This window comes from Anomaloglossus baeobatrachus, unplaced genomic scaffold (assembly GCF_048569485.1).
Source record: "Anomaloglossus baeobatrachus isolate aAnoBae1 unplaced genomic scaffold, aAnoBae1.hap1 Scaffold_212, whole genome shotgun sequence".
Lineage (NCBI taxonomy): Eukaryota > Metazoa > Chordata > Amphibia > Anura > Aromobatidae > Anomaloglossus > Anomaloglossus baeobatrachus.
The window spans coordinates 289,092-361,180 of record NW_027441982.1 but is presented as its reverse complement, the minus strand read 5'-3'; the positions used below and the strand labels follow the sequence as shown (position 1 = coordinate 361,180).

Sequence of the window (72,089 nt, the reverse complement as noted above, 5' to 3'; positions counted from 1 at the left end):
TAGCAGTATACAGGCAGGCAGGCAGGCAGGCAGGGTATATAGCCATTCCTAGTGGTGACCGTATACCAGCCTTCATCATATCTGGGGCTGGTGTACACAGTCTAAAACAGTCCTGATAGTGTCAGACTTCTCAGCAATTGTCGCTCCTAAAACCTGTTAGGTTCTTAGTGCGTCCGTGCTTGCATTTAAAAACCGCACGTGTGTGCCTGTCGGTGGCAGCGTACAGGTGCACTTGTGTGCGTTTTTACCAAACTATTATATAACGCACAATTGTAGTGTATAATACACGTCAGTCAGCAGTGGCTGATAGTGTCAGAGTTCTCGTCATTAATTTTTGCTCCTAAAACCTGTGTTAGGTTCTTAGTGCGTCCGTGCTTGCATTTAAAAACCGCACGTGTGTGCCTGTCGGTGGCAGCGTACAGGTGCACTTGTGTGCGTTTTTACCAAACTATTATATAACGCACAAGTGTAGTGTATAATACACGTCAGTCAGCAGTGGCTGATAGTGTCAGAGTTCTCGTCATTAATTTTTGCTCCTAAAACCTGTGTTAGGTTCTTAGTGCGTCCGTGCTTGCATTTAAAAACCGCACGTGTGTGCCTGTCGGTGGCAGCGTACAGGTGCACTTGTGTGCGTTTTTACCAAACTATTATATAACGCACAAGTGTAGTGTATAATACACGTCAGTCAGCAGTGGCTGATAGTGTCAGAGTCCTCGTCATTAATTTTTGCTCCTAAAACCTGTTAGGTTCTTAGTGCGTCCGTGCTTGCATTTAAAAACCGCACGTGTGTGCCTGTCAGTGGCAGCGTACAGGTGCACAATTTGCACAAACTTTGATATAACGCCCAAGTCTAGTGAATACACGTCAGCACAGCATTGCAAAATGCGCAAGGGCGTTGGCAAGGAACAAGGAAGTGGACGTGATGGTGGTGCAGGCAGAGGCCGAGGTCGTGGGCAAGCTCTAATTTTGCCACAACAAAGGGCCACATCTAGTCGCTCGCACGTCCTGTCCCAAATTCTTGGGGACCGCAGCAGTACACCGCTCTTGAACCAAGACCAGTGTCAACAGGTTGTTAGTTGGATAGCGGATAATGCTTCCAGTCAGATTGGCACCACCACAAACACTCTGTCTTCCACACGGTCAAGTGTCAGTAGCCGTGATACTGCACCGCACATTTCAGAACCTGATCCTCCTTCCTACCACAAGGCTGAGTACACGTCCTCGGACATTAATGATCCCACACTTGGACACTCGGAAGAGCTGTTCACGTTTCCATTCGCACATTCTGGCCTCTCGCCAGCTCATGTTGAAGTGGGTCATGAGGAGATCGTATGTACAGATGGCCAAATATTTGAGCAGCCACGTTCTCACGAAGTTGGCAACGTGTCTCAACAAGGGGTGGACGATGATGAGACACAATTGTCAGGAAGTCAGGAGGAGGAGCAGGGTGCGGAAGAGGAAGACGACGTGGTGGATGATCCAGTAACTGACCCAACCTGGCAGGAGGATATGCAGAGCGAGGACAGCAGTGCACAGGGGGAGGGAGGCGTAGCATCCCAACAGGCAGTAAGAAGCAGGGTGGTGGCTCCAGGCAGAAGTCAGGCAACCGTTCCCCGGAACAACAACACGACACAAGGTGCCTGTACAAATGTTAGGTCTTCCCGAGTCTGGCAGTTTTTTAAGTTGGATCCAGATGATTCTAAAAAGGCCATTTGCAACACCTGCCGTGCCAGCATCAGCAGGGGTACCAAAATTAGCAGCCTGACCACCACCAGCATGATCAGGCACATGTCAGCCAAGCACCCGACTTTGTGGGAAGTACAACAGAGTCGAGGAGCAGTGCTTGCTAATGTCACTGCTACGTCTTCGCTGGTTGTGCATGCGAGCCAATCCCCTGTCCATGCTGCCTGCGAACAAGCCTCCTCCGGTCCTGCACCTGCAGTTGCCTACTCAGAAATAACACCATCATCAAGCACGTCCTTGTCCCAGCGCAGCGTTCAGTTATCCATTCAGCAAACCTTTGAACGCAGGCGCAAATACACTGCCAACACCCCACATGCCACAGTTCTAAATGCTAACATTTCGCGACTGCTTGCGCTGGAAATGTTGCCTTTTAGGCTGGTGGAGACAGAAGCATTCCGCGACCTGATGGCGGCAGCTGTCCCACGTTACTCGGTATCCAGCCGCCACTATTTCTCCCGGTGTGCCGTCCCCGCGTTGCATAACCACGTGTCACAAAACATCACACGTGCCCTGAACAACGCTGTTTCACCCAAAGTCCACCTAACCACAGACACGTGGACAAGTGCTTGTAGGCAAGGCCGCTACATCTCGTTGACGGCACACTGGGTTAATATTGTGGAAGCTGGGACCCAGTCTGAGCGAGGGACGGAACACGTCCTTCCCACACCAAGGTTTGCAGGCCTTCCTCAGTCAGTGTTTCACCCACACTCTACAGCTCCGGAATGTCATGCTCTTCAGCCTCCTCCTCCTCCTGCGCATCCTCATCCACTGTACCCTCCACACCAGTCCCAAGCTGGAAGCACTGCAGCACTGCCTCGGCGAAGCGGCAACAGGCTGTGCTGAAGCTAATCTGCATAGGTGACAAACCCCACAATGCAGAAGAGCTGTGGACAGCTCTGAAACAGCAGGCAGATCACTGGCTCACACCTCTGAACCTAAAGCCAGGAAAGGTCGTGTGTGACAATGGCCGGAACCTGGTGGCGGCTTTGAGGCGAGGCCAGCTGACACATGTTCCATGCGTGGCCCATGTGCTCAACCTCGTGGTTCAGCGGTTTCTAAAGTCATACCCAGAGCTGTCTGATCTGCTGGTAAAAGTTCGCCGCCTGTCTGCACATTTTCGAAAGTCACCTACTGCTTCAGCCGGCCTTGCCGGCTTTCAGCGCAGTTTGCATCTTCCGGCTCACAGACTGGTGTGTGATGTCCCCACGCGTTGGAATTCAACTCTGCACATGTTGGTCAGGATATGTGAGCAGAAGAGGGCAGTTGTTGAGTACCAGCATCACCTAAGCCGTCGGGAAATGGGTCAAACTCCACACATAACACCTGAGGAGTGGAGATGGATGTCCGACCTATGTACCATCCTCCAAAACTTTGAGGACTCCACCAAGATGGTGAGTGGTGATGACGCCATTATTAGTGTCACCATACCGCTACTCTGCCTTCTAAAACGGTCTCTGCTCAAAACCAAACATGATGCATTGCAGGCGGAGCGCGATGAGTTGCAGCAAGAAACAGTAGTGGGTGTGGGTGATAACACACAGCCCAGCCTCGTCTCATCACAACGTGCAGTGGAGGACTATGACGAGGAGGAGGATGAAGACATGGAGCAAATCTCCGGCCAAATTGAGGATATGACATGCACACCAGTCATATCCTCGGTTCAGCGTGGCTGGCCAGAGGACAGGGTAGATGAGGAGGAGGAGGAGGAGGAGGAGGAGGACAGCATGTTCAGTCAACGTGTTGGTCAGGCTACTGAAGTCCTGGCTGTTAAGAGTCTGGCGCACATGGCTGACTTTATGGTAAGCTGCCTGTCTCGTGACCCTCGCGTTAAGAACATCTTGGCCGACAATCATTACTGGTTAGTAACACTGTTAGACCCACGCTACAAGGAGAACTTTATGTCTCTTATTCCCGAGGCGGAGAGGTCAACCAAAATGCAGCAGTTCCGGAAGGCCATAGTCACGGAAGTAGGCAAAGCATTCCCCTCACAAAACGCTAGCGGCATAGGTCAGGAATCAGTGGACAACCAAGGCGTACAGCCGAGAGAGGCACAAGTCCAATCCGCCAGAGGTAGGGGAACAGTCTTTAAGATGTGGGACAGTTTTCTCAGCCCCTCACGTACCACAGCCCCTGAGGTGCGGGGTAGTGCCACAAGAAATCCTAAGTTTGCCCAGATGCTCAAGGAGTACCTTGCAGATCGAACAACTGTACTCCGACATTCCTCTGTGCCTTACAATTATTGGGTATCCAAGGTGGACACGTGGCATGAATTGGCTCTCTACGCCTTGGAAGTCCTGGCCTGCCCTGCCGCTAGCGTTTTGTCAGAGCGTGTTTTTAGTGCCGCAGGTGGAATCATTACAGATAAACGCACCCGCCTGTCAACTGAAAATGCTGACAGGCTGACTCTGATCAAGATGAACAAGGGTTGGATTGGGCCAGACTTCACCACACCACCAGCAAATGAGAGCGGAATTTAAAGTTTGTAACGGGAATTTGCCATGTACCTCCAGTCACCCATGGGTACACACTTCTGGACTTTGGATAATCGCTGGACTGCTCCTCCTTCTCCTCATGCGCCACCATGATGACCGTTACAAGAGTTAGGCCTTTGTTTCAGGTATACCCCCAGTGGTAAATTTTTTCGCCCATTCTTTGCAGAATGGACATTACAACGACAGGAGACCCGCTCCTTTGCAATGGGAACAATGTTTTGAGGCCCTCATGCACGTCTCTATGCAGGGACAACGTGGAGCCTCCCAATTTTTGGCTGCCCTGCCAAAGGGCTATACTATAATACACCCACTTCCTGACAATGGACACTTAATGTTTTGAGGCCCTCATGCACGTCTCTATCCAGGGACAACGTGGAGCCTCCCAATTTTTGGCTGCCCTGCCTAAGGGCTATACTATAATACACCCACTTCCTGACAATGGACACTTAATGTTTTGAGGCCCTCATGCACGTCTCTATCCAGGGACAACGTGGAGCCTCCCAATTTTTGGCTGCCCTGCCAAAGGGCTATACTATAATACACCCACTTCCTGACAATGGACACTTAATGTTTTGAGGCCCTCATGCACGTCTCTATCCAGGGACAACGTGGAGCCTCCCAATTTTTGGCTGCCCTGCCAAAGGGCTATACTACAAAAGACCCACTTCCTTCCAATGGGCACTTCAGGTTTACAGGCCCTCATGCACGTCTCTATCCAGGGACAACGTGGAGCCTCCCAATTTTTGGCTGCCCTGCCTAAGGGCTATACTATAATACACCCACTTCCTGACAATGGACACTTAATGTTTTGAGGCCCTCATGCATGTCTCTATCCAGGGACAACGTGGAGCCTCCCAATTTTTGGCTGCCCTGCCAAAGGGCTATACTACAAAAGACCCACTTCCTTCCAATGGGCACTTCAGGTTTACAGGCCCTCATGCACGTCTCTATCCAGGGACAACGTGGAGCCTCCCAATTTTTGGCTGCCCTGCCAAAGGGCTATACTACAAAAGACCCACTTCCTTCCAATGGGCACTTCAGGTTTACAGGCCCTCATGCACGTCTCTATCCAGGGACAACGTGGAGCCTCCCAATTTTTGGCTGCCCTGCCTAAGGGCTATACTATAATACACCCACTTCCTGACACTGGACACTTAATGTTTTGAGGCCCTCATGCACGTCTCTATCCAGGGACAACGTGGAGCCTCCCAATTTTTGGCTGCCCTGCCTAAGGGCTATACTACAATAGACCCACTTCCTTACAATGGGCACTTCAGGTTTACAGGCCATCATGCACGTCTGTATGCAGGGGCATTGGTGAACCTCACAATTTTGGACTGCCCTGGCAAAGGAAAATACTACAAAGACTCAGTTCCTCAAAATGGGCACATTAGACTCAGAGGCCTTTATGTACGTCTCTTCTCAGGGACATCGGAGTGCCACACAATGTTTTACGTAAAATCTTTCATGTATTGATCTCAAAAAGTAACATACATTAGCTCTATCTCACTATTGGGTATGTGCCCTTAACATTTCCGCTATGAAAAATCATTTTGGTGTCATTTTGGAAGGTTTTCTGGTGAGTCCGTAAAAATGGCGTAAAACGCGGACAAAATTATTCACAGCTGTGACTTTTGAGTGATAAATGCTTCAAGGGGTCTTCCCCATGCTGTTGCCATGTCATTTGAGCTCTCTTCGGAGACTTTTGTGCCATTTTTAGGGTTTCTACATGCTGCCGGTGGTCATTTCACAAAAATACTCGGGTCTCCCATAGGATAACATTGGGCTCGGTGCTCGGGCCGAGTACACGAGTATCTTGGGAGGCTCGGCCCGAGCTTCGAGCACCCGAGCTTTTTAGTACTCGCTCATCACTACTAATAAACCTAAAAAATAAAAATAAATTGAATAAAAATCATGAATGTTGTGTTATAACAGGAAATTCGGTGTAAGAATGAATATCCGGGATGAGAGTTCAGCGAATGAGTTATAGAAATTGTTACAAAAAGGAGTGTGTACGGTTTATGCGTAAATTTTCAGAATGCGTACATGAAAATTATATGTATGTGAGAATGTCCCCCATGCTTTGTAAAAAGTTATTTATGAAAATGTAAATAAAATATATAAAAATGCCTAATTATTTATAATTTATGAGAAAGATATATATGTATGGAAGAATGTTATAAGGTGTCCAAGAACCATAAAGAAAAAGGGTGCATATATAATGTTAGAGGTCTAGAGTTCCACCAGGCTATATCACCCCTAAAGAAATAGAAAGAAGACCTTACTACCTGTGTACCCCAAAAAAAGCTATATTTCTTAGCCAGGATTATGGTGGAGATATGCACAAGTGAAATAAGAATATAAAGTAATACAATAAGATTATAAAACCAATATGTGTGCATTCATGCACCACCCGGTACGCTACCCTTGCCAAATTGCTCACTCTAGATCCCCACACGATCCATGAAGCCGTTCCCCCGGTCACACCGCCTGCTGCCGGTTCCCACTCATCCCTGGGGGAGTTAGGCGAGTGGTATCGAGAGCTACATGTCGGCACTGATGATACCCCCATACACCACAAGGAAGGGGTATACCGGGTGGTACAGGAGTATGAGCGGGTTTTTAGCAAGCACCCTCTAGATTTTGGGCAGATTAAAGGGGTTCAACACCACATCCCTACCGGTACACACTCCCCTATTAAAGAGAGATACAGGCCTATTCCCCCTGCGCACTACCAATGCGCCAAAGACATGTTGAGGAACATGAAGGAGGCAGGGGTTATTAGGGACAGCTGTAGTCCCTGGGCCGCTCCGTTGGTGCTGGTTAAGAAGAAGGATGGCACCATGCGGATGTGTGTGGATTACCGGAAGATTAACCAGATAACGCATAAGGATGCTTACCCTCTGCCCCGCATCAAAGAGTCCCTGGCCTCGCTGAGAACCGCTAACTACTTCTCCACCCTTGACCTCACCAGCGGGTACTGGCAGGTGGCCGTGGCACCGGAAGACCGAGAGAAGACTGCCTATGGGACCGTTTTGCTGTACTTGGATGATGTGATTGTGTACTCACAGACGTATGAAGCCCACCTGGAGCACCTAGCCGAGGTGTTCGCGTCCCTTGCCAAGTATGGGATGAAGTTGAAGCCCTCAAAGTGTCATCTGCTGAAACCCAGAGTGCAGTACCTAGGACATGTGGTTGGTGCGGAAGGTGTCGCCCCCAACCCCGAGAAGATCACCGCCATCCAAGACTGGCCGAGACCGACCACAGTGAGGGAAGTGAGGCAGTTTCTGGGCCTGGTGGGATATTACCGTCGCTTCATTAAGGGGTACACAAAGATGGCTGCCCCCATGCAAGACCTCCTCGTAGGACAGACCAAGGGTGGTAGATCCCTAGTAGCCCCATTGGTGTGGGAAGAAAAGCATGAGGAATCCTTCCGCCAGCTGAGAACAGCCCTGACCGGAGAGGAAATCCTAGCGTACCCTGACTACAGCCGCCCATTCATCCTCTACACCGACGCCAGCAATGTGGGCTTGGGGGCTGTTCTATCCCAGGTCCAAGACAGAAGGGAAAAGGTAATAGCTTATGCTAGCCGAAAACTCCGACCGACTGAGAGGAACCCTGAGAACTACATCTCCTTCAAGCTTGAGCTCTTGGCACTGGTGTGGGCTATCACCGAGCGGTTCCGCCATTACCTGGCAGCAGCCAAGTTCACCGCGTACACAGACAATAACCTGCTGACCCATCTAGATACGGCCAAGCTGGGCGCGTTGGAGCAGCGATGGGTGACCAGGTTAGCCAACTACGATTTCACCATCAAGTACCGGGCCGGCCGTACCAACGTCAATGCCAATGCACTCTCCCGGATGCCCCACCTGTCGGAAGAGGGGCCAGAGGATGATGACCTCGAAGAGATCGAGTTGCCTGCATTTCACCGGCCATTCACTGAGAAGGTGCACGTCTACCAACAACGGGTGAACCTGGATCCGCTGCCCCGACAGGACTGGCAGGAAGCTCAGGACCAGGCACCTGCTGTCCGCCTGGTCAAGACTCTAGTGGAACAGGGTTCTGCTGGGATAGACCCTGCTGCCCCTGCCGAAGCCCAATGTCTGTGGCAAGAACGGACCCGGCTATACCTACACCAGGGGAAGTTGTATCGCGAGCTGATTAATCCAAAGACTCACGAGAAGATCCGCCAGCTGGTGATTCCCCAGGCTAACGTGCCCACCGTCCTGCAAGCATACCATGATGGTGCAGTGCACTTCGGGTGGAAGAAGCTAGAGATGTTGTTAAGAGAGCGGTTCTATTGGAGTGGAATGCGGGAATCTGTGGAGGCCTGGTGCCGAGAATGTGGCCCTTGCGCATTGAGAAGGAAGGACGAGGCCAGCCAGAAGGCACCCCTACACCCGATCATTACACACCAACCGCTGGAGCTGGTTGCCCTTGACCATGTAAAGCTCACCCCCAGCCGAAGTGGGTACACCTACGCTCTGACCATCGTAGACCACTACTCGAGGTTCCTGGTGGTTGTCCCAGTTAAGGACTTAACCGGCCGCACCGCTGCTAAGGCTTTCCAGGCTTATTTCTGTTGACCGCATTGGTACCCGGAGAGGGTGCTTACCGACCAGGGTCCGGCCTTTGAAGCAGAGGTATTCCAGGAATTCTGCCAGTTGTACGGCTGCAAGAAAATCCGGACCACGCCTTACCACGCCCAAACCAATGGCATTTGTGAAAAGATGAACCACTTGGTCCTGGGCCTCCTCAAGACGTTACCACTGGAAGAGCGGAACCTGTGGCTGGAGAAGCTACCTGACCTGGTCGATATGTACAACAACATCCCTTCCAGCTCTACGAAATGCACTCCAGCATACCTGATGAGAGCTCGTCCCGGCCGGCTACCAGTGGATCTGGAAATGGGCTTGGAAGCTTCAGAAGCACTCCTGTCGACAGCTGAATGGGACACTCGGCGGAGGACACAGTACCGACAGGTCCAGGAGTATGTTGAAAAGAACTTGTGCCAGAGTCGGGGACAACAGGAGCAGTGCTTCAACAAGAAGGCGCCTGCCGGTTCCTTCCAACCTGGGGATGTAGTGCTGAAGCGGAAAAGAAGGGCCCACAAGCTGGATGATCAATGGGAAAAAACCCCGTATGTAGTCCAGCCCACAGGATGGGAGAATGGGAAGGCCTACCAGATCAGCCGTGACCAGGGGGGGACTTTGGCCACGGTTTCCCGAGACCACCTGAAGAAGTGCCCACCAGCATTGAGAGTAGCGGATGAGGCTCCAGTTCCCAGTCCAGTGGAGAAGGAAAAAGAGGTAATCCACACCATGATGGGTGATTTTCCAGCAGACTGGCCTACACAGAACGGTGCGGTGATCCTTCCAGTGATACTGTTCCCACAACCCGTGGATGAAGAAATGATGGAAACGGTTAACCGCGAGCCAGTGCCCAGGGATGTACCTGTACCCAGCTCCCCTACGCCTCCGCCTGCCCCACATGATAGCAGGGAGGAGGAACTGACTGTTCCCTCTGCCCCACTGCCTGTCACCACTGACACCGGACCCCGAAGGTCCACTCGCCCCAACCTAGGTAGACCCCCACTTAGGTACAGGGAAACTACTCTTTAAAAGGGGGGGCTTTATGTGTTGAGTGTACCAGTTTGAAAGTTTTAAATGATAAGTAAAGATGATCAACCAAAGAAGTTTACCTGATTGAACCGTGATTAAACCGGCCGTTGCCGGCAACTGTTGTCCCCGTAGGGACTGTGCAACCATTGCGTAAGGAACTGCTTACGGACAAGCCCGAGAACTTGCAGGGCAACCACAAACTTAGTGCAATGTAAATAAAAATGTTTGTTGGCTTGACACCGTTACCGCCTCCGGAGAGGCTGATTTGGGAGGATGGGCCTGGAGGAAAGGGATGGCCTAGGCCCGCCACTACCGTAACCGGTGGCGATCCTCCGGGGGTTCAGGGGTCCCCTTGGACGTGGGCCCCCTGAAAGAGACAGAACCCGCTCGGGCAACTTGGTGCTGGACTGGGGTCAAGGGGTGCTGCCCGCTTCTTAGGGGCAGCATCAGGGCCAGGTTGTTTGGGTGGGAGAAGAGCGGAAGCTGTACCGTTGTAAAATGTTTATGATGCTTTTACATGTTTTACCGTTTTATTCTTTTTCAGTTGTGAAAATAAAACCGCTGATGGACGGGCAGCCCGCGGACGGTCTGCATTTTACTATAGGGGAATGTGGCGCCCTGGACAAGCCAGGTCGTCACAGGTACTACACCAACACACTCTACACTCCGGCTAGGCACACCGAAGCTAAACACAAATCCTAGTTGCCTTCCTCCAGGGGCTGATGTCCACACCAGGGGGTGGGCCAGGCGGTTGATCCCACCCACCGAGGAGTTCACAGTCCTGGAGGCGGGAAAAGGAGTCAGATTAGAGATCAGTTTTGGAGTTAGAGAAGTGAAGAGGAAAGGAGACTGACCGTGTCCGGGTGTGTGGCCCGGGCACTCAGCAAGGTTGGCAGATGGTGGTGACCTTCTGCAGGAGAGGCTGATTGGAGTGAACCGTACGGACCGGGGATGGGCGGTGGCCCGCCGGTACCAGATCGGGGAGTGAAGAGAAGCCAGCACCATCCGGCAGGGCCTACGGACCCCGACCAGGCTAGGAGTCGCCGTAAAACAGGTCAAATCCGTTAGCGACAGGAACCTCCAGGGTTTCCCAGCAGTCAAGACCCGATTGAAGGCAACAGCTCACACCGTAGAGGGAAGCACAGTCACCGCCAAGGCTACAGTTCCCAGGGCCAGAGCCTGCGGGCAAAAGGGGCTCCCTCAGCATCCATCCAAGCTGGGGAGCGGGTTACCGGTGGGAAGCCCGCTAGATTTTGGGGGAATAAAAGGGGTCCAACACCACATCCCCACAGGTGCACACCCACCCATCAAAGAGAGCTATAAGCCAATACCACCTTCACATTGCCAGTGTACCAAGGACATGTTGAGCAACATGAAGGCGGCTGGGGTTATCCGTGACAGTTGTAGCCTTTGGGCAGCTCTGTTGATCCTGTTAAAAAAGAAGGACGGCACCACTCCCCGTATAGAGGAATCGCTAGCTGCATTGAGAACTGCAAATTATTTTTCTACCCTTGATCTCACTAGTCACTATTGGCAAGTGTCCGTTGCTGAGGCAGACCGGGAGAAGACCGCCTTCGCCACCCCTATGGGTCTCTGCGAGTTCAAAAGCATGCCCTTCGAGCTGTGCAATGCGCCAGGAACCTTCCAGAGGCTGATGGAATGCTGCTTGGGACAAGATTTTAGGGTGTATAAAAAGGGAGATTAGATCCCGTGATCCCAACGTATTGTTACACCTCTATAAATCACTTGTAAGGCTACATCTGGAATATGGGAACCAGTTTTGGGCTCCACATTTTAATAAGGACATTCAGAAGTTAGAGTCAGTTAAAAGGTGGGCAACTAGACTACTACAAGGAATGGAAGGCCTCCCATATGATGACAAGTTGAAAAAGTTATTAAGTGATTATTGGCTGCAATGGGGCTTTCTGGCTGGTGCCAGCCTCTCTTCTTAGCACACAGGAACCACAATCCCTACAGCATGCTTCAATGGATTCTCTCATCCCAGCCCAGTAAAACTACATATTTTACACAGTCATAAGCAGTTAAAAGGGATCTATTCTATTCAATTGCAAATGATCTAGATAAGACTGAGAATAAGATACTGCACGGGACATAGCAGAGTTGGTCAAGTTGAGTGGAGATGAGTTTGCTATTTGGCACAGCTTTTTGCATCAATAAAGCAAGTAAAAGGTGTGAAAGATAAAAAAAAGGGTGAAAGTGTGAAAAGTGAATTGGCCAAATTGAGGTGCATATAAAGTTTTTGCTTTCTTTCAATTCACTAATGGGGCTCATTTGAATCAGGTGAATTGAGTTCTGCTTTTGGAAACTGGGTTAAGAAGGGGTGCACCGGTCCTGGAGGTACTGCAATACCAGGTCAATGCGTGCAGTGGACAGAGCAAGATTTTTTCCATCTCCTTGTTCTAAAAATCCATTTAATATATGGTCCCCAGAGAGGGGACGTATCAGATATTAAACTGATAAGAACAGATTTAATTTTTTTTTTTTTCTGTTTATCAGTAGGACTTCAAAATAACAAAGGTGATCGCCTCCCGTTGCCTGGGAACCGTCCAGGCACAAGAGGGCTATGTGTCACCAGAAGGCGCACACACTTCCTCAAGGCCGGCAGACGTGTAATCCCAGGCACCTTCCAGTACCGACCAAGGTAGCGTCCTCCGAAACTACACTTGATCTTAGCCAAAAGGCCGAGAAGCTATAACCCGAATTGGTTACGGCCTTGAGTGGCACCCTGGCCTATACCGGACACATCTTAGGGAGAGGGAGACAAACCCACGCCTACAGAAGACATTTTGTCACCCAAGCCAACCCTTGAAAAGGCTGTTTTGCAGAGCAAAAACAAGAAGAATGGTGCTTTTTGCAGCCGCCGCCCACTGCAATGAATCTGAATAACTCCTCCTTTTGGACACAAGCACCTCCCCTCCCCCTTGCAGTCTTTCCAATTCATGATACAAAAAGACGGACGGACAGGACAGGACAGGACAGGCTGCCTGACTTTCCGTCACTGCCACCCTTTGCCATCCTTGCCCGTAGAAAGCCCTTTCATCATCCCCAAACCCTAATCTTTTCCCTTCCCTTCCCAGATGCGTCTCACTCCCTTTCATTAGGAAGTGAGCGCAGCCTTTTCTCCGTTCTGCACATGCGCGACGTTAAACACAAATGCGCAGGCGTGCGTTCCATTACCCTCACTGCATTCCACTCCCATACAGGAAGTGGGCGCAGCTATTACTACGGTCGCACATAAAAGAACCCACGGCCACCACTGCACATAGCTGACTCCACCACAGGACACCCACTTCTACACCAACGCAGGTAAGACAGGATCGGCACCTCTATGCTCCCGTTACAATCAGGCTCAGTCACCATGTGATAACGCTCTCAACTCTTTAGTTGCAGGCTCCCCTTGCTTCACCTCCACTGGCTGTGCTGCCATTTCCTCTCCCACCTGGAAGGTATACTTTATTCCACTATTTTCCTGTTTCTCTCTTCCCCCTTTTCCCATAACCTACTTTTATCTGCATTTGTGGGGTATCTATATGCTATTTACATCATAGTTTTATTCATTAATAAGGAAGGGAAGAGTGCCCATGAGAGTGTTGAACTGCGGAGAGCAAGAGATTAAGCTGCTCCGATTTGCCACCATTGATAAGCTGTTCTCAGTAGATACACATGCTATCCAAACAGCAGCATCCACCATTGCTTCAGCCCACCCATTCAGTGACAGCTCACCAAGTCAGCCAGAGGAGTGGTGTAAGGAATTACACGTAGGCACTGACTCCACACCTTCACATCACAAGAAGGGGGTCTACAGGCTAGTGCAAGAATACGAGCAAGTCTTCAGCAAACATCCGCTAGACTTTTGAAGAATAAAAGGGGTCAAACACTACATCCCCACAAGTGCACACCCACCCATCAAAGAGAGATATAAGCCAAAACTACCTGCACATTACCAATGTACCAAGGACATGTTGAGCAACATGAAGGAGGCTGGGGTTATCCGTGACAGTTGTAGCCTCTGGGCAGCTCCGTTGGTCCTGTTAAAGAAGAAGGACAGCACCACTCCCCTGTATTGAGGAATAGCTAGCTGCATTGAGAACTGCAAATTATTTTTCTACCCTTGATCTCACTAGTCGCTATTGGCAAGTGTCCGTTGCTGAGGCAGACCGGGAGAAGACCGCCTTTGCCACCCCGATGGGTCTCTGCGAGTTCAAAAGCATGCCCTTCGAGCTGTGCAATTTGCCAGGAACCTTCCAGAGGCTGATGGAATGCTGCTTGGGACACCGAAACTTTGAAACGGTACTGCTATACCTTTATGATGTTATTGTTTATTCTAAAGCAAACAAGATTTTAGGGTGTATAAAAAGGGAGATTAGATCCGGTGATCCCAACGTATTGTTACCCCTCTATAAATCACTTGTAAGGCCACATCTGGAATATGGGGTAAAGTCCTGAGCAGGTTGATAACCATTGGTTTGAGCATGGTAGGGTGTAGTGCGCATCTTCCTGCATCGGTAAAAGCTGCAGAAGTCCTTGAAGATTTCCGCTTCAAAGGCTGTGCCTTGATCTGTGAGGACTCTCTCTGAGTAGCCATGAGGTCTGCATAAGTGTGCTTGGAAGACCTTCGCTGCAGTATGGGCCATTAGATCTTTGACTTGTACCACAACCATAAATCTCGAGTAGTTGTCTACCATCGTAAGTGCATACGTGAGCTCGCCTCGATATTCTGCAACAAAACTCCCTTTTTCGATTTCAGTTTCAGCAAACACTCCTCTTCCTGTAGAAAATATTTATCATTACCTAAGACAGTCATTCTAATGCATGACAATATTAAGGCAATTTAGTTAAAACTTGTTTTAACTCACCTTTAAGGGGATTGATGTATTTCATGGTCAATCCAGGTTTGTCAGTGATGGCACTGACATAATGTATGGCGTCTTTTTCGGGCGTTATCCTTTGCCTTTTCATTGTGAAAATCCAGTTGCCTATATCAAAGCAAATTCTACTACTTGTAAAGTATGCAGAAAATGAAATGTAGAACATATAACATCAACTGCTTAGGAACGCATCATAGGTTAGTACTTAAAAGGATATTGTCATGTTCTAGTCATAATGCAAGCTGGACATTTTTCATGTTACCCTGTAATCGCCGGCCTGTTCTAATGCTCACAAGCCAAGATATAGGCTCAGCTGCTAAGGCTTCCCTCTGCCTTCTGAATGAAACTTGAATATGTCTGGGTCACTGTGTATATAGCAGGTGCTCAGAAAAAATAAGAGTCAATTCAATAGAAATAGCTCTGGCACACTATAGTGATCAATAACGTAAGAAAAGAACTCTTGGAATGCTGAAAATTCTTTATTTGTGCAAAAGGATAATTCATCCAACGTTTCGACCTTGTTTTTAGGTCTTTATCAAGGATAAAGTTATCTAAGATCATAAAGGGTTACAAAACCATATAAACACGTAATTAGTACATAGTACAACATAACAGTACAATATATTGCTACTTGAGAGTACAATGGGTCAAATGACCATGATGCACATACAAAAAATTTTTCCAAAGCCATAGTGAAAACATTTGTACTGAGGAAAGAAAATTTCCACATGACCTATCTGGAGAAACATTCTGGATCAAACAACCAAAAATAGTCAAGCAGGTAAATACACACCTATATGGATAACAGGATGATATGTGTTCAATTGTATAGCGTCATTGCCATTAAGGTACAAATGGAAAACTTGCAATCCTATATAGTGAAGGAAATGAACACATATCATATCAAAGAACACAGGAACATGGGTGTGAGAAAAACCTCAATGTTTATACTTTGTTCTTTATAATGGTGTGAACATGTATATGTCTCAGTACCTTATGCACTTGAGAATTCTAGTGAGTAGATCATGAAAGCCTATTTCAGAACTGGAATCGGTAAATAATTGTAGGTGGAATCTAAATGAAAAGATGGTACAAGTGTTATCATGACACGTGGGCTATAACACAATGGACCGTGTGACAAAGAAGAAAGGAGAGAAAGAAGAGGAAGAAAATGCAACTACCTGTAACATTACGTGATAGTCACTGGTAAGTATCACTTGACAATTCAAGTGAAAAAGGATTCCTTTATTAAAGGGTTCTCAGTCGCCTCAGGATCATGAAATACTAGGGTAAATGATATGAGAATGGGTAAGAAGCACCACTAAAGGAAATATGAGATGCAGGACATATATCTATAAACCCCTGAACTACATGATAGAAATAAAAAGAAGAAAAAAGAAAAAAAAGAAGAAAGAAGAAGAACACATAGAATGCGGAAAGAGAATGGGTACAACTACCTGAGTTACTGCAGGGAGGCCCCTGGTTGGTATTGTGAGGGTTAGTGGAATTCCTTCACTGAAGGGTTCTCAGTTGCCTCAGGTTCGTGAAAAATGCTATAGACAAATAATGCCCGGAGAAAAGGGGTTCATATACAGCGAATAATGGTAATACAAGGTACATGTGTCACATGTAATAGTATATATATATATATTGTACTAAGCTCTACACCAGAAATAGAAAGTAGTCCCTCTGCCTTCTGTCTAGGTGCCCTGAGTTATGTCCTGTAAACTGTCACAGGGACCCAGACACACATGTGTAGTAGGGGAATATCCCTGCTGAGATGCCAGTGCTAGAGCACTCGTTTGCTGTGGAGTTGAACGCTATGTGAGCAGTTCTTACCTTCAATGAGCAGAAGTCTCTTTTTTCAGATTTCAATATCTCTGTGGGTATCTGGCAGAAATATGGAATAGTCTTTATTGCTAAGACCCTGTACACCACTCCCACTAAAGGGGGCTTTACACGCTGCAACATCGCTAATGCGGAGTCGTTGGGGTCACGGAATTTGTGACGCACATCCGGCCGCATTAGCGATGTTGCTGCGTGTGACACCGATGAGCGATTTTGCATCGCTGCAAAAACGTGCAAAATCGCTCATCGGTGACATGGGTCTCCATTCTCGATTATCGTTACTGCAGCAGTAACGATGTAGTTCGTCGCTCCTGCGGCAGCACACATCGCTCCGTGTGACACCGCAGAAACGAGGAACCTCTCCTTACCTGCCTCCCAGCCGCTATGAGGAAGGAAGGAGGTGGGCGGGATGTTCCGGCCACTCATCTCCGCCCCTCCGCTGCTATTGGGCGGTCGCTCAGTGACGTCGCTGTGACGCCGCACGGACCGCCCCCTTAGAAAGGAGGCGGTTCGCCGGTCACAGCGACGTCGCCGGGCAGGTAAGTATGTGTGACGGGTCTGGTCGGTGTTGTGCAGCATGGGCAGCGATTTGCCCGTGTCGCGCAACAGATGGGGGCGGGTATCCACACTAGCGATATCGGGACCGATATCGCAGTGTGTAAAGTAGCCTTTAATAAACTGTGTAAAGGATTTTAAGTAAAAATCCACAATAAACCAGCGCTAGATGGGTTTTTATAATTTTATTAATAGACCACAAATAAAAAATTTTTTGCTATCCTTGTTTCAAGACAGAGTATTTGATAATATACAATACACTGATTATTACTAAAACCAAGGACCACATAAAACAAGGACCACATAAAATAAAAAATGAAAGTAATGAGAATAAAATTCTTTTGTATAACCAATTAACTTCGAGGTGATACAATATTCACATTGATTTAGTTTTACCAGTCTAATGTAATGCCCCGGCCGGTGGCATATATTTTGTTTGGTTAATAATTTAGACTTATACAATGAAAGATGTACTATACCACCCCTGGCTAACTTACAAGTTTTAAGTTGTACAATATAAGTTTGCGACGTTATATTCATATATAGGAAGGCAAACAATATTGGCAATTTAGTGGCACCCACCATACGTAATCTTACAGCACCTAATAAGGGAGGATTATTTGGCCTGAAAGGTTTTTTTCCATGCAAAAGCTGTATAGTATGTAAGAATACAAAAAATATTTCACGGAAATCCTTCTTACAGGGGCAGTCAGAAGTCATGATTAGAGAATTTATTACATGTCAATCAAAGGGAGTAGTATATTGCATTCAATGTCCCTGTCAGAAAAAATACATTGGGAGAACTATTAGACCCCTACGGAAAAGGGTGGGTGAGCACATTAGAAGTGTTAAAAATAAATGTACTAAGCACCCCCTATCCAGACATTATGTGTTAAAACATGGAGGGTCCTTTAAAGGATCCCAAGTATGGGGCGTACAAAAAATAACTAAGGATTGGAGAGGTGGCGATTTCATTAAAAAAATGTCACGAGCAGAAAGCCAATGGATTTTTGAATTGAACACCTTGAAACCATATGGACTCAATAATGATATAGAACTGTTTGCTTTTAATTAATTTATATTTTTATAGGTAGAGGAGTAATAGGTACTGATAATAATACGGAGAGAAGGAAAAAAAAAAAAAAAAAAAAAAAAAGCGATTGTCATGGAGATATATGTGTATATATGCATAATATATATTAAAATTGGTATCATATCATAGTATCATAGTATCATAGTTTTTAAGGTTGAAGGGAGACTCTAAGTCCATCTAGTTCAACCCGTAGCCTAACATGTTGATCCAGAGGAAGGCAAAAAAAACCCAATGTGGCAAACAAGTTCCAATGGGGAAAAATTTCCTTCCTGACTCCACATCCGGCAATCAGACTAGTTCCCTGGATCAATACCCTGTCATAAAATCTAATATACATAACTGGTAATATTAAATTTTTCAAGAAAGGCGTCCAGGCTCTGCTTAAATGTTAGTAGTGAATCACTCATTACAACATCATGCGGCAGAGAGTTCCATAGTCTCACTGCTCGTACAGTAAAGAATCCTCGTCTGTGATTATGATTAAACCTTCTTTCCTCAAGACGTAGCGGATGCCCCCGTGTTCCAGTCGCAGGCCTAGGTGTAAAAAGATCTTTGGAAAGGTCTCTGTATTGTCCCCTCATATATTTATACATTGTGATTAGATCCCCCCTAAGCCTTCGTTTTTCCAAACTAAATAACCCCAAGTTTAATAACCTGTCTTGGTATTGCAGCCCACCCATTCCTCTAATAATCTTGGTCGCTCTTCTCTGCACCCTCTCCAGTTCAGCTATATCCTTCTTATATATCGGTGACCAGAATTGTACACAGTATTCTAAGTGCGGTCGCACTAGTGACTTGTACAGAGGTAGAACTATATTTTTTTCATGAACACTTATACCTCTTTTAATACATCCCATTATTTTATTAGCCCTGGCAGCAGCTGCCTGACACTGTCCACTAAAGTGAAGTTTACCATCCACCCATACACCCAAGTCTTTTTCTGTGTCTGTTTTACCCAGTGCTCTACAATTAAGTACATAATTATAAATTTTATTTCCTCTACCCAAGTGCATGACCTTACATTTATCTACATTAAACTTCAATTGCCACTTCTCAGCCCAATCCTCCAATTTACATAAATCTCCCTGTAATATAAAATTATCCTCCTCTGTATTGATTACCCTGCAGAGTTTAGTATCATCTGCAAATATTGAAATTCTACTCCGCATGCCCACAACAAGGTCATTTATAAATATGTTGAAAAGAAGCGGGCCCAATACTGGTGCTTCACTTGCCCAAGGTTGATGTAGATATAAGGGGCTTTTCATATTATAGCAAATTTATATTACACCTTTATGATGTCCTTTTGTTAAATTTATTGTTGAAAAAAAGCATATGCATATATACACATTGTCTTCCCAGTATATGATGATACAAGCAAGGCTATATATAGGTCTTTTTAGAAAAACCTTTAGAAAAACCTTTGCACATAATTATATTATATGGCTATTATGAACGGTCTTTCACAAATTGATATATGTAGTGGTCATTGAATGTTGGTTGAATTTAAACATTGTTTAATTTTATGCAAATTATAACCAATTAAATATATGCATAAATAGTGCTCTAGGCAACAGCTGAGTTATCCTTGAGGAAGGGGGCCGTTACACGCCCCCGAAACGCGTGTCGGATCAGGACTCTGTTTTTGCCTACCTCACCTGTGCGGTGATAACCTGCCAAGTAATCTCTCCCTCGTGTGGAATCAACCGGCTTCCACTGGACACGGTACGGATTGCCTGCTGGAGAGGTTGAGAGGTTACCGCTGACATTTCCTTTGTCTGCAACCAGGATACATTGGTACCTCCAGCGGTTCTGCATTGCTCGTTTGGAAGCAGATCGGAGCCTTGTGTGGTGCTAACCTGCCAAGCAACTTCCTCCTGTGTGGAATCAGTCAGCTGACACTGGATACGGTCTGGACTGCCCGCTGGAGAGGCTGAGTAGTTACCGCTGATCTTATTGTTGTCCGCAGCCAACATCTTGGTGCTTTCAGTGGCTTCGTACTGCTTGATTTCGAAAGTACATTTGGGAGAATACGGGACCGGCTGGTTTGTGGCCTTGTGAAGTGTTATAAAGGCTCTGTAAAGAGGGATGTCGGTAACCATACATCTCCCCCAGAGCCAGCACTAGTCGCGGCCACTGGCCTCAAAACGTCCGCTCTGGAAGTATAACAGGTCAATCCTGTACATAGCGGTTCCAGCCTAATCAACGGAGAAATCCGGGGTGTTTTTTGCGGTCAAGTTGTTGTGAGGTTTATTCCCCCAGGCCCTGGGGGCGAATATAACGTCGCAAACTTATATTGTACAACTTAAAACTTGTAAGTTAGCCAGGGGTGGTATAGTACATCTTTCATTGTATAAGTCTAAATTATTAACCAAACAAAATATATGCCACCGGCCGGGGCATTACATTAGACTGGTAAAACTAAATCAATGTGAATATTGTATCACCTCGAAGTTAATTGGTTATACAAAAGAATTTTATTCTCATTACTTTCATTTTTTATTTTATGTGGTCCTTGTTTTATGTGGTCCTTGGTTTTAGTAATAATCAGTGTATTGTATATTATCAAATACTCTGTCTTGAAACAAGGATAGCAAAAAATTTTTTATTTGTGGTCTATTAATAAAATTATAAAAACCCATCTAGCGCTGGTTTATTGTGGATTTTTACTTAAAATCCTTTACACAGTTTATTAAAGGCTACTTTACACACTGCGATATCGGTCCCGATATCGCTAGTGTGGATACCCGCCCCCATCTGTTGCACGACACGGGCAAATCGCTGCCCATGCTGCACAACACCGACCAGACCCGTCACACATACTTACCTGCCCGGCGACGTCGCTGTGACCGGCGAACCGCCTCCTTTCTAAGGGGGCGGTCCGTGCGGCGTCACAGCGACGTCACTGAGCGACCGCCCAATAGCAGCGGAGGGGCGGAGATGAGTGGCCGGAACATCCCGCCCACCTCCTTCCTTCCTCATAGCGGCTGGGAGGCAGGTAAGGAGAGGTTCCTCGTTTCTGCGGTGTCACACGGAGCGATGTGTGCTGCCGCAGGAGCGACGAACTACATCGTTACTGCTGCAGTAACGATAATCGAGAATGGAGACCCATGTCACCGATGAGCGATTTTGCACGTTTTTGCAGCGATGCAAAATCGCTCATCGGTGTCACACGCAGCAACATCGCTAATGCGGCCGGATGTGCGTCACAAATTCCGTGACCCCAACGACTCCGCATTAGCGATGTCGCAGCGTGTAAAGCCCCCTTTAGTGGGAGTGGTGTACAGGGTCTTAGCAGTAAAGAGTATTCCATATTTCTGCCAGATACCCACAGAGATATTGAAATCTGAAAAAAGAGACTTCTGCTCATTGAAGGTAAGAACTGCTCACATAGCGTTCAACTCCACAGCAAACGAGTGCTCTAGCACTGGCATCTCAGCAGGGATATTCCCCTACTACACATGTGTGTCTGGGTCCCTGTGACAGTTTACAGGACATAACTCAGGGCACCTAGACAGAAGGCAGAGGGACTACTTTCTATTTCTGGTGTAGAGCTTAGTACAATATATATATATATACTATTACATGTGACACATGTACCTTGTATTACCATTATTCGCTGTATATGAACCCCTTTTCTCCGGGCATTATTTGTCTATAGCATTTTTCACGAACCTGAGGCAACTGAGAACCCTTCAGTGAAGGAATTCCACTAACCCTCACAATACCAACCAGGGGCCTCCCTGCAGTAACTCAGGTAGTTGTACCCATTCTCTTTCCGCATTCTATGTGTTCTTCTTCTTTCTTCTTTTTTTTCTTTTTTCTTCTTTTTATTTCTATCATGTAGTTCAGGGGTTTATAGATATATGTCCTGCATCTCATATTTCCTTTAGTGGTGCTTCTTACCCATTCTCATATCATTTACCCTAGTATTTCATGATCCTGAGGCGACTGAGAACCCTTTAATAAAGGAATCCTTTTTCACTTGAATTGTCAAGTGATACTTACCAGTGACTATCACGTAATGTTACAGGTAGTTGCATTTTCTTCCTCTTCTTTCTCTCCTTTCTTCTTTGTCACACGGTCCATTGTGTTATAGCCCACGTGTCATGATAACACTTGTACCATCTTTTCATTTAGATTCCACCTACAATTATTTACCGATTCCAGTTCTGAAATAGGCTTTCATGATCTACTCACTAGAATTCTCAAGTGCATAAGGTACTGAGACATATACATGTTCACACCATTATAAAGAACAAAGTATAAACATTGAGGTTTTTCTCACACCCATGTTCCTGTGTTCTTTGATATGATATGTGTTCATTTCCTTCACTATATAGGATTGCAAGTTTTCCATTTGTACCTTAATGGCAATGACGCTATACAATTGAACACATATCATCCTGTTATCCATATAGGTGTGTATTTACCTGCTTGACTATTTTTGGTTGTTTGATCCAGAATGTTTCTCCAGATAGGTCATGTGGAAATTTTCTTTCCTCAGTACAAATGTTTTCACTATGGCTTTGGAAAAAATTTTTGTATGTGCATCATGGTCATTTGACCCATTGTACTCTCAAGTAGCAATATATTGTACTGTTATGTTGTACTATGTACTAATTACGTGTTTATATGGTTTTGTAACCCTTTATGATCTTAGATAACTTTATCCTTGATAAAGACCTAAAAACAAGGTCGAAACGTTGGATGAATTATCCTTTTGCACAAATAAAGAATTTTCAGCATTCCAAGAGTTCTTTTCTTACGTTATTGATCACTATAGTGTGCCAGAGCTATTTCTATTGAATTGACTCTTATTTTTTCTGAGCACCTGCTATATACACAGTGACCCAGACATATTCAAGTTTCATTCAGAAGGCAGAGGGAAGCCTTAGCAGCTGAGCCTATATCTTGGCTTGTGAGCATTAGAACAGGCCGGCGATTACAGGGTAACATGAAAAATGTCCAGCTTGCATTATGACTAGAACATGACAATATCCTTTTAAGTACTAACCTATGATGCGTTCCTAAGCAGTTGATGTTATATGTTCTACATTTCATTTTCTGCATACTTTACAAGTAGTAGAATTTGCTTTGATATAGGCAACTGGATTTTCACAATGAAAAGGCAAAGGATAACGCCCGAAAAAGACGCCATACATTATGTCAGTGCCATCACTGACAAACCTGGATTGACCATGAAATACATCAATCCCCTTAAAGGTGAGTTAAAACAAGTTTTAACTAAATTGCCTTAATATTGTCATGCATTAGAATGACTGTCTTAGGTAATGATAAATATTTTCTACAGGAAGAGGAGTGTTTGCTGAAACTGAAATCGAAAAAGGGAGTTTTGTTGCAGAATATCGAGGCGAGCTCACGTATGCACTTACGATGGTAGACAACTACTCGAGATTTATGGTTGTGGTACAAGTCAAAGATCTAATGGCCCATACTGCAGCGAAGGTCTTCCAAGCACACTTATGCAGACCTCATGGCTACTCAGAGAGAGTCCTCACAGATCAAGGCACAGCCTTTGAAGCGGAAATCTTCAAGGACTTCTGCAGCTTTTACCGATGCAGGAAGATGCGCACTACACCCTACCATGCTCAAACCAATGGTTATCAACCTGCTCAGGACTTTACCCCATATTCCAGATGTGGCCTTACAAGTGATTTATAGAGGGGTAACAATACGTTGGGATCACCGGATCTAATCTCCCTTTTTATACACCCTAAAATCTTGTTTGCTTTAGAATAAACAATAACATCATAAAGGTATAGCAGTACCGTTTCAAAGTTTCGGTGTCCCAAGCAGCATTCCATCAGCCTCTGGAAGGTTCCTGGCAAATTGCACAGCTCGAAGGGCATGCTTTTGAACTCGCAGAGACCCATCGGGGTGGCAAAGGCGGTCTTCTCCCGGTCTGCCTCAGCAACGGACACTTGCCAATAGCGACTAGTGAGATCAAGGGTAGAAAAATAATTTGCAGTTCTCAATGCAGCTAGCTATTCCTCAATACAGGGGAGTGGTGCTGTCCTTCTTCTTTAACAGGACCAACGGAGCTGCCCAGAGGCTACAACTGTCACGGATAACCCCAGCCTCCTTCATGTTGCTCAACATGTCCTTGGTACATTGGTAATGTGCAGGTAGTTTTGGCTTATATCTCTCTTTGATGGGTGGGTGTGCACTTGTGGGGATGTAGTGTTTGACCCCTTTTATTCTTCAAAAGTCTAGCGGATGTTTGCTGAAGACTTGCTCGTATTCTTGCACTAGCCTGTAGACCCCCTTCTTGTGATGTGAAGGTGTGGAGTCAGTGCCTACGTGTAATTCCTTACACCACTCCTCTGGCTGACTTGGTGAGCTGTCACTGAATGGGTGGGCTGAAGCAATGGTGGATGCTGCTGTTTGGATAGCATGTGTATCTACTGAGAACAGCTTATCAATGGTGGCAAATCGGAGCAGCTTAATCTCTTGCTCTCCGCAGTTCAACACTCTCATGGGCACTCTTCCCTTCCTTATTAATGAATAAAACTATGATGTAAATAGCATATAGATACCCCACAAATGCAGATAAAAGTAGGTTATGGGAAAAGGGGGAAGAGAGAAACAGGAAAATAGTGGAATAAAGTATACCTTCCAGGTGGGAGAGGAAATGGCAGCACAGCCAGTGGAGGTGAAGCAAGGGGAGCCTGCAACTAAAGAGTTGAGAGCGTTATCACATGGTGACTGAGCCTGATTGTAACGGGAGCATAGAGGTGCCGATCCTGTCTTACCTGCGTTGGTGTAGAAGTGGGTGTCCTGTGGTGGAGTCAGCTATGTGCAGTGGTGGCCGTGGGTTCTTTTATGTGCGACCGTAGTAATAGCTGCGCCCACTTCCTGTATGGGAGTGGAATGCAGTGAGGGTAATGGAACGCACGCCTGCGCATTTGTGTTTAACGTCGCGCATGTGCAGAACGGAGAAAAGGCTGCGCTCACTTCCTAATGAAAGGGAGTGAGACGCATCTGGGAAGGGAAGGGAAAAGATTAGGGTTTGGGGATGATGAAAGGGCTTTCTACGGGCAAGGATGGCAAAGGGTGGCAGTGACGGAAAGTCAGGCAGCCTGTCCTGTCCTGTCCTGTCCGTCCGTCTTTTTGTATCATGAATTGGAAAGACTGCAAGGGGGAGGGGAGGTGCTTGTGTCCAAAAGGAGGAGTTATTCAGATTCATTGCAGTGGGCGGCGGCTGCAAAAAGCACCATTCTTCTTGTTTTTGCTCTGCAAAACAGCCTTTTCAAGGGTTGGCTTGGGTGACAAAATGTCTTCTGTAGGCGTGGGTTTGTCTCCCTCTCCCTAAGATGTGTCCGGTATAGGCCAGGGTGCCACTCAAGGCCGTAACCAATTCGGGTTATAGCTTCTCGGCCTTTTGGCTAAGATCAAGTGTAGTTTCGGAGGACGCTACCTTGGTCGGTACTGGAAGGTGCCTGGGATTACACGTCTGCCGGCCTTGAGGAAGTGTGTGCGCCTTCTGGTGACACATAGCCCTCTTGTGCCTGGACGGTTCCCAGGCAACGGGAGGCGATCACCTTTGTTATTTTGAAGTCCTACTGATAAACAGAAAAAAAAAAAAATTAAATCTGTTCTTATCAGTTTAATATCTGATACGTCCCCTCTCTGGGGACCATATATTAAATGGATTTTTAGAACAAGGAGATGGAAAAAATCTTGCTCTGTCCACTGCACGCATTGACCTGGTATTGCAGTACCTCCAGGACCGGTGCACCCCTTCTTAACCCAGTTTCCAAAAGCAGAACTCAATTCACCTGATTCAAATGAGCCCCATTAGTGAATTGAAAGAAAGCAAAAACTTTATATGCACCTCAATTTGGCCAATTCACTTTTCACACTTTCACCCTTTTTTTTATCTTTCACACCTTTTACTTGCTTTATTGATGCAAAAAGCTGTGCCAAATAGCAAACTCATCTCCACTCAACTTGACCAACTCTGCTATGTCCCGTGCAGTATCTTATTCTCAGTCTTATCTAGATCATTTGCAATTGAATAGAATAGATCCCTTTTAACTGCTTATGACTGTGTAAAATATGTAGTTTTACTGGGCTGGGATGAGAGAATCCATTGAAGCATGCTGTAGGGATTGTGGTTCCTGTGTGCTAAGAAGAGAGGCTGGCACCAGCCAGAAAGCCCCATTGCAGCCAATAATCACTTAATAACTTTTTCAACTTGTCATCATATGGGAGGCCTTCCATTCCTTGTAGTAGTCTAGTTGCCCACCTTTTAACTGACTCTAACTTCTGAATGTCCTTATTAAAATGTGGAGCCCAAAACTGGTTCCCATATTCCAGATGTAGCCTTACAAGTGATTTATAGAGGTGTAACAATACGTTGGGATCACGGGATCTAATCTCCCTTTTTATACACCCTAAAATCTTGTCCCAAGCAGCATTCCATCAGCCTCTGGAAGGTTCCTGGCGCATTGCACAGCTCGAAGGGCATGCTTTTGAACTCGCAGAGACCCATAGGGGTGGCGAAGGCGGTCTTCTCCCGGTCTGCCTCAGCAACGGACACTTGCCAATAGTGACTAGTGAGATCAAGGGTAGAAAAATAATTTGCAGTTCTCAATGCAGCTAGCGATTCCTCTATACGGGGAGTGGTGCCGTCCTTCTTTTTTAACAGGATCAACAGAGCTGCCCAAAGGCTACAACTGTCACGGATAACCCCAGCCGCCTTCATGTTGCTCAACATGTCCTTGGTACACTGGCAATGTGAAGGTGGTATTGGCTTATAGCTCTCTTTGATGGGTGGGTGTGCACCTGTGGGGATGTGGTGTTGGACCCCTTTTATTCCCCCAAAATCTAGCGGGCTTCCCACCGGTAACCCGCTCCCCAGCTTGGATGGATGCTGAGGGAGCCCCTTTTGCCCGCAGGCTCTGGCCCTGGGAACTGTAGCCTTGGCGGTGACTGTGCTTCCCTCTACGGTGTGAGCTGTTGCCTTCAATCGGGTCTTGACTGCTGGGAAACCCTGGAGGTTCCTGTCGCTAACGGATTTGACCGGTTTTACGGCGACTCCTAGCCTGGTCGGGGTCCATAGGCCCTGCCGGATGGTGCTGGCTTCTCTTCACTCCCCGATCTGGTACCGGCGGGCCACCGCCCATCCCCGGTCCGTACGGTTCACTCCAATCAGCCTCTCCTGCAGAAGGTCACCACCATCTGCCAACCTTGCTGAGTGCCCGGGCCACACACCCGGACACGGTCAGTCTCCTTTCCTCTTCACTTCTCTAACTCCAAAACTGATCTCTAATCTGACTCCTTTTCCCGCCTCCAGGACTGTGAACTCCTCGGTGGGTGGGATCAACCGCCTGGCCCACCCCCTGGTGTGGACATCAGCCCCTGGAGGAAGGCAACTAGGATTTGTGTTTAGCTTCGGTGTGCCTAGCCGGAGTGTAGAGTGTGTTGGTGTAGTACCTGTGACGACCTGGCTTGTCCAGGGCGCCACATTCCCCTATAGTAAAATGCAGACCGTCCGCGGGCTGCCCGTCCATCAGCGGTTTTATTTTCACAACTGAAAAAGAATAAAACGGTAAAACATGTAAAAGCATCATAAACATTTTACAACGGTACAGCTTCCGCACTTCTCCCACCCAAACAACCTGGCCCTGATGCTGCCCCTAAGAAGCGGGCAGCACCCCTTGACCCCAGTCCAGCACCAAGTTGCCCGAGCGGGTTCTGTCTCTTTCAGGGGGCCCACGTCCAAGGGGACCCCTGAACCCCCGGAGGATCGCCACCGGTTACGGTAGTGGCGGGCCTAGGCCATCCCTTTCCTCCAGGCCCATCCTCCCAAATCAGCCTCTCCGGAGGCGGTAACGGTGTCAAGCCAACAAACATTTTTATTTACATTGCACTAAGTTTGTGGTTGCCCTGCAAGTTCTCGGGCTTGTCCGTAAGCAGTTCCTTACGCAATGGTTGCACAGTCCCTACGGGGACAACAGTTGCCGGCAACGGCCGGTTTAATCACGGTTCAATCAGGTAAACTTCTTTGGTTGATCATCTTTACTTATCATTTAAAACTTTCAAACTGGTACACTCAACACATAAAGCCCCCCCTTTTAAAGAGTAGTTTCCCTGTACCTAAGTGGGGGTCTACCTAGGTTGGGGCGAGTGGACCTTCGGGGTCCGGTGTCAGTGGTGACAGGCAGTGGGGCAGAGGGAACAGTCAGTTCCTCCTCCCTGCTATCATGTGGGGCAGGCGGAGGCGTAGGGGAGCTGGGTACAGGTACATCCCTGGGCACTGGCTCGCGGTTAACCGTTTCCATCATTTCTTCATCCACGGGTTGTGGGAACAGTATCACTGGAAGGATCACCGCACCGTTCTGTGTAGGCCAGTCTGCTGGAAAATCACCCATCATGGTGTGGATTACCTCTTTTTCCTTCTCCACTGGACTGGGAACTGGAGCCTCATCCGCTACTCTCAATGCTGGTGGGCACTTCTTCAGGTGGTCTCGGGAAACCGTGGCCAAAGTCCCCCCCTGGTCACGGCTGATCTGGTAGGCCTTCCCATTCTCCCATCCTGTGGGCTGGACTACATACGGGGTTTTTTCCCATTGATCATCCAGCTTGTGGGCCCTTCTTTTCCGCTTCAGCACTACATCCCCAGGTTGGAAGGAACCGGCAGGCGCCTTCTTGTTGAAGCACTGCTCCTGTTGTCCCCGACTCTGGCACAAGTTCTTTTCAACATACTCCTGGACCTGTCGGTACTGTGTCCTCCGCCGAGTGTCCCATTCAGCTGTCGACAGGAGTGCTTCTGAAGCTTCCAAGCCCATTTCCAGATCCACTGGTAGCCGGCCGGGACGAGCTCTCATCAGGTATGCTGGAGTGCATTTCGTAGAGCTGGAAGGGATGTTGTTGTACATATCGACCAGGTCAGGTAGCTTCTCCAGCCACAGGTTCCGCTCTTCCAGTGGTAACGTCTTGAGGAGGCCCAGGACCAAGTGGTTCATCTTTTCACAAATGCCATTGGTTTGGGCGTGGTAAGGCGTGGTCCGGATTTTCTTGCAGCCGTACAACTGGCAGAATTCCTGGAATACCTCTGCTTCAAAGGCCGGACCCTGGTCGGTAAGCACCCTCTCCGGGTACCAATGCGGTCAACAGAAATAAGCCTGGAAAGCCTTAGCAGCGGTGCGGCCGGTTAAGTCCTTAACTGGGACAACCACCAGGAACCTCGAGTAGTGGTCTACGATGGTCAGAGCGTAGGTGTACCCACTTCGGCTGGGGGTGAGCTTTACATGGTCAAGGGCAACCAGCTCCAGCGGTTGGTGTGTAATGATCGGGTGTAGGGGTGCCTTCTGGCTGGCCTCGTCCTTCCTTCTCAATGCGCAAGGGCCACATTCTCGGCACCAGGCCTCCACAGATTCCCGCATTCCACTCCAATAGAACCGCTCTCTTAACAACATCTCTAGCTTCTTCCACCCGAAGTGCACTGCACCATCATGGTATGCTTGCAGGACGGTGGGCACGTTAGCCTGGGGAATCACCAGCTGGCGGATCTTCTCGTGAGTCTTTGGATTAATCAGCTCGCGATACAACTTCCCCTGGTGTAGGTATAGCCGGGTCCGTTCTTGCCACAGACGTTGGGCTTCGGCAGGGGCAGCAGGGTCTATCCCAGCAGAACCCTGTTCCACTAGAGTCTTGACCAGGCGGACAGCAGGTGCCTGGTCCTGAGCTTCCTGACAGTCCTGTCGGGGCAGCGGATCCAGGTTCACCCGTTGTTGGTAGACGTGCACCTTCTCAGTGAATGGCCGGTGAAATGCAGGCAACTCGATCTCTTCGAGGTCATCATCCTCTGGCCCCTCTTCCGACAGGTGGGGCATCCGGGAGAGTGCATTGGCATTGACGTTGGTACGGCCGGCCCGGTACTTGATGGTGAAATCGTAGTTGGCTAACCTGGTCACCCATCGCTGCTCCAACGCGCCCAGCTTGGCCGTATCTAGATGGGTCAGCAGGTTATTGTCTGTGTACGCGGTGAACTTGGCTGCTGCCAGGTAATGGCGGAACCGCTCGGTGATAGCCCACACCAGTGCCAAGAGCTCAAGCTTGAAGGAGATGTAGTTCTCAGGGTTCCTCTCAGTCGGTCGGAGTTTTCGGCTAGCATAAGCTATTACCTTTTCCCTTCTGTCTTGGACCTGGGATAGAACAGCCCCCAAGCCCACATTGCTGGCGTCGGTGTAGAGGATGAATGGGCGGCTGTAGTCAGGGTACGCTAGGATTTCCTCTCCGGTCAGGGCTGTTCTCAGCTGGCGGAAGGATTCCTCATGCTTTTCTTCCCACACCAATGGGGCTACTAGGGATCTACCACCCTTGGTCTGTCCTACGAGGAGGTCTTGCATGGGGGCAGCCATCTTTGTGTACCCCTTAATGAAGCGACGGTAATATCCCACCAGGCCCAGAAACTGCCTCACTTCCCTCACTGTGGTCGGTCTCGGCCAGTCTTGGATGGCGGTGATCTTCTCGGGGTTGGGGGCGACACCTTCCGCACCAACCACATGTCCTAGGTACTGCACTCTGGGTTTCAGCAGATGACACTTTGAGGGCTTCAACTTCATCCCATACTTGGCAAGGGACGCGAACACCTCGGCTAGGTGCTCCAGGTGGGCTTCATACGTCTGTGAGTACACAATCACATCATCCAAGTACAGCAAAACGGTCCCATAGGCAGTCTTCTCTCGGTCTTCCGGTGCCACGGCCACCTGCCAGTACCCGCTGGTGAGGTCAAGGGTGGAGAAGTAGTTAGCGGTTCTCAGCGAGGCCAGGGACTCTTTGATGCGGGGCAGAGGGTAAGCATCCTTATGCGTTATCTGGTTAATCTTCCGGTAATCCACACACATCCGCATGGTGCCATCCTTCTTCTTAACCAGCACCAACGGAGCGGCCCAGGGACTACAGCTGTCCCTAATAACCCCTGCCTCCTTCATGTTCCTCAACATGTCTTTGGCGCATTGGTAGTGCGCAGGGGGAATAGGCCTGTATCTCTCTTTAATAGGGGAGTGTGTACCGGTAGGGATGTGGTGTTGAACCCCTTTAATCTGCCCAAAATCTAGAGGGTGCTTGCTAAAAACCCGCTCATACTCCTGTACCACCCGGTATACCCCTTCCTTGTGGTGTATGGGGGTATCATCAGTGCCGACATGTAGCTCTCGATACCACTCGCCTAACTCCCCCAGGGATGAGTGGGAACCGGCAGCAGGCGGTGTGACCGGGGGAACGGCTTCATGGATCGTGTGGGGATCTAGAGTGAGCAATTTGGCAAGGGTAGCGTACCGGGTGGTGCATGAATGCACACATATTGGTTTTATAATCTTATTGTATTACTTTATATTCTTATTTCACTTGTGCATATCTCCACCATAATCCTGGCTAAGAAATATAGCTTTTTTTGGGGTACACAGGTAGTAAGGTCTTCTTTCTATTTCTTTAGGGGTGATATAGCCTGGTGGAACTCTAGACCTCTAACATTATATATGCACCCTTTTTCTTTATGGTTCTTGGACACCTTATAACATTCTTCCATACATATATATCTTTCTCATAAATTATAAATAATTAGGCATTTTTATATATTTTATTTACATTTTCATAAATAACTTTTTACAAAGCATGGGGGACATTCTCACATACATATAATTTTCATGTACGCATTCTGAAAATTTACGCATAAACCGTACACACTCCTTTTTGTAACAATTTCTATAACTCATTCGCTGAACTCTCATCCCGGATATTCATTCTTACACCGAATTTCCTGTTATAACACAACATTCATGATTTTTATTCAATTTATTTTTATTTTTTAGGTTTATTAGTAGTGATGAGCGAGTACTAAAAAGCTCGGGTGCTCGAAGCTCGGGCCGAGCCTCCCAAGATACTCGTGTACTCGGCCCGAGCACCGAGCCCAATGTTATCCTATGGGAGACCCGAGTATTTTTGTGAAATGACCACCGGCAGCATGTAGAAACCCTAAAAATGGCACAAAAGTCTCCGAAGAGTGCTCAAATGACATGGCAACAGCATGGGGAAGACCCCTTGAAGCATTTATCACTCAAAAGTCACAGCTGTGAATAATTTTGTCCGCGTTTTACGCCATTTTTACGGACTCACCAGAAAACCTTCCAAAATGACACCAAAATGATTTTTCATAGCGGAAATGTTAAGGGCACATACCCAATAGTGAGATAGAGCTAATGTATGTTACTTTTTGAGATCAATACATGAAAGATTTTACGTAAAACATTGTGTGGCACTCCGATGTCCCTGAGAAGAGACGTACATAAAGGCCTCTGAGTCTAATGTGCCCATTTTGAGGAACTGAGTCTTTGTAGTATTTTCCTTTGCCAGGGCAGTCCAAAATTGTGAGGTTCACCAATGCCCCTGCATACAGACGTGCATGATGGCCTGTAAACCTGAAGTGCCCATTGTAAGGAAGTGGGTCTATTGTAGTATAGCCCTTAGGCAGGGCAGCCAAAAATTGGGAGGCTCCACGTTGTCCCTGGATAGAGACGTGCATGAGGGCCTCAAAACATTAAGTGTCCAGTGTCAGGAAGTGGGTGTATTATAGTATAGCCCTTAGGCAGGGCAGCCAAAAATTGGGAGGCTCCACGTTGTCCCTGGATAGAGACGTGCATGAGGGCCTGTAAACCTGAAGTGCCCATTGGAAGGAAGTGGGTCTTTTGTAGTATAGCCCTTTGGCAGGGCAGCCAAAAATTGGGAGGCTCCACGTTGTCCCTGGATAGAGACGTGCATGAGGGCCTGTAAACCTGAAGTGCCCATTGGAAGGAAGTGGGTCTTTTGTAGTATAGCCCTTTGGCAGGGCAGCCAATAATTGGGAGGCTCCACGTTGTCCCTGGATAGAGACATGCATGAGGGCCTCAAAACATTAAGTGTCCATTGTCAGGAAGTGGGTGTATTATAGTATAGCCCTTAGGCAGGGCAGCCAAAAATTGGGAGGCTCCACGTTGTCCCTGGATAGAGACGTGCATGAGGGCCTGTAAACCTGAAGTGCCCATTGGAAGGAAGTGGGTCTTTTGTAGTATAGCCCTTTGGCAGGGCAGCCAAAAATTGGGAGGCTCCACGTTGTCCCTGGATAGAGACGTGCATGAGGGCCTCAAAACATTAAGTGTCCATTGTCAGGAAGTGGGTGTATTATAGTATAGCCCTTTGGCAGGGCAGCCAAAAATTGGGAGGCTCCACGTTGTCCCTGGATAGAGACGTGCATGAGGGCCTCAAAACATTAAGTGTCCATTGTCAGGAAGTGGGTGTATTATAGTATAGCCCTTAGGCAGGGCAGCCAAAAATTGGGAGGCTCCACGTTGTCCCTGGATAGAGACGTGCATGAGGGCCTCAAAACATTAAGTGTCCATTGTCAGGAAGTGGGTCTTTTGTAGTATAGCCCTTTGGCAGGGCAGCCAAAAATTGGGAGGCTCCACGTTGTCCCTGGATAGAGACGTGCATGAGGGCCTCAAAACATTAAGTGTCCATTGTCAGGAAGTGGGTGTATTATAGTATAGCCCTTAGGCAGGGCAGCCAAAAATTGGGAGGCTCCACGTTGTCCCTGGATAGAGACGTGCATGAGGGCCTCAAAACATTAAGTGTCCATTGTCAGGAAGTGGGTCTTTTGTAGTATAGCCCTTTGGCAGGGCAGCCAAAAAATGGGAGGCTCCACGTTGTCCCTGGATAGAGACGTGCATGAGGGCCTCAAAACATTAAGTGTCCATTGTCAGGAAGTGGGTGTATTATAGTATAGCCCTTTGGCAGGGCAGCCAAAAATTGGGAGGCTCCACGTTGTCCCTGCATAGAGACGTGCATGAGGGCCTCAAAACATTGTTCCCATTGCAAAGGAGCGGGTCTCCTGTCGTTGTAATGTCCATTCTGCAAAGAATGGGCGAAAAAATTTACCACTGGGGGTATACCTGAAACAAAGGCCTAACTCTTGTAACGGTCATCATGGTGGCGCATGAGGAGAAGGAGGAGCAGTCCAGCGATTATCCAAAGTCCAGAAGTGTGTACCCATGGGTGACTGGAGGTACATGGCAAATTCCCGTTACAAACTTTAAATTCCGCTCTCATTTGCTGGTGGTGTGGTGAAGTCTGGCCCAATCCAACCCTTGTTCATCTTGATCAGAGTCAGCCTGTCAGCATTTTCAGTTGACAGGCGGGTGCGTTTATCTGTAATGATTCCACCTGCGGCACTAAAAACACGCTCTGACAAAACGCTAGCGGCAGGGCAGGCCAGGACTTCCAAGGCGTAGAGAGCCAATTCATGCCACGTGTCCACCTTGGATACCCAATAATTGTAAGGCACAGAGGAATGTCGGAGTACAGTTGTTCGATCTGCAAGGTACTCCTTGAGCATCTGGGCAAACTTAGGATTTCTTGTGGCACTACCCCGCACCTCAGGGGCTGTGGTACGTGAGGGGCTGAGAAAACTGTCCCACATCTTAAAGACTGTTCCCCTACCTCTGGCGGATTGGACTTGTGCCTCTCTCGGCTGTACGCCTTGGTTGTCCACTGATTCCTGACCTATGCCGCTAGCGTTTTGTGAGGGGAATGCTTTGCCTACTTCCGTGACTATGGCCTTCCGGAACTGCTGCATTTTGGTTGACCTCTCCGCCTCGGGAATAAGAGACATAAAGTTCTCCTTGTAGCGTGGGTCTAACAGTGTTACCAACCAGTAATGATTGTCGGCCAAGATGTTCTTAACGCGAGGGTCACGAGACAGGCAGCTTACCATAAAGTCAGCCATGTGCGCCAGACTCTTAACAGCCAGGACTTCAGTAGCCTGACCAACACGTTGACTGAACATGCTGTCCTCCTCCTCCTCCTCCTCCTCCTCCTCATCTACCCTGTCCTCTGGCCAGCCACGCTGAACCGAGGATATGACTGGTGTGCATGTCATATCCTCAATTTGGCCGGAGATTTGCTCCATGTCTTCATCCTCCTCCTCGTCATAGTCCTCCACTGCACGTTGTGATGAGACGAGGCTGGGCTGTGTGTTATCACCCACACCCACTACTGTTTCTTGCTGCAACTCATCGCGCTCCGCCTGCAATGCATCATGTTTGGTTTTGAGCAGAGACCGTTTTAGAAGGCAGAGTAGCGGTATGGTGACGCTAATAATGGCGTCATCACCACTCACCATCTTGGTGGAGTCCTCAAAGTTTTGGAGGATGGTACATAGGTCGGACATCCATCTCCACTCCTCAGGTGTTATGTGTGGAGTTTGACCCATTTCCCGACGGCTTAGGTGATGCAGGTACTCAACAACTGCCCTCTTCTGCTCACATATCCTGACCAACATGTGCAGAGTTGAATTCCAACGCGTGGGGACATCACACACCAGTCTGTGAGCCGGAAGATGCAAACTGCGCTGAAAGCCGGCAAGGCCGGCTGAAGCAGTAGGTGACTTTCGAAAATGTGCAGACAGGCGGCGAACTTTTACCAGCAGATCAGACAGCTCTGGGTATGACTTTAGAAACCGCTGAACCACGAGGTTGAGCACATGGGCCACGCATGGAACATGTGTCAGCTGGCCTCGCCTCAAAGCCGCCACCAGGTTCCGGCCATTGTCACACACGACCTTTCCTGGCTTTAGGTTCAGAGGTGTGAGCCAGTGATCTGCCTGCTGTTTCAGAGCTGTCCACAGCTCTTCTGCATTGTGGGGTTTGTCACCTATGCAGATTAGCTTCAGCACAGCCTGTTGCCGCTTCGCCGAGGCAGTGCTGCAGTGCTTCCAGCTTGGGACTGGTGTGGAGGGTACAGTGGATGAGGATGCGCAGGAGCAGGAGGAGGCTGAAGAGCATGACATTCCGGAGCTGTAGAGTGTGGGTGAAACACTGACTGAGGTAGGGCCTGCAAACCTTGGTGTGGGAAGGACGTGTTCCGTCCCTCGCTCAGACTGGGTCCCAGCTTCCACAATAATAACCCAGTGTGCCGTCAACGAGATGTAGCGGCCTTGCCCACAAGCACTTGTCCACGTGTCTGTGGTTAGGTGGACTTTGGGTGAAACAGCGTTGTTCAGGGCACGTGTGATGTTTTGTGACACGTGGTTATGCAACGCGGGGACGGCACACCGGGAGAAATAGTGGCGACTGGGGACCGAGTAACGTGGGACAGCTGCCGCCATCAGGTCGCGGAATGCTTCTGTCTCCACCAGCCTAAAAGGCAACATTTCCAGCGCAAGCAGTCGCGAAATGTTAGCATTTAGAACTGTGGCATGTGGGGTGTTGGCAGTGTATTTGCGCCTGCGTTCAAAGGTTTGCTGAATGGATAACTGAACGCTGCGCTGGGACAAGGACGTGCTTGATGATGGTGTTATTTCTGAGTAGGCAACTGCAGGTGCAGGACCGGAGGAGGCTTGTTCGCAGGCAGCATGGACAGGGGATTGGCTCGCATGCACAACCAGCGAAGACGTAGCAGTGACATTAGCAAGCACTGCTCCTCGACTCTGTTGTACTTCCCACAAAGTCGGGTGCTTGGCTGACATGTGCCTGATCATGCTGGTGGTGGTCAGGCTGCTAGTTTTGGTACCCCTGCTGATGCTGGCACGGCAGGTGTTGCAAATGGCCTTTTTAGAATCATCTGGATCCAACTTAAAAAACTGCCAGACTCGGGAAGACCTAACATTTGTACAGGCACCTTGTGTCGTGTTGTTGTTCCGGGGAACGGTTGCCTGACTTCTGCCTGGAGCCACCACCCTGCTTCTTACTGCCTGTTGGGATGCTACGCCTCCCTCCCCCTGTGCACTGCTGTCCTCGCTCTGCATATCCTCCTGCCAGGTTGGGTCAGTTACTGGATCATCCACCACGTCGTCTTCCTCTTCCGCACCCTGCTCCTCCTCCTGACTTCCTGACAATTGTGTCTCATCATCGTCCACCCCTTGTTGAGACACGTTGCCAACTTCGTGAGAACGTGGCTGCTCAAATATTTGGCCATCTGTACATACGATCTCCTCATGACCCACTTCAACATGAGCTGGCGAGAGGCCAGAATGTGCGAATGGAAACGTGAACAGCTCTTCCGAGTGTCCAAGTGTGGGATCATTAATGTCCGAGGACGTGTACTCAGCCTTGTGGTAGGAAGGAGGATCAGGTTCTGAAATGTGCGGTGCAGTATCACGGCTACTGACACTTGACCGTGTGGAAGACAGAGTGTTTGTGGTGGTGCCAATCTGACTGGAAGCATTATCCGCTATCCAACTAACAACCTGTTGACACTGGTCTTGGTTCAAGAGCGGTGTACTGCTGCGGTCCCCAAGAATTTGGGACAGGACGTGCGAGCGACTAGATGTGGCCCTTTGTTGTGGCAAAATTAGAGCTTGCCCACGACCTCGGCCTCTGCCTGCACCACCATCACGTCCACTTCCTTGTTCCTTGCCAACGCCCTTGCGCATTTTGCAATGCTGTGCTGACGTGTATTCACTAGACTTGGGCGTTATATCAAAGTTTGTGCAAATTGTGCACCTGTACGCTGCCACCGACAGGCACACACGTGCGGTTTTTAAATGCAAGCACGGACGCACTAAGAACCTAACAGGTTTTAGGAGCAAAAATTAATGATGAGAACTCTGACACTATCAGCCACTGCTGACTGACGTGTATTATACACTACACTTGTGCGTTATATAATAGTTTGGTAAAAACGCACACAAGTGCACCTGTACGCTGCCACCGACAGGCACACACGTGCGGTTTTTAAATGCAAGCACGGACGCACTAAGAACCTAACAGGTTTTAGGAGCAAAAATTAATGACGAGAACTCTGACACTATCAGCCACTGCTGACTGACGTGTATTATACACTACACTTGTGCGTTATATAATAGTTTGGTAAAAACGCACACAAGTGCACCTGTACGCTGCCACCGACAGGCACACACGTGCGGTTTTTAAATGCAAGCACGGACGCACTAAGAACCTAACAGGTTTTAGGAGCAAAAATTAATGACGAGAACTCTGACACTATCAGCCACTGCTGACTGACGTGTATTATACACTACACTTGTGCGTTATATAATAGTTTGGTAAAAACGCACACAAGTGCACCTGTACGCTGCCACCGACAGGCACACACGTGCGGTTTTTAAATGCAAGCACGGACGCACTAAGAACCTAACACAGGTTTTAGGAGCAAAAATTAATGACGAGAACTCTGACACTATCAGCCACTGCTGACTGACGTGTATTATACACTACACTTGTGCGTTATATAATAGTTTGGTAAAAACGCACACAAGTGCACCTGTACGCTGCCACCGACAGGCACACACGTGCGGTTTTTAAATGCAAGCACGGACGCACTAAGAACCTAACAGGTTTTAGGAGCGACAATTGCTGAGAAGTCTGACACTATCAGGACTGTTTTAGACTGTGTACACCAGCCCCAGATATGATGAAGGCTGGTATACGGTCACCACTAGGAATGGCTATATACCCTGCCTGCCTGCCTGCCTGCCTGTATACTGCTACAATAGTCCTGACAAGGACTCTTTTGGTCACTAGCCTGTATTCCAACCTGGCTATACCCTGCCTGTATACAGCAACAATAGTCCTGAGAAGGACTCTGCTACTGTACTCCGACCTGGCTATACCCTGCCTGCCTGTATACAACTAGAATAGTCCTGAGAAGGACTTTTGGTCACACTGTTTGCAGCCCTGCTACGGAAATAGCTATAAAGGGCCGCAAACCTTTCCCTGAAGTAGCGACCCTCTCCCTGCACTGACTGTCTGGATAGCTGTGAGCAGAGCACAGCGCGCCCGCCGGTATAAAGGCTCGGTCACGCTGTGCAGGCCGGCCAATCACTGCAATTCCACAACTAACAGGGCTGTGGCATTGCAGTGGTCTGCCAGCCAATCCCTGCATGAGGGCTGGCTCTCAAAAGAGCGCCAACATGCAGGGATGAAGACCACGAGTACAGCACGAGTATCGCGAGATTACTCGGTCCCCGTCGAGTAGACCGAGTACAGTGATACTCGTGCGAGTACCGAGTAGTAACAAGCATGCTCGCTCATCACTATTTATTAGTAAAATGGCTTACACTCCCCTTTTTTCCACTTTTTTCTTCACTACTTTTATAAAGAAATTTTTCCTTTCTTTATTCTTAATGCAATTTTATATAGCAACACCACCATTTTTTGCCACGAACATAATTTTTCTTGTCCGTCATCCCGTTCACCCTTACAGGGTTGTGGACAGATGCACTTGTCACTACACTTCTAAGACTCAATGCAGGGTCTGGAGCTCAATGCTCCCTTTTTGGGTTTTTTTTCTTCTTTTTTTTCTTTTTTTCATTTTGTCCTTCTTCTTCTTCTTTTTCTGATTTTTGTCTCAAAAAGCTGATGAAATTTGAAACACTATACCCCAGTGATTTTATAAATGTTTCTCAATATATCACTTGAGAACTTTTATGGCCGGTATTGTAACAGTTGACCATCCCGGCAGTATTTGAAATACAGCAGTCAGTCCTCTGACGTAGCTCCATATGTGTATATATAGAGGTTCTTCCTCCTTTGATTGCATACTGTTCTTTTTTTGCCCTGATGAAGGAGACAGTGATCTCTGAAACACATTGACCGGAAAAAAGAATAAAGAGATGAAATAATTAACATCAGTTTCCTTTGGTGACAGCGCGGCACGCACCCGATTTTCCTCCTATACGTTATTGCTCTTCTACTAGGGGCTGCGGCTGTCGCCATTTGTAACGTGCATTTAGGGGTTGTGACTGGCACAACCTTAATAGGTGAGTGCAACTACTATTAATTATTTGTTACCTTACCAGGTAAGACCCTAATTTGTGCGTCTGCTCCAGAGTTATTTCCCTGATTATTAATATCTGACAGGCAGTGATTGATCCTGCATTCTCACCTTCCTCTCTGTTGCACATTCTTATTGTTCCTATATGCTCTCTATTTCCATCAGACTTTTTTTGTCCTTCGGTGGGGCTCTAACATATGTGCACCATTTATTATTTATTTTTATGGATTCCTTTCTTTTTTCATGCTAGCGTTCATTATGCAGTAGTCATTCATGATATATCTTATATTTGTGAATCCATTAGGGCTCTATATGTCTGGTGCATCACATTGGGTCTTTTCAGTGCACAATAGGCACCTTTTTCTGTTATGCTCTGCTGCCACCTTATGGACATCCTATCAGTGATGCCAGAAAAAAATGGACATGTCTCCGTGCAGCAATCACGGACACGCGGGTACGCCGCACGGAGACACGTGCAGTGAAAAATCACTGATGTGTGAGCAGACCCATTCATTATAATGGATCTGCGTATCTCAGTGATTCTGTTATGTTTAAAAAAAAGCACAAACGTACCAGAATCACTGACGTGTGAAACAGGCCTTATAGTGTTTTGATTTATGTATGTATTATACAACTTCTGTGGATCTTGTATGAGTGACTTTTCTTCATTTTATTGGATTGTTTTAAAATATTGAAATAAAGTCACGCTTCCTATGCATCCTTTTGTATTCTGATTGGCTACTATAATACAGTTTTTAGGCACTGAGATCGATACCAGAGGCATGGTCTTCCGCTTACCAGAGGATAAGCTCAAAAGGCTAAGGGACATAATAGAAGGGTTTAGTGCTGTTAATAAGGTGGCATTAAGATAAATGAAATATATCTTCTCGGTCTTCTCGTTTTCTTGCTGAGTTGTGCCAATGGACAGAGTTTTTTCTAGACATTTGCTATTGGAAACTCAGGGAACCAAAGCTCCTGGATAGAGTTGAGCGCGGTTCGTGGTTCGTGGTTCTCCAGTTCTAGGCTCGAGTGATTTTGGGGCATGTTCTAGATCGAACTAGAACTCGAGCTTTTTGCAAAAGCTCGATAGTTCTAGAAACGTTCGAGAACGGTTCTAGCAGCCAAAAAACAGCTAAATCATAGCTTGGTTTCTGCTGTAATAGTGTAAGTCACTCTGTGAATCAAACTATTATCACATTTCAGTGTATAGTGTGCGTGAACAGCGCCTTCAGATCACTGCTGTTTCTATAATGGCGATCGCCATTTTTTTTTTTTTGTTCTTGTCTTCCTTCCCTAAGTGCGCGCGTCTTGTGGGGCGGGCCAGCATGTCAGCCAATCACAGACACACACACAGCTAAGTTGACTTTGAGCCAGAGAAGCAACGGCATGTGTGATAGGATCTGCATGTCACATGTCCCTGCATTATAAAACCGGACATTTTCTTCACGGACGCCATTATCTGCCTTCTGCGTCTTTGGTGTCAGACATCACTGTCGCAGCTCCGTCCTCCTGAGTCCTATAGCCGATACAGCTGTATGCGCTGCATACACAGCGTTAGACAGCATAGGGAGAGCACTTTATAGCAGTCCTTTTAAGGGCTCAAACCGGCAGGGTCAGAGAGCCATAGGTGACAGGTCCTGCAAACAGCAACAGCATCTGTGTAGCCAAGGTCAGGGATTTCCTCCCTGCATTTCACCATTAGGAGGGAACAGAAAGGCAGGCTTCCATTCCTCTACCCAGAGCACCACAATCCTGCCACTGTACCCTCCTGTCCTCTGCACACTCCAACTCATTATAACTAAGCCATTATACTAGCAAACACTCAGTGTACCTAGTGGCATCCTATCTGTGGCTATTGGACTTTGCTATAGTCCCACTAGTGCAAAGACATTTGCAGAGCACGTCTGCCTGCATTGCACACTCCAACTTTTTTAAACTAAGCAATTTTACTAGCAAACACTCAGTGTACCTAGTGGCATCCTATACGTGGCTATTGGACTTTGCTATAGTCCCACTAGTGCCAAGACATTTGCAGAGCGCATCTGCCTGCGTTGCACACTCCAACTAATTTTAACTTAGCCATTATACTAGCAAACACTCAGTGTACCTAGTGGCATCCTATACGTGGCTATTGGACTTTGCTATAGTCCCACTAGTGCCAAGACATTTGCAGAGCGCATCTGCCTGCGTTGCACACTCCAACTAATTATAAGTAAGCCATTATACTAGCAAACACTCAGTGTACCTAGTGGCATCCTATCTGTGGCTATTGGACTTTGCTATAGTCCCACTAGTGCCAAGACATTTGCAGAGCGCAGAGCGCATCTGCCTGCGTTGCACACTCCAACTAATTATAAGTAAGCCATTATACTAGCAAACACTCAGTGTACCTAGTGGCATCCTATACGTGGCTATTGGACCTTGCTATAGTCCCACTAGTGCCAAGACATTTGCAGAGCGCATCTGCCTGCGTTGCACACTCCAACTAATTATAAGTAAGCCATTATACTAGCAAACACTCAGTGTACCTAGTGGCATTCTATACGTGGCTATTGGACCTTGCTATAGTCCCACTAGTGCCAAGACATTTGCAGAGCGCATCTGCCTGCGTTGCACACTCCAACTAATTATAAGTAAGCCATTATACTAGCAAACACTCAGGGAACCTAGTGGCATCCTATCTGTGGCTATTTGACTTTGCTATAGTCCCACTAGTGCCAAGACATTTGCAGAGCGCATCTGCCTGCGTTGCACACTCCAACTAATTATAAGTAAGCCATTATACTAGCAAACACTCAGTGTACCTAGTGGCATCCTATACGTGGCTATTGGACCTTGCTATAGTCCCACTAGTGCCAAGACATTTGCAGAGCGCATCTGCCTGCGTTGCACACTCCAACTAATTATAAGTAAGCCATTATACTAGCAAACACTCAGTGTACCTAGTGGCATCCTATACGTGGCTATTGGACCTTGCTATAGTCCCACTAGTGCCAAGACATTTGCAGAGCGCATCTGCCTGCGTTGCACACTCCAACTAATTATAAGTAAGCCATTATACTAGCAAAAACTCAGTGTACCTAGTGGCATCCTATCTGTGGCTATTGGACTTTGCTATAGTCCCACTAGTGCAAAGACATTTGCAGAGCACGTCTGCCTGCATTGCACACTCCAACTTTTTTAAACTAAGCAATTTTACTAGCAAACACTCAGTGTACCTAGTGGCATCCTATATGTGGCTATTGGACTTTGCTATAGTCCCACTAGTGCCAAGACATTTGCAGAGCGCATCTGCCTGCGTTGCACACTCCAACTAATTTTAACTTAGCCATTATACTAGCAAACACTCAGTGTACCTAGTGGCATCCTATACGTGGCTATTGGACTTTGCTATAGTCCCACTAGTGCCAAGACATTTGCAGAGCGCATCTGCCTGCGTTGCACACTCCAACTAATTATAAGTAAGCCATTATACTAGCAAACACTCAGTGTACCTAGTGGCATCCTATACGTGGCTATTGGACCTTGCTATAGTCCCACTAGTGCCAAGACATTTGCAGAGCGCATCTGCCTGCGTTGCACACTCCAACTAATTATAAGTAAGCCATTATACTAGCAAACACTCAGTGTACCTAGTGGCATCCTATACGTGGCTATTGGACTTTGCTATAGTCCCACTAGTGCCAAGACATTTGCAAAGCGCATCTGCCTGCGTTGCACACTCCAACTAATTATAAGTAAGCCATTATACTAGCAAACACTCAGTGTACCTAGTGGCATCCTATACGTGGCTATTGGACCTTGCTATAGTCCCACTAGTGCCAAGACATTTGCAGAGCGCATCTGCCTGCGTTGCACACTCCAACTAATTATAAGTAAACGATTATACTAGCAAACACTCAGTGTACCTAGTGGCATCCTATCTGTGGCTATTGGACTTTGCTATAGTCCCACTAGTGCCAAGACATTTGCAGAGCGCATCTGCCTGCGTTGCACACTCCAACTAATTATAAGTAAGCCATTATACTAGCAAACACTCAGTGTACCTAGTGGCATCCTATACGTGGCTATTGGACTTTGCTATAGTCCCACTAGTGCCAAGACATTTGCAGAGCGCATCTGCCTGCGTTGCACACTCCAACTAATTATAAGTAAGCCATTATACTAGCAAACACTCAGTGTACCTAGTGGCATCCTATACGTGGCTATTGGACTTTGCTATAGTCCCACTAGTGCCAAGACATTTGCAGAGCGCATCTGCCTGCGTTGCACACTCCAACTAATTTTAACTTAGCCATTATACTAGCAAACACTCAGTGTACCTAGTGGCATCCTATACGTGGCTATTGGACTTTGCTATAGTCCCACTAGTGCCAAGACATTTGCAGAGCGCATCTGCCTGCGTTGCACACTCCAACTCATTATAACTAAGTTGCATTGTCAGGGATATTTATTCTTTATTATTCTGCTGTTAATAAAGCTAGACCACCACTGCAATCTTCACCACCTCTCAATTTTTACTACCACATTTTCAGTCCACAATCTTGTCGCAATCAACATGAGTGGCAAAATGACAGATGCTGGTGGAAAGGGGAAGAGGCGTGGTGGAAAAGGCAAAAAAGGTTTTGTCTGTGGGGAAAGTGCAGCAGCACTGAATACACGTTCAGAGACAACGCTGGCAGCTGGACACGACAAAATCTCCAAGGCGTAACTGGAGAGCTCTGGCCATTTTTCTAGGTTTGAAGCCCAAAAGGAGCAAGGCTCCAGTTGCACAGTCATGGCATCGATGTTCATTTGGAGATACTCCTGTATCATCCTCTCCAGCCGTTGAGTATGTGTCAGACTTGTTGTCTCTGGTGGCCTTGCAAAAGAGGGTCTAAAAAAATTATGAAAAGATTCCATAAAATTGCTGTTACCGGCACCAGATACGGTCCTACTGGTACGGGTAGACTGTTGAAGATGACGAGACCGTCCCATGTTTGTCAAGTTACAACTGGGAGATTCCCTCCCTGCACCTGCACGGTTGTTTGGTGGAAAAGCCGAGCTAAGATCGAGTAACAGCTTCTGCTGATACTCCTGCATACGTGCGTCCCTTTCTATGGCTGGAATTATGTCACAAAATTTGGACTTGTACCGGGGATCTAATAGTGTGGCAATCCAGTAGTCATCATCACTTCTAATTTTGACAATACGACTGTCATGTTGGAGGTAGTGCAACAAAAAGGCACTCATGTGTCTTGCGCAGCCATGCGGACCAAGTCCACGCTGTGTTTGTGGCATAGAGGTGCTACCCGTTCTTTCTTCCTCTGACATCTCCCCCCAACCTCTTTCAACTGAAATTTGACCAAGGTCTCCCTCATCCGCTGAGTCTTCCATGTCCATGGACAGTTCGTCCTCCATTTCTTCATGTTCTCCTGCACCTTGCTCAACATTTCGCCTGCTACTATGCGCCCTTGTCGATCCCTGTTCCCCATGGTCCCATGCCTGCTGCGTTGGTGATGATGAACGTCTGGACCTTGGTGATGTTGTTGTCCCTTGCGCATATGAATCCTCCTGTAGTTCCTCCCCTTCATGTTGTCCCACCCCCTGACTCCGAATAGTGTTTAGCGTGTGCTCCAGCATGTAAATGACTGGAATCGTCATGCTGATAATGGCATTGTCAGAGCTAAACATATTCGTCGCCATGTCGAAACTGTGCAGAAGGGTGCATAGGTCCTTGATCTGAGACCACTCCATCAGGGTGATCTGCCCCACCTCTGCATCTCGTTGGCCCAGGCTATACGTCATGACGTATTGCACCAGGGCTCTGCGGTGCTGCCACAGTCGCTGTAACATGTGGAGAGTTGAATTCCAGCGTGTCGCCACATCGCATTTCAGGCGATGAACCGGCAGGCCGAAAGACTTCTGGAGCGATGCAAGTCGCTCTGCTGCGGCGCTTGAACGGCGGAAGTGAGCTGACAGTTTTCGTGCCCTGTTCAGAAGGCCATCTAGGCCGGGATAGTGTGTTAAAAATTGCTGGACGACAAGGTTCAACACGTGAGCCATACAAGGTACGTGTGTCACAATGCCCAGGCGAAGTGCCGCACCCAGGTTTGCAGCATTGTCGCACACGGCCTTACCAGGCTGCAGGTTGAGTGGAGACAACCATTTATTAAACTCGGACCGCAGAGCTGACCACAACTCCTCAGCTGTGTGACTCTTATTCCCAAGACATGTCAAGCTAAAGACCGCCTGATGCCGTTGCGCTCTGCTGCCAGCATAGTAATGAGGCGTGCGTGATTCCTTCTGCGCAGTGAGAACGCTGGTGGCCTGACCAGGCAGGCTTGGGGCGGAGGTGGAGGACCCAGATGAGGTGGAGGATGCAGAAGCTGTGGCGGAACTTGGACAGACAGAGGATTGACACACAAGTCGTGGGGACGGCAAGACTTGTGCAGCAGACCCTTCACCATCTATCACCATAGTTACCCAGTGCCCAGTCAGCGACATGTAACGTCCCTGTCCATGCTTACTGGTCCAAGTATCGGTGGTGAAATGCACCCGTTCACACACAGAGTTTCTCAAGGAAGCGGTGATGTTGTGTGCGACATGCTGGTGTAGCACGGGCACACCTTTCTTAGAGAAGTAGTGGCGACTAGGCATCTGGTACTGGGGCACAGCGACAGACATAAGGTCTCTAAAATCCTGTGTGTCCACTAGGCGGAAAGGCAGCATTTCGGTAGCCAACAGCTTACAGAGGGATAGAGTCAACCTCTTAGCTTTGTCATGGGTCGGAGGAAGTGGCCTTTTATTTGACCACATCTGAGGGACAGAGATCTGGCTGCTGTGTGTAGACGGTGTTGAGTAGGGTGTCCCTGGAAAAATGCAGGTTTGTGAGGAAAGTGCAGGCGGAGACATGATGTTGCCTTCATCCAACGTTGGTGCTATCGATGTCTGAGAGAGCTGTACACACTCACTTGTTTCCCCTTCCAAACCAACTGACGACCTTACAAGCAAACTGCCTGTTGCGGTTACAGTGGTGGAAGTTTGGCGTGGAAAAACAGGTGTGACAGCTGTCCCCACAGTCCTAGAAGATGAAGAGCGCGCGGATGCACTGGAAGGGGCGGGCGGTGGATGGTTCGCTCTTGCAGCATTGCAGCACAGTGAGCTTCCCACCGGGACCTATGATATTTATTCATGTGACGATTCATGGAAGAAGTTGTCAAACTGCTGAGGTTTTGACCTCTACTAAGAGAATCATGACAAATTTTACATATCACATGATTTGGGCGATCTTTTTCTATGTCAAAAAAGGACCAGGCTAGGCAAGGCTTAGAGGCCATGCGACCTGTTGATCCACCCCGAATAATGCTCATAGGCAGAGTGGTGGCTGAGGATGCAGTTGTAGACGTGCTACCAGTGCTCCGACTCTGTCCAGGAAGGCGCAAGGTAACTTCGTCGTCGGTTGCATCCTCCTCCACCGCCTCTGTTGACCTCCTCGAGTGCCTGACTGGGGGTTGACAGTAGGTGGGATCTAGAACTTCATCATCAATTGTTGTGTTTGCACTCCCCTCCCCCTCAGACCGAGCCTCTTCTTGCCCTGACCGAATATTTAAGTTGTCATCCCAATCGGGTATCTGCGTCTCATCTTCATCAGTATGTTCCTCATTGTCTATAACCACAGGTGTTACAGTTTGTGACAAAGGGTCAACATTATGCTCAGAATCTTGGTCCTCACAGCCTGAATCAGAGTCACAAAGGTTCTGGGCATCACTGCAGACCATTTCCTGTTCTGTACTCACTGTAGCTTGGGAGCAGACCTCTAATTCCCAGGCTATAGTGTGACTGAACAGCTCTGCAGACTCAGCCATCTCAGTTCCACCATACTGTGCAGGGCTGATGGAGACTTCAGAGCTGGGAGAAATCAAGTGTGATTGGGATGACAACTCAGAGGACTGGTGTTTTTTGGATGCGGTACTTGAAGTGGCTGAGAGGGCACTTGTTGGACCACTTGAGATCCATTCAAGCATTTTCCTTTTTTGCCCATCATCTACCTTTCTTCCTGTTGTTCGTGTCCGTAAAAAAGGGAGCACATCGGATTGTCCACGGTAAGTAGTAGACATCTTACTTTTGCTGGTAGATGGTCTATCTTCAGCAGATGATAATGGAGCTTTGCCACTTTCCCCACAGACAAAACCTTTTTTGCCTTTTCCACCACGCCTCTTCCCCTTTCCACCAGCATCTGTCATTTTGCCACTCATGTTGATTGCGACAAGATTGTGGACTGAAAATGTGGTAGTAAAAATTGAGAGGTGGTGAAGATTGCAGTGGTGGTCTAGCTTTATTAACAGCAGAATAATAAAGAATAAATATCCCTCACAATGCAACTTAGTTATAATGAGTTGGAGTGTGCAACGCAGGCAGATGCGCTCTGCAAATGTCTTGGCACTAGTGGGACTATAGCAAAGTCCAATAGCCACGTATAGGATGCCACTAGGTACACTGAGTGTTTGCTAGTATAATGGCTAAGTTAAAATTAGTTGGAGTGTGCAACGCAGGCAGATGCGCTCTGCAAATGTCTTGGCACTAGTGGGACTATAGCAAAGTCCAATAGCCACGTATAGGATGCCACTAGGTACACTGAGTGTTTGCTAGTATAATGGCTTACTTATAATTAGTTGGAGTGTGCAACGCAGGCAGATGCGCTCTGCAAATGTCTTGGCACTAGTGGGACTATAGCAAAGTCCAATAGCCACGTATAGGATGCCACTAGGTACACTGAGTGTTTGCTAGTATAATGGCTAAGTTAAAATTAGTTGGAGTGTGCAACGCAGGCAGATGCGCTCTGCAAATGTCTTGGCACTAGTGGGACTATAGCAAAGTCCAATAGCCACGTATAGGATGCCACTAGGTACACTGAGTGTTTGCTAGTATAATGGCTTACTTATAATTAGTTGGAGTGTGCAACGCAGGCAGATGCGCTCTGCAAATGTCTTGGCACTAGTGGGACTATAGCAAAGTCCAATAGCCACGTATAGGATGCCACTAGGTACACTGAGTGTTTGCTAGTATAATGGCTTACTTATAATTAGTTGGAGTGTGCAACGCAGGCAGATGCGCTCTGCAAATGTCTTGGCACTAGTGGGACTATAGCAAAGTCCAATAGCCACAGATAGGATGCCACTAGGTACACTGAGTGTTTGCTAGTATAATGGCTTACTTATAATTAGTTGGAGTGTGCAACGCAGGCAGATGCGCTCTGCAAATGTCTTGGCACTAGTGGGACTATAGCAAGGTCCAATAGCCACGTATAGGATGCCACTAGGTACACTGAGTGTTTGCTAGTATAATGGCTTACTTATAATTAGTTGGAGTGTGCAACGCAGGCAGATGCGCTCTGCAAATGTCTTGGCACTAGTGGGACTATAGCAAAGTCCAATAGCCACGTATAGGATGACACTAGGTACACTGAGTGTTTGCTAGTATAATGGCTTACTTATAATTAGTTGGAGTGTGCAACGCAGGCAGATGCGCTCTGCAAATGTCTTGGCACTAGTGGGACTATAGCAAGGTCCAATAGCCACGTATAGGATGCCACTAGGTACACTGAGTGTTTGCTAGTATAATGGCTAAGTTAAAATTAGTTGGAGTGTGCAACGCAGGCAGATGCGCTCTGCAAATGTCTTGGCACTAGTGGGACTATAGCAAAGTCCAATAGCCACGTATAGGATGCCACTAGGTACACTGAGTGTTTGCTAGTAAAATTGCTTAGTTTAAAAAAGTTGGAGTGTGCAATGCAGGCAGACGTGCTCTGCAAATGTCTTTGCACTAGTGGGACTATAGCAAAGTCCAATAGCCACAGATAGGATGCCACTAGGTACACTGAGTTTTTGCTAGTATAATGGCTTACTTATAATTAGTTGGAGTGTGCAACGCAGGCAGATGCGCTCTGCAAATGTCTTGGCACTAGTGGGACTATAGCAAGGTCCAATAGCCATGTATAGGATGCCACTAGGTACACTGAGTGTTTGCTAGTATAATGGCTTACTTATAATTAGTTGGAGTGTGCAACGCAGGCAGATGCGCTCTGCAAATGTCTTGGCACTAGTGGGACTATAGCAAGGTCCAATAGCCACGTATAGGATGCCACTAGGTACACTGAGTGTTTGCTAGTATAATGGCTTACTTATAATTAGTTGGAGTGTGCAACGCAGGCAGATGCGCTCTGCAAATGTCTTGGCACTAGTGGGACTATAGCAAGGTCCAATAGCCACGTATAGGATGCCACTAGGTACACTGAGTGTTTGCTAGTATAATGGCTTACTTATAATTAGTTGGAGTGTGCAACGCAGGCAGATGCGCTCTGCAAATGTCTTGGCACTAGTGGGACTATAGCAAAGTCCAATAGCCACAGATAGGATGCCACTAGGTACACTGAGTGTTTGCTAGTATAATGGCTTACTTATAATTAGTTGGAGTGTGCAACGCAGGCAGATGCGCTCTGCAAATGTCTTGGCACTAGTGGGACTATAGCAAGGTCCAATAGCCACGTATAGGATGCCACTAGGTACACTGAGTGTTTGCTAGTATAATGGCTTACTTATAATTAGTTGGAGTGTGCAACGCAGGCAGATGCGCTCTGCAAATGTCTTGGCACTAGTGGGACTATAGCAAGGTCCAATAGCCACGTATAGGATGCCACTAGGTACACTGAGTGTTTGCTAGTATATATGGCAAAATTATAGATGGAAAGGGAGAAGGGGAGGGGGGGAGAGAGGAGGCTGTAATTGACTACAAGGGTATGAGTTATGAGTGATCATAGGGATAGTGTTACATAAGTGGAAATACCTATGGAGGACCGGATGTGTAAGCGCATACCTTATACAAACCTATAGAGTGCTGATGGGTGAGAGTGTGATGTTAGATATAAGACATCCTATAGTGAATAGTGAGCCGTAATCAAGTGCAACAGGGATATTTCACGTGACTATGGGAACATGGAAGGTAAAGAAAGGGGAGAAAAAACTGTTAGACAAGGTAATCAGACATAATGTAACCAGTTGATTAGACATGACAAACATGACAAATAAAAAACAAGGAAGAATGGAACTCCATACATAGTGGAACCATATATAGTGTGAACACGAAAAAGAACCGGGCGTTAGAAAAAATGTGCACGGCCCAATGAATCAAGTCGGTTCTTCATATTCATGGTTTAAGCCCTTGGGTTCCAACGTGCCCAGAGTATATATCCAGAAAGATTCCCTTTCTTTGAGCTTCCTAATTCTATTGCCTCCTCTGCGTATGGCTGGGACATGTTCGATGACTTGGAATCTTAATTGGGCCACTGTGTGATTATGCGTCACAAAATGGTGTGGGACTGGTAATAGAATCTGCTTACAATGTATTGTTGACTTGTGCTTAGCACAAAAAAAGGGAATCTTTCTGGATATGTACTCTGGACACATTAAAACCCAAGGGCTTAAACCGTGAATATGAAGTACAGACTTGATTCATTGGGCCGTGCACCATGTCACCATGTGTGCAATTGCATTGTCCAATGGCTCACAATGGTTATGCGTTTTCATTGGATGGATAATCGAAGCCATGTTTTTTTCCTTTCTCTTGGGTTTGTTGTGTGAGTAGCCTATAGGATTAAGTTAGTTACCGCAGGCAGTGGATTTAGCTTCCTGTCTTTGGTCCAGTGGTAGATTGATTGTTTGGTCTATGAGCTGTTATGGGTTTTAATCCAGGTGAATGCCCATGGGCTGCCTATAACTGTGTGAAATATGTAGTTTTACTGGGCTGGGATGAGAGAATCCATCGAAGCATGGTGTAGGGATTGTGGTTCCTGTGTGCTAAGAAGAAAGGCTAGCACCAGCCAGAAAGCCCCATTACAGCCAATAATCAACCGCTAGCCGCTGGAACTCGTTGCTCTAGATCATGTCAAACTCTCACCAAGCAGGAATAGATACATTAGCCCACCATCCCACCCAAAGAGCAACTTCTGCTGCGCAGCTGGCTTTCTAGGCAGCAGCGCTATTGTGATGTCAGCGGGGGACATTGTGACAAGCCAGTGTTCCGTCACTTCATGTTGTGCACTGTTCAAATGGAAAATACATCAACAGGCAGACTACAGAAAAGCTTACTGACAAAGGATAGAGAGGGGCTTTCTCAGAGGGCTTTTTACAGTTTGTCTATTCCCAATTAGCCGTTTAAGTATGCTTAATGAAAGTACTAATTCTTTCATAGGCCGCCCATTCTTAGTATTTGACGTTCCTTATATTGCGGTATCAGGCTTCGCAGCAGGTTGCAAAACATTCATCACCCATGACTGTCCCCAATTGGGCTCAGAAGCTAAATGTCTATCATGACCTCTCTTTTTGAAAGTCCAAGAGCAAGCAAACTCTTCCTCCAGGAGAGGGAGCCAACAGATCACTAAAGACATCATCATTGCTCAAAGAAAACACCGAAAAACAATGGAAGCTTTAATTGGAGTGGAATCTGATAGACAGCACCTGATGCCAAGTCTGCATCTTCTAACACCTGCAGTCACTGCAGCAGCTGAATCCAATGTGTCCAAAAGGGATCTATTCTATTCAATTGCAAATGATCTAGATAAGACTGAGAATAAGATACTGCACGGGACATAGCAGAGTTGGTCAAGTTGAGTGGAGATGAGTTTGCTATTTGGCACAGCTTTTGCATCAATAAAGCAAGTAAAAGGTGTGAAAGATAAAAAAAAAGGGTGAAAGTGTGAAAAGTGAATTGGCCAAATTGAGGTGCATATAAAGTTTTTGCTTTCTTTCAATTCACTAATGGGGCTCATTTGAATCAGGTGAATTGAGTTCTGCTTTTGGAAACTCGGTTAAGAAGGGGTGCACCGGTCCTGGAGGTACTGCAATACCAGGTCAATGCGTGGAGTGGACAGAGCAAGATTTTTTCCATCTCCTTGTTCTAAAAATCCATTTAATATATGGTCCCTAGAGAGGGGACGTATCAGATATTAAACTGATAAGAACAGATTTAATTTTTTTTTTTTCTGTTTATCAGTAGGACTTCAAAATAACAAAGGTGATCGCCTCCCGTTGCCTGGGAACCGTCCAGGCACAAGAGGGCTATGTGTCACCAGAAGGCACACACACTCCCTCAAGGCCGGCAGACGTGCAATCCCAGGCACCTTCCAGTACCGACCAAGGTAGCGTCCTCCGAAACTACACTTGATCTTAGCCAAAAGGCCGAGAAGCTATAACCCGAATTGGTTACGGCCTTGAGTGGCACCCTGGCCTATACCGGACACATCTTAGGGAGAGGGAGACAAACCCACGCCTACAGAAGACATTTTGTCACCCAAGCCAAACCCTTGAAAAGGCTGTTTTGCAGAGCAAAAACAAGGAGAATGGTGCTTTTTGCAGCCGCCGCCCACTGCAATGAATCTGAATAACTCCTCCTTTTGGGCACAAGCACCTCCCCTCCCCCTTGCAGTCTTTCCAATTCATGATACAAAAAGACGGACGGACAGGACAGGACAGGACCATCTGCCTGACTTTCCGTCACTGCCACCCTTTGCCATCCTTGCCCGTAGAAAGCCCTTTCATCATCCCCAAACCCTAATCTTTTCCCTTCCCTTCCCAGCTGCGTCTCACTCCCTTTCATTAGGAAGTGAGCGCAGCCTTTTCTCCGTTCTGCACATGCGCGACGTTAAACACAAATGCGCAGGTGTGCGTTCCATTAGCCTCACTGCATTCCACTCCCATACAGGAAGTGGGCACAGCTATTACTACGGTCGCACATAAAAGAACCCACGGCCACCACTGCACATAGCTGACTCCACCACAGGACACCCACTTCTACACCAACGCAGGTAAGACAGGATCGGCACCTCTATGCTCCCGTTACAATCAGGCTCAGTCACCATGTGATAACGCTCTCAACTCTTTAGTTGCAGGCTCCCCTTGCTTCACCTCCACTGGCTGTGCTGCCATTTCCTCTCCCACCTGGAAGGTATACTTTATTCCACTATTTTCCTGTTTCTCTCTTCCCCCTTTTCCCATAACCTACTTTTATCTGCATTTATGGGGTATCTATATGCTATTTACATCATAGTTTTATTCATTAATATGGAAGGGAAGAGTGCCCATGAGAGTGTTGAACTGCGGAGAGCAAAAGATTAAGCTGCTCCGATTTGCCACCATTGATAAGCTGTTCTCAGTAGATACACATGCTATCCAAACAGCAGTATCCACCATTGCTTCAGCCCACCCATTCAGTGACAGCTCACCAAGTCAGCCAGAGGAGTGGTGTAAGGAATTACACGTAGGCACTGACTCCACACCTTCACATCACAAGAAGGGGGTCTATAGGCTAGTGCAAGAATACGAGCAAGTCTTCAGCAAACATCCGCTAGACTTTTGAAAAATAAAAGGGGTCAAACACTACATCCCCACAAGTGCACACCCACCCATCAAAGAGAGATATAAGCCAAATCTACCTGCACATTACCAGTGTACCAAGGACATGTTGAGCAACATGAAGGAGGCTGGGGTTATCCGTGACAGTTGTAGCCTCTGGGCAGCTCCGTTGGTCCTGTTAAAGAAGAAGGACAGCACCACTCCCCTGTATTGAGGAATAGCTAGCTGCATTGACAACTGCAAATTATTTTTCTACCCTTGATCTCACTAGTCACTATTGGCAAGTGTCCGTTGCTGAGGCAGACCGGGAGAAGACCGCCTTTGCCACCCCGATGGGTCTCTGCGAGTTCAAAAGCATGCCCTTCGAGCTGTGCAATTTGCCAGGAACCTTCCAGAGGCTGATGGAATGCTGCTTGGGACACCGAAACTTTGAAACGGTACTGCTATACCTTTATGATGTTATTGTTTATTCTAACGCAAACAAGATTTTAGGGTGTATAAAAAGGGAGATTAGATCCGATGATCCCAACGTATTGTTACCCCTCTATAAATCACTTGTAAGGCCACATCTGGAATATGGGGTAAAGTCCTGAGCAGGTTGATAACCATTGGTTTGAGCATGGTAGGGTGTAGTACGCATCTTCCTGCATCGGTAAAAGCTGCAGAAGTCCTTGAAGATTTCCGCTTCAAAGGCAGTGCCTTGATCTGTGAGGACTCTCTCTGAGTAGCCATGAGGTCTGCATAAGTGTGCTTGGAAGACCTTCGCTGCAGTATGGGCCATTAGATCTTTGACTTGTACCACAACCATAAATCTCGAGTAGTTGTCTACCATCGTAAGTGCATACGTGAGCTCACCTCGATATTCTGCAACAAAACTCCCTTTTTCGATTTCAGTTTCAGCAAACACTCCTCTTCCAGTAGAAAATATTTATCATTACCTAAGACAGTCATTCTAATGCATGACAATATTAAGGCAATTTAGTTAAAACTTGTTTTAACTCACCTTTAAGGGGATTGATGTATTTCATGGTCAATCCAGGTTTGTCAGTGATGGCACTGACATAATGTATGGCGTCTTTTTCGGGCGTTATCCTTTGCCTTTTCATTGTGAAAATCCAGTTGCCTATATCAAAGCAAATTCTACTACTTGTAAAGTATGCAGAAAATGAAATGTAGAACATATAACATCAACTGCTTAGGAACGCATCATAGGTTAGTACTTAAAAGGATATTGTCATGTTCTAGTCATAATGCAAGCTGGACATTTTTCATGTTACCCTGTAATCGCCGGCCTGTTCTAATGCTCACAAGCCAAGATATAGGCTCAGCTGCTAAGGCTTCCCTCTGCCTTCTGAATGAAAATTGAATATGTCTGGCTCACTGTGTATATAGCAGGTGCTCAGAAAAAATAAGAGTCAATTCAATAGAAATAGCTCTGGCACACTATAGTGATCAATAACGTAAGAAAAGAACTCTTAGAATGCTGAAAATTCTTTATTTGTGCAAAAGGATAATTCATCCAACGTTTCGAGCTTGTTTTTAGGTCTTTATCAAGGATAAAGTTATCTAAGATCATAAAGGGTTACAAAACCATATAAACACGTAATTAGTACATAGTACAACATAACAGTACAATATATTGCTACTTGAGAGTACAATGGGTCAAATGACCATGATGCACATACAAAAAAATTTTCCAAAGCCATAGTGAAAACATTTGTACTGAGGAAAGAAAATTTCCACATGACCTATCTGGAGAAACATTCTGGATCAAACAACCAAAAATAGTCAAGCAGGTAAATACACACCTATATGGATAACAGGATGATATGTGTTCAATTGTATAGCGTCATTGCCATTAAGGTACAAATGGAAAACTTGCAATCCTATATAGTGAAGGAAATGAACACATATCATATCAAAGAACACAGGAACATGGGTGTGAGAAAAACCTCAATGTTTATACTTTGTTCTTTATAATGGTGTGAACATGTATATGTCTCAGTACCTTATGAACTTGAGAATTCTAGTGAGTAGATGATGAAAGCCTATTCCAGAACTGGAATCGGTAAATAATTGTAGGTGGAATCTAAATGAAAAGATGGTACAAGTGTTATCATGACACTTGGGCTATAACACAATGGACCGTGTGACAAAGAAGAAAGGAGAGAAAGAAGAGGAAGAAAATGGAACTACCTGTAACATTACGTGATAGTCACTGGTAAGTATCACTTGACAATTCAGGTGAAAAAGGATTCCTTTATTAAAGGGTTCTCAGTCGCCTCAGGATCATGAAATACTAGGGTAAATGATATGAGAATGGGTAAGAAGCACCACTAAAGGAAATATGAGATGCAGGACATATATCTATAAACCCCTGAACTACATGATAGAAATAAAAAGAAGAAAAAAGAAAAAAAAGAAGAAAGAAGAAGAACACATAGAATGCGGAAAGAGAATGGGTACAACTACCTGAGTTACTGCAGGGAGGCCCCTGGTAGGTATTGTGAGGGTTAGTGGAATTCCTTCACTGAAGGGTTCTCAGTTGCCTCAGGTTCGTGAAAAATGCTATAGACAAATAATGCCCGGAGAAAAGGGGTTCATATACAGCGAATAATGGTAATACAAGGTACATGTGTCCCATGTAATAGTATAAATATATATATATTGTACTAAGCTCTACACCAGAAATAGAAAGTAGTCCCTCTGCCTTCTGTCTAGGTGCCCTGAGTTATGTCCTGTAAACTGTCACAGTGACCTAGACACACATGTGTAGTAGGGGAATATCCCTGCTGAGATGCCAGTGCTAGAGCACTCGTTTGCTGTGGAGTTGAACGCTATGTGAGCAGTTCTTACCTTCAATGAGCAGAAGTCTCTTTTTTCAGATTTCAATATCTCTGTGGGTATCTGGCAGAAATATGGAATACTCTTTACTGCTAAGACCCTGTACACCACTCCCACTAAAGGGGGCTTTACACGCTGCGACATCGCTAATGCGGAGTCGTTGGGGTCACGGAATTTGTGACGCACATCCGGCCGCATTAGCGATGTTGCTGCGTGTGATACCGATGAGCGATTTTGCATCGTTGCAAAAACGTGCAAAATCGCTCATCGGTGACATGGGTCTCCATTCTCGATTATCGTTACTGCAGCAGTAACGATGTAGTTCGTCGCTCCTGCGGTAGCACACATCGCTCCGTGTGACACCGCAGAAACGAGGAACCTCTCCTTACCGGCCTCCCAGCCGCTATGAGGAAGGAAGGAGGTGGGCGGGATGTTCCGGCCACTCATCTCCGCCCCTCCGCTGCTATTGGGCGGTCGCTCAGTGACGTCGCTGTGACGCCGCACGGACCGCCCCCTTAGAAAGGAGGCGGTTCGCCGGACACAGCGACGTCGCCGGGCAGGTAAGTATGTGTGACGGGTCTGGTCGGTGTTGTGCGGCATGGGCAGCGATTTGCCCGTGTCGCGCAACAGATGGGGGCGGGTACCCACACTAGCGATATCGGGACCGATATCGCAGTGTGTAAAGTAGCCTTTAGTCACATGACCAAGACTGTATCTGTGTCCCTACAACACACTTGAGACAAATGTGTGTGTGAGCCTGCATTGTGGGGTATATATAATATATTATAGAGCTGGGAAGGATCATTCTAAGCAGTGAGCTGTTCCAGTATTTGTAGGAAAATACCCAGTAGAAGCATCAAACACAGCACCAATACCTCCCATCAGTATTCCACCACAGTGCCATGTAACCCATGCCCTACACTCCCATCTACACCAATACTATACAGGCACAAACTAGTATATCTGACTAAAATTCCCCAAAATATGAAGAACGGCCTATAGTTTAGTGTGGATATAAAATCTATGTGAGCAGAGCTAGAATAGAAATCACTGATCGCATTGAAGTCATTCTGACCATAAATCACCATGATATCAAGGTGAGGAGTTGTGTGTTACTGCTGGGAGGAAAGGGTTAACAGTGGAATATTAAGGTGCATTTCTGTGTGCAGTGTTACTAGTCAATGTAACAATTCAGTATGAGCTGCTCTTGGTGCCGGGGGAGGGAGATGCTCTCCTGAGCAAGATAGATGGGGAATGAACATGATATCTATATAGTGTAAGGCAGGGGGTCTCAAACCAGGTGATCATGTCTGATCAACTGGTTACATTATGTCTGATTACCTTGTCTAACAGTTTTTTCTCCCCTTTCTTTACCTTCCAGGTTCCCATAGTCACGTGAAATATCCCTGTTGCACTTGATTACGGCTCACTATTCACTATAGGATGTCTTATATCTAACATCACACTCTCACCCATCAGCACTCTATAGGTTTGTATAAGGTATGCGCTTACACATCCGGTCCTCCATAGGTATTTCCACTTATGTAACACTATCCCTATGATCACTCATAACTCATACCCTTGTAGTCAATTACAGCCTCCTCTCTCCCCCCCCCTCCCCTTCTCCCTTTCCATCTATAATTTTGCAATATATACTAGCAAACACTCAGTGTACCTAGTGGCATCCTATACGTGGCTATTGGACCTTGCTATAGTCCCACTAGTGCCAAGACATTTGCAGAGCGCATCTGCCTGCGTTGCACACTCCAACTAATTATAAGTAAGCCATTATACTAGCAAACACTCAGTGTACCTAGTGGCATCCTATACGTGGCTATTGGACCTTGCTATAGTCCCACTAGTGCCAAGACATTTGCAGAGCGCATCTGCCTGCGTTGCACACTCCAACTAATTATAAGTAAGCCATTATACTAGCAAACACTCAGTGTACCTAGTGGCATCCTATCTGTGGCTATTGGACTTTGCTATAGTCCCACTAGTGCCAAGACATTTGCAGAGCGCATCTGCCTGCGTTGCACACTCCAACTAATTATAAGTAAGCCATTATACTAGCAAACACTCAGTGTACCTAGTGGCATCCTATACGTGGCTATTGGACCTTGCTATAGTCCCACTAGTGCCAAGACATTTGCAGAGCGCATCTGCCTGCGTTGCACACTCCAACTAATTATAAGTAAGCCATTATACTAGCAAACACTCAGTGTACCTAGTGGCATCCTATACGTGGCTATTGGACCTTGCTATAGTCCCACTAGTGCCAAGACATTTGCAGAGCGCATCTGCCTGCGTTGCACACTCCAACTAATTATAAGTAAGCCATTATACTAGCAAACACTCAGTGTACCTAGTGGCATCCTATACATGGCTATTGGACCTTGCTATAGTCCCACTAGTGCCAAGACATTTGCAGAGCGCATCTGCCTGCGTTGCACACTCCAACTAATTATAAGTAAGCCATTATACTAGCAAAAACTCAGTGTACCTAGTGGCATCCTATCTGTGGCTATTGGACTTTGCTATAGTCCCACTAGTGCAAAGACATTTGCAGAGCACGTCTGCCTGCATTGCACACTCCAACTTTTTTAAACTAAGCAATTTTACTAGCAAACACTCAGTGTACCTAGTGGCATCCTATACGTGGCTATTGGACTTTGCTATAGTCCCACTAGTGCCAAGACATTTGCAGAGCGCATCTGCCTGCGTTGCACACTCCAACTAATTTTAACTTAGCCATTATACTAGCAAACACTCAGTGTACCTAGTGGCATCCTATACGTGGCTATTGGACCTTGCTATAGTCCCACTAGTGCCAAGACATTTGCAGAGCGCATCTGCCTGCGTTGCACACTCCAACTAATTATAAGTAAGCCATTATACTAGCAAACACTCAGTGTACCTAGTGTCATCCTATACGTGGCTATTGGACTTTGCTATAGTCCCACTAGTGCCAAGACATTTGCAGAGCGCATCTGCCTGCGTTGCACACTCCAACTAATTATAAGTAAGCCATTATACTAGCAAACACTCAGTGTACCTAGTGGCATCCTATACGTGGCTATTGGACCTTGCTATAGTCCCACTAGTGCCAAGACATTTGCAGAGCGCATCTGCCTGCGTTGCACACTCCAACTAATTATAAGTAAGCCATTATACTAGCAAACACTCAGTGTACCTAGTGGCATCCTATCTGTGGCTATTGGACTTTGCTATAGTCCCACTAGTGCCAAGACATTTGCAGAGCGCATCTGCCTGCGTTGCACACTCCAACTAATTATAAGTAAGCCATTATACTAGCAAACACTCAGTGTACCTAGTGGCATCCTATACGTGGCTATTGGACTTTGCTATAGTCCCACTAGTGCCAAGACATTTGCAGAGCGCATCTGCCTGCGTTGCACACTCCAACTAATTATAAGTAAGCCATTATACTAGCAAACACTCAGTGTACCTAGTGGCATCCTATACGTGGCTATTGGACTTTGCTATAGTCCCACTAGTGCCAAGACATTTGCAGAGCGCATCTGCCTGCGTTGCACACTCCAACTAATTTTAACTTAGCCATTATACTAGCAAACACTCAGTGTACCTAGTGGCATCCTATACGTGGCTATTGGACTTTGCTATAGTCCCACTAGTGCCAAGACATTTGCAGAGCGCATCTGCCTGCGTTGCACACTCCAACTAATTATAAGTAAGCCATTATACTAGCAAACACTCAGTGTACCTAGTGGCATCCTATACGTGGCTATTGGACTTTGCTATAGTCCCACTAGTGCCAAGACATTTGCAGAGCGCATCTGCCTGCGTTGCACACTCCAACTAATTTTAACTTAGCCATTATACTAGCAAACACTCAGTGTACCTAGTGGCATCCTATACGTGGCTATTGGACTTTGCTATAGTCCCACTAGTGCCAAGACATTTGCAGAGCGCATCTGCCTGCGTTGCACACTCCAACTCATTATAACTAAGTTGCATTGTGAGGGATATTTATTCTTTATTATTCTGCTGTTAATAAAGCTAGACCACCACTGCAATCTTCACCACCTCTCAATTTTTACTACCACATTTTCAGTCCACAATCTTGTCGCAATCAACATGAGTGGCAAAATGACAGATGCTGGTGGAAAGGGGAAGAGGCGTGGTGGAAAAGGCAAAAAAGGTTTTGTCTGTGGGGAAAGTGGCAAAGCTCCATTATCATCTGCTGAAGATAGACCATCTACCAGCAAAAGTAAGATGTCTACTACTTACCGTGGACAATCCGATGTGCTCCCTTTTTTACGGACACGAACAACAGGAAGAAAGGTAGATGATGGGCAAAAAAGGAAAATGCTTGAATGGATCTCAAGTGGTCCAACAAGTGCCCTCTCAGCCACTTCAAGTACCGCATCCAAAAAACACCAGTCCTCTGAGTTGTCATCCCAATCACACTTGATTTCTCCCAGCTCTGAAGTCTCCATCAGCCCTGCACAGTATGGTGGAACTGAGATGGCTGAGTCTGCAGAGCTGTTCAGTCACACTATAGCCTGGGAATCAGAGGTCTGCTCCCAAGCTACAGTGAGTACAGAACAGGAAATGGTCTGCAGTGATGCCCAGAACCTTTGTGACTCTGATTCAGGCTGTGAGGACCAAGATTCTGAGCATAATGTTGACCCTTTGTCACAAACTGTAACACCTGTGGTTATAGACAATGAGGAACATACTGATGAAGATGAGACGCAGATACCCGATTGGGATGACAACTTAAATATTCGGTCAGGGCAAGAAGAGGCTCGGTCTGAGGGGGAGGGGAGTGCAAACACAACAATTGATGATGAAGTTCTAGATCCCACCTACTGTCAACCCCCAGTCAGGCACTCGAGGAGGTCAACAGAGGCGGTGGAGGAGGATGCAACCGACGACGAAGTTACCTTGCGCCTTCCTGGACAGAGTCGGAGCACTGGTAGCACGTCTACAACTGCATCCTCAGCCACCACTCTGCCTATGAGCATTATTCGGGGTGGATCAACAGGTCGCATGGCCTCTAAGCCTTGCCTAGCCTGGTCCTTTTTTGACATAGAAAAAGATCGCCCAAATCATGTGATATGTAAAATTTGTCATGATTCTCTTAGTAGAGGTCAAAACCTCAGCAGTTTGACAACTTCTTCCATGAATCGTCACATGAATAAATATCATAGGTCCCGGTGGGAAGCTCACTGTGCTGCAATGCTGCAAGAGCGAACCATCCACCGCCCGCCCCTTCCAGTGCATCCGCGCGCTCTTCATCTTCTAGGACTGTGGGGACAGCTGTCACACCTGTTTTTCCACGCCAAACTTCCACCACTGTAACCGCAACAGGCAGTTTGCTTGTAAGGTCGTCAGTTGGTTTGGAAGGGGAAACAAGTGAGTGTGTACAGCTCTCTCAGACATCGATAGCACCAACGTTGGATGAAGGCAACATCATGTCTCCGCCTGCACTTTCCTCACAAACCTGCATTTTTCCAGGGACACCCTACTCAACACCGTCTACACACAGCAGCCAGATCTCTGTCCCTCAGATGTGGTCAAATAAAAGGCCACTTCCTCCGACCCATGACAAAGCTAAGAGGTTGACTCTATCCCTCTGTAAGCTGTTGGCTACCGAAATGCTGCCTTTCCGCCTAGTGGACACACAGGATTTTAGAGACCTTATGTCTGTCGCTGTGCCCCAGTACCAGATGCCTAGTCGCCACTACTTCTCTAAGAAAGGTGTGCCCGTGCTACACCAGCATGTCGCACACAACATCACCGCTTCCTTGAGAAACTCTGTGTGTGAACGGGTGCATTTCACCACCGATACTTGGACCAGTAAGCATGGACAGGGACGTTACATGTCGCTGACTGGGCACTGGGTAACTATGGTGATAGATGGTGAAGGGTCTGCTGCACAAGTCTTGCCGTCCCCACGACTTGTGTGTCAATCCTCTGTCTGTCCAAGTTCCGCCACAGCTTCTGCATCCTCCACCTCATCTGGGTCCTCCACCTCCGCCCCAAGCCTGCCTGGTCAGGCCACCAGCGTTCTCACTGCGCAGAAGGAATCACGCACGCCTCATTACTATGCTGGCAGCAGAGCGCAACGGCATCAGGCGGTCTTTAGCTTGACATGTCTTGGGAATAAGAGTCACACAGCTGAGGAGTTGTGGTCAGCTCTGCGGTCCGAGTTTAATAAATGGTTGTCTCCACTCAACCTGCAGCCTGGTAAGGCCGTGTGCGACAATGCTGCAAACCTGGGTGCGGCACTTCGCCTGGGCATTGTGACACACGTACCTTGTATGGCTCACGTGTTGAACCTTGTCGTCCAGCAATTTTTAACACACTATCCCGGCCTAGATGGCCTTCTGAACAGGGCACGAAAACTGTCAGCTCACTTCCGCCGTTCAAGCGCCGCAGCAGAGCGACTTGCATCGCTCCAGAAGTCTTTCGGCCTGCCGGTTCATCGCCTGAAATGCGATGTGGCGACACGCTGGAATTCAACTCTCCACATGTTACAGCGACTGTGGCAGCACCGCAGAGCCCTGGTGCAATACGTCATGACGTATAGCCTGGGCCAACGAGATGCAGAGGTGGGGCAGATCACCCTGATGGAGTGGTCTCAGATCAAGGACCTATGCACCCTTCTGCACAGTTTCGACATGGCGACGAATATGTTTAGCTCTGACAATGCCATTATCAGCATGACGATTCCAGTCATTTACATGCTGGAGCACACGCTAAACACTATTCGGAGTCAGGGGGTGGGACAACATGAAGGGGAGGAACTACAGGAGGATTCATATGCGCAAGGGACAACAACATCACCAAGGTCCAGACGTTCATCATCACCAACGCAGCAGGCATGGGACCATGGGGAACAGGGATCGACAAGGGCGCATAGTAGCAGGCGAAATGTTGAGCAAGGTGCAGGAGAACATGAAGAAATGGAGGACGAACTGTCCATGGACATGGAAGACTCAGCGGATGAGGGAGACCTTGGTCAAATTTCAGTTGAAAGAGGTTGGGGGGAGATGTCAGAGGAAGAAAGAACGGGTAGCACCTCTATGCCACAAACACAGCGTGGACTTGGTCCGCATGGCTGCGCAAGACACATGAGTGCCTTTTTGTTGCACTACCTCCAACATGACAGTCGTATTGTCAAAATTAGAAGTGATGATGACTACTGGATTGCCACACTATTAGATCCCCGGTACAAGTCCAAATTTTGTGACATAATTCCAGCCATAGAAAGGGACGCACGTATGCAGGAGTATCAGCAGAAGCTGTTACTCGATCTTAGCTCGGCTTTTCCACCAAACAACCGTGCAGGTGCAGGGAGGGAATCTCCCAGTTGTAACTTGACAAACATGGGACGGTCTCGTCATCTTCAACAGTCTACCCGTACCAGTAGGACCGTATCTGGTGCCGGTAACAGCAATTTTATGGAATCTTTTCATAATTTTTTTAGACCCTCTTTTGCAAGGCCACCAGAGACAACAAGTCTGACACATACTCAACGGCTGGAGAGGATGATACAGGAGTATCTCCAAATGAACATCGATGCCATGACTGTGCAACTGGAGCCTTGCTCCTTTTGGGCTTCAAACCTAGAAAAATGGCCAGAGCTCTCCAGTTACGCCTTGGAGATTTTGTCGTGTCCAGCTGCCAGCGTTGTCTCTGAACGTGTATTCAGTGCTGCTGCACTTTCCCCACAGACAAAACCTTTTTTGCCTTTTCCACCACGCCTCTTCCCCTTTCCACCAGCATCTGTCATTTTGCCACTCATGTTGATTGCGACAAGATTGTGGACTGAAAATGTGGTAGTAAAAATTGAGAGGTGGTGAAGATTGCAGTGGTGGTCTAGCTTTATTAACAGCAGAATAATAAAGAATAAATATCCCTGACAATGCAACTTAGTTATAATGAGTTGGAGTGTGCAACGCAGGCAGATGCGCTCTGCAAATGTCTTGGCACTAGTGGGACTATAGCAAAGTCCAATAGCCACGTATAGGATGCCACTAGGTACACTGAGTGTTTGCTAGTATAATGGCTAAGTTAAAATTAGTTGGAGTGTGCAACGCAGGCAGATGCGCTCTGCAAATGTCTTGGCACTAGTGGGACTATAGCAAAGTCCAATAGCCACGTATAGGATGCCACTAGGTACACTGAGTGTTTGCTAGTATAATGGCTTACTTATAATTAGTTGGAGTGTGCAACGCAGGCAGATGCGCTCTGCAAATGTCTTGGCACTAGTGGGACTATAGCAAAGTCCAATAGCCACGTATAGGATGCCACTAGGTACACTGAGTGTTTGCTAGTATAATGGCTTACTTATAATTAGTTGGAGTGTGCAATGCAGGCAGATGCGCTCTGCAAATGTCTTGGCACTAGTGGGACTATAGCAAAGTCCAATAGCCACAGATAGGATGCCACTAGGTACACTGAGTGTTTGCTAGTATAATCGTTTACTTATAATTAGTTGGAGTGTGCAACGCAGGCAGATGCGCTCTGCAAATGTCTTGGCACTAGTGGGACTATAGCAAGGTCCAATAGCCACGTATAGGATGCCACTAGGTACACTGAGTGTTTGCTAGTATAATGGCTTACTTATAATTAGTTGGAGTGTGCAACGCAGGCAGATGCGCTTTGCAAATGTCTTGGCACTAGTAGGACTATAGCAAAGTCCAATAGCCACGTATAGGATGCCACTAGGTACACTGAGTGTTTGCTAGTATAATGGCTTACTTATAATTAGTTGGAGTGTGCAACGCAGGCAGATGCGCTCTGCAAATGTCTTGGCACTAGTGGGACTATAGCAAGGTCCAATAGCCACGTATAGGATGCCACTAGGTACACTGAGTGTTTGCTAGTATAATGGCTTACTTATAATTAGTTGGAGTGTGCAACGCAGGCAGATGCGCTCTGCAAATGTCTTGGCACTAGTGGGACTATAGCAAAGTCCAATAGCCACGTATAGGATGCCACTAGGTACACTGAGTGTTTGCTAGTATAATGGCTAAGTTAAAATTAGTTGGAGTGTGCAACGCAGGCAGATGCGCTCTGCAAATGTCTTGGCACTAGTGGGACTATAGCAAAGTCCAATAGCCACATATAGGATGCCACTAGGTACACTGAGTGTTTGCTAGTAAAATTGCTTAGTTTAAAAAAGTTGGAGTGTGCAATGCAGGCAGACGTGCTCTGCAAATGTCTTTGCACTAGTGGGACTATAGCAAAGTCCAATAGCCACAGATAGGATGCCACTAGGTACACTGAGTTTTTGCTAGTATAATGGCTTACTTATAATTAGTTGGAGTGTGCAACGCAGGCAGATGCGCTCTGCAAATGTCTTGGCACTAGTGGGACTATAGCAAGGTCCAATAGCCACGTATAGGATGCCACTAGGTACACTGAGTGTTTGCTAGTATAATGGCTTACTTATAATTAGTTGGAGTGTGCAACGCAGGCAGATGCGCTCTGCAAATGTCTTGGCACTAGTGGGACTATAGCAAGGTCCAATAGCCACGTATAGGATGCCACTAGGTACACTGAGTGTTTGCTAGTATAATGGCTTACTTATAATTAGTTGGAGTGTGCAACGCAGGCAGATGCGCTCTGCAAATGTCTTGGCACTAGTGGGACTATAGCAAAGTCAAATAGCCACAGATAGGATGCCACTAGGTTCCCTGAGTGTTTGCTAGTATAATGGCTTACTTATAATTAGTTGGAGTGTGCAACGCAGGCAGATGCGCTCTGCAAATGTCTTGGCACTAGTGGGACTATAGCAAGGTCCAATAGCCACGTATAGAATGCCACTAGGTACACTGAGTGTTTGCTAGTATAATGGCTTACTTATAATTAGTTGGAGTGTGCAACGCAGGCAGATGCGCTCTGCAAATGTCTTGGCACTAGTGGGACTATAGCAAGGTCCAATAGCCACGTATAGGATGCCACTAGGTACACTGAGTGTTTGCTAGTATAATGGCTTACTTATAATTAGTTGGAGTGTGCAACGCAGGCAGATGCGCTCTGCGCTCTGCAAATGTCTTGGCACTAGTGGGACTATAGCAAAGTCCAATAGCCACAGATAGGATGCCACTAGGTACACTGAGTGTTTGCTAGTATAATGGCTTACTTATAATTAGTTGGAGTGTGCAACGCAGGCAGATGCGCTCTGCAAATGTCTTGGCACTAGTGGGACTATAGCAAAGTCCAATAGCCACGTATAGGATGCCACTAGGTACACTGAGTGTTTGCTAGTATAATGGCTAAGTTAAAATTAGTTGGAGTGTGCAACGCAGGCAGATGCGCTCTGCAAATGTCTTGGCACTAGTGGGACTATAGCAAAGTCCAATAGCCACGTATAGGATGCCACTAGGTACACTGAGTGTTTGCTAGTAAAATTGCTTAGTTTAAAAAAGTTGGAGTGTGCAATGCAGGCAGACGTGCTCTGCAAATGTCTTTGCACTAGTGGGACTATAGCAAAGTCCAATAGCCACAGATAGGATGCGACTAGGTACACTGAGTGTTTGCTAGTATAATGGCTTAGTTATAATGAGTTGGAGTGTGCAGAGGACAGGAGGGTACAGTGGCAGGATTGTGGTGCTCTGGGTAGAGGAATGGAAGCCTGCCTTTCTGTTCCCTCCTAATGGTGAAATGCAGGGAGGAAATCCCTGACCTTGGCTACACAGATGCTGTTGCTGTTTGCAGGACCTGTCACCTATGGCTCTCTGACCCTGCCGGTTTGAGCCCTTAAAAGGACTGCTATAAAGTGCTCTCCCTATGCTGTCTAACGCTGTGTATGCAGCGCATACAGCTGTATCGGCTATAGGACTCAGGAGGACGGAGCTGCGACAGTGATGTCTGACACCAAAGACGCAGAAGGCAGATAATGGCGTCCGTGAAGAAAATGTCCGGTTTTATAATGCAGGGACATGTGACATGCAGATCCTATCACACATGCCGTTGCTTCTCTGGCTCAAAGTCAACTTAGCTGTGTGTGTGTCTGTGATTGGCTGACATGCTGGCCCGCCCCACAAGACGCGCGCACTTAGGGAAGGAAGACAAGAACAAAAAAAAAAAAATGGCGATCGCCATTATAGAAACAGCAGTGATCTGAAGGCGCTGTTCACGCACACTATACACTGAAATGTGATAATAGTTTGATTCACAGAGTGACTTACACTATTACAGCAGAAACCAAGCTATGATTTAGCTGTTTTTTGGCTGCTAGAACCGTTCTCGAACGTTTCTAGAACTATCGAGCTTTTGCAAAAAGCTCGAGTTCTAGTTCGATCTAGAACATGCCCCAAAATCACTCGAGCCTAGAACTGGAGAACCACGAACCACGAACCGCGCTCAACTCTATCCAGGAGCTTTGGTTCCCTGAGTTTCCAATAGCAAATGTCTAGAAAAAACTCTGTCCATTGGCACAACTCAGCAAGAAAACGAGAAGACCGAGAAGATATATTTCATTTATCTTAATGCCACCTTATTAACAGCACTAAACCCTTCTATTATGTCCCTTAGCCTTTTGAGCTTATCCTCTGGTAAGCGGAAGACCATGCCTCTGGTATCGATCTCAGTGCCTAAAAACTGTATTATAGTAGCCAATCAGAATACAAAAGGATGCATAGGAAGCGTGACTTTATTTCAATATTTTAAAACAATCCAATAAAATGAAGAAAAGTCACTCATACAAGATCCACAGAAGTTGTATAATACATACATAAATCAAAACACTATAAGGCCTGTTTCACACGTCAGTGATTCTGGTACGTTTGTGCTTTTTTTTAAACATAACAGAATCACTGAGATACGCAGATCCATTATAATGAATGGGTCTGCTCACACATCAGTGATTTTTCACTGCACGTGTCTCCGTGCGGCGTACCCGCGTGTCCGTGATTGCTGCACGGAGACATGTCCATTTTTTTCTGGCATCACTGATAGGATGTCCATAAGGTGGCAGCAGAGCATAACAGAAAAAGGTGCCTATTGTGCACTGAAAAGACCCAATGTGATGCACCAGACATATAGAGCCCTAATGGATTCACAAATATAAGATATATCATGAATGACTACTGCATAATGAACGCTAGCATGAAAAAAGAAAGGAATCCATAAAAATAAATAATAAATGGTGCACATATGTTAGAGCCCCACCGAAGGACAAAAAAAGTCTGATGGAAATAGAGAGCATATAGGAACAATAAGAATGTGCAACAGAGAGGAAGGTGAGAATGCAGGATCAATCACTGCCTGTCAGATATTAATAATCAGGGAAATAACTCTGGAGCAGACGCACAAATTAGGGTCTTACCTGGTAAGGTAACAAATAATTAATAGTAGTTGCACTCACCTATTAAGGTTGTGCCAGTCACAACCCCTAAATGCACGTTACAAATGGCGACAGCCGCAGCCCCTAGTAGAAGAGCAATAACGTATAGGAGGAAAATCGGGTGTGTGCCGCGCTGTCACCAAAGGAAACTGATGTTAATTATTTCATCTCTTTATTCTTTTTTCCGGTCAATGTGTTTCAGAGATCACTGTCTCCTTCATCAGGGCAAAAAAAGAACAGTATGCAATCAAAGGAGGAAGAACCTCTATATATACACATATGGAGCTACGTCAGAGGACTGACTGCTGTATTTCAAATACTGCCGGGATGGTCAACTGTTACAATACCGGCCATAAAAGTTCTCAAGTGATATATTGAGAAACATTTATAAAATCACTGGGGTATAGTGTTTCAAATTTCATCAGCTTTTTGAGACAAAAATCAGAAAAAGAAGAAGAAGAAGGACAAAATGAAAAAAAGAAAAAAAAGAAGAAAAAAAAACCAAAAAGGGAGCATTGAGCTCCAGACCCTGCATTGAGTCTTAGAAGTGTAGTGACAAGTGCATCTGTCCACAACCCTGTAAGGGTGAACGGGATGACGGACAAGAAAAATTATGTTCGTGGCAAAAAATGGTGGTGTTGCTATATAAAATTGCATTAAGAATAAAGAAAGGAAAAATTTCTTTATAAAAGTAGTGAAGAAAAAAGTGGAAAAAAGGGGAGTGTAAGCCATTTTACTAATAAATAGTGATGAGCGAGCATGCTTGTTACTACTCGGTACTCGCACGAGTATCACTGTACTCGGTCTACTCGACGGGGACCGAGTAATCTCGCGATACTCGTGCTGTACTCGTGGTCTTCATCCCTGCATGTTGGCGCTCTTTTGAGAGCCAGCCCTCATGCAGGGATTGGCTGGCAGACCACTGCAATGCCACAGCCCTGTTAGTTGTGGAATTGCAGTGATTGGCCGGCCTGCACAGCGTGACCGAGCCTTTATACCGGCGGGCGCGCTGTGCTCTGCTCACAGCTATCCAGACAGTCAGTGCAGGGAGAGGGTCGCTACTTCAGGGAAAGGTTTGCGGCCCTTTATAGCTATTTCCGTAGCAGGGCTGCAAACAGTGTGACCAAAAGTCCTTCTCAGGACTATTCTAGTTGTATACAGGCAGGCAGGGTATAGCCAGGTCGGAGTACAGTAGCAGAGTCCTTCTCAGGACTATTGTTGCTGTATACAGGCAGGGTATAGCCAGGTTGGAATACAGGCTAGTGACCAAAAGAGTCCTTGTCAGGACTATTGTAGCAGTATACAGGCAGGCAGGCAGGCAGGCAGGGTATATAGCCATTCCTAGTGGTGACCGTATACCAGCCTTCATCATATCTGGGGCTGGTGTACACAGTCTAAAACAGTCCTGATAGTGTCAGACTTCTCAGCAATTGTCGCTCCTAAAACCTGTTAGGTTCTTAGTGCGTCCGTGCTTGCATTTAAAAACCGCACGTGTGTGCCTGTCGGTGGCAGCGTACAGGTGCACTTGTGTGCGTTTTTACCAAACTATTATATAACGCACAAGTGTAGTGTATAATACACGTCAGTCAGCAGTGGCTGATAGTGTCAGAGTTCTCGTCATTAATTTTTGCTCCTAAAACCTGTGTTAGGTTCTTAGTGCGTCCGTGCTTGCATTTAAAAACCGCACGTGTGTGCCTGTCGGTGGCAGCGTACAGGTGCACTTGTGTGCGTTTTTACCAAACTATTATATAACGCACAAGTGTAGTGTATAATACACGTCAGTCAGCAGTGGCTGATAGTGTCAGAGTTCTCGTCATTAATTTTTGCTCCTAAAACCTGTTAGGTTCTTAGTGCGTCCGTGCTTGCATTTAAAAACCGCACGTGTGTGCCTGTCGGTGGCAGCGTACAGGTGCACTTGTGTGCGTTTTTACCAAACTATTATATAACGCACAAGTGTAGTGTATAATACACGTCAGTCAGCAGTGGCTGATAGTGTCAGAGTTCTCGTCATTAATTTTTGCTCCTAAAACCTGTTAGGTTCTTAGTGCGTCCGTGCTTGCATTTAAAAACCGCACGTGTGTGCCTGTCGGTGGCAGCGTACAGGTGCACTTGTGTGCGTTTTTACCAAACTATTATATAACGCACAAGTGTAGTGTATAATACACGTCAGTCAGCAGTGGCTGATAGTGTCAGAGTTCTCATCATTAATTTTTGCTCCTAAAACCTGTTAGGTTCTTAGTGCGTCCGTGCTTGCATTTAAAAACCGCACGTGTGTGCCTGTCGGTGGCAGCGTACAGGTGCACAATTTGCACAAACTTTGATATAACGCCCAAGTCTAGTGAATACACGTCAGCACAGCATTGCAAAATGCGCAAGGGCGTTGGCAAGGAACAAGGAAGTGGACGTGATGGTGGTGCAGGCAGAGGCCGAGGTCGTGGGCAAGCTCTAATTTTGCCACAACAAAGGGCCA

General features: G+C 46.9%; 3 pseudogenes; 1 reads left to right on the top strand and 2 right to left on the bottom strand.

Annotated features, from left to right (window-relative positions):
• Window positions 1–12,195: 12,195 nt before the first annotated feature.
• LOC142261082 (U2 spliceosomal RNA) lies at window positions 12,196–12,402 on the bottom strand (annotated as a pseudogene).
• A 13,402-nt stretch (window positions 12,403–25,804) lies between these two features.
• On the top strand, window positions 25,805–26,011 carry LOC142261081 (U2 spliceosomal RNA; annotated as a pseudogene).
• Window positions 26,012–52,888: 26,877 nt separating this feature from the next.
• LOC142261078 (U2 spliceosomal RNA) lies at window positions 52,889–53,094 on the bottom strand (annotated as a pseudogene).
• Window positions 53,095–72,089: the final 18,995 nt, after the last annotated feature.